This window comes from Mirounga angustirostris, unplaced genomic scaffold (assembly GCF_029215605.1).
Source record: "Mirounga angustirostris isolate CCGP_5_RB_7025 unplaced genomic scaffold, mMirAng1.0.hap1 SCAF_7, whole genome shotgun sequence".
Taxonomy (NCBI): Eukaryota; Metazoa; Chordata; class Mammalia; order Carnivora; family Phocidae; genus Mirounga; species Mirounga angustirostris.
This window is the reverse complement of record NW_026991715.1, coordinates 35571729-35627659: the sequence shown is the minus strand read 5'-3', so window position 1 is coordinate 35627659 and position 55931 is coordinate 35571729. Positions and strand designations below refer to the sequence as shown.

Below are 55931 nucleotides of genomic sequence, written 5' to 3'. Positions count from 1 at the left end.
GTGTTTGAGTGAGGTTAGGAACGGCATTCAGGAGGGTCCCAGATGGAGGCTCGGGGGGGGGATAAGTGCAAGGTGAAGACCCAGGGAGGGGGACGGCCCGGGTATCCGGGTCCCGGGGAGTGAGGAGATAGCGAAGGGGGGTCGTGGCTTCGGGGAGCGGTGCTCGGGGTCCCCTCCCAGAGGGACCAGAGCGGTCCCGAGCTCCACCTCCCGGCCGCGAGGGTGGGGGGAGGGCGGGAAGGCGGGAGGGAGGAGGGCAGGCGGGCCAGGAGGGAGGGGGAGGGAGGGGGCGGGCCGGGCTGTGCGCTCCGCTCGCTGCTGGCTCCGCCGCCGCCGCCGCCGCTGCCGCCGCCGCCGCCTCACACACTCGGGGAGCGGGAGCGCGGCGCGGACGCGAAGCCGCCGGGGCTGCTGTGCGCAGAGCCAGCCGGAGCCGGAGCCTGAACCGCAGCGCCAGCCCGAGCCGTGCCGAGCCGCAGCCCGGGCCGGGGCCGGTGGCGGCTCATGGACAGCAGGGCCGGCGGCCGGCGCTGCCCCGAGGCGGGTAAGGATCCGGTGGCGGTGGAGGCAGCGGCGGCGGCTCCCGGTCGGGAGCGGCCATAGCCGGCGGAGCTGAGGGAGGGGCGCTCAGCCGAGCGAGGCCACGGGGGCCCAGGCGGTGCTCAGCGCGCCGGGGCGGAGGTGGGGGTGGCTGGGAGCTCGGACCGGGGGTTGAGGTCGAGGCATCCCGGCCTCCAAAGTCCGCGGCGAGAAGCGGAGCGAGGAGAGGGGGTGCTGAACCGGGTCTCTGCCTCGGCGTCCCGCACCCCTGCGTGTTTGCAGCCGCGGGGAATAAGGGGACTCTAGGAGCGCGCCGAATGGAGGTGGTCGGGGGAAGCGCGCAGCCCCCAGTTTGGGGTGGGGGGGCTCCCCGAGGACGAAGCAGCCAAGGACCCTCACACACAATGTACACACACACACTTGTTGGGCGACCAGCTCGGATCACTCAGGCGCTTCCAGCTCCCCGCGGGCCCCCGGAGGGCCAGACCACGGACATATGTACACGCATACATACATCCGTACATATGTGCACACACACATACCACCCGCACACCAGCGCCCACTGGGGTACCGTCACTAGCTCACAATCCGCTTCAGCGTCTGCACGCTCAGCAGCACCGACACACAACCCGTGGCCATAACAGCAACAGAACACAACCGGGTGTGACATTCGGCGACATGAGCACACAAACACAATCCCGTGCCCTCATGGACGAGTGTCGCGGCCGCGGTTCGCAAATGAACACTCCAAACCTAACCTCGCCCGTACATATTCCTTTAAGGAACACACCCTAACATAAATTGTGTTACCCACTCCTTGGCCAGAGCACAGATGCACGGCACAGGTCTCGCTTGCCCCCCTCGACTGCACCCACACAAACACAACCCCAGTGTCTCAGCACACGCCTTGACTGCACACACCCTAACATAGAAGTAGAACCTACAGCGGCGCCTCACGGGCGCAAACACAGAATCCACTGCTTCACACATCTTAACACGGGGTGTCACGCACACCTTGCACCAACAGTGTCACGTTACACCTGCAGCCTATACACACAAACACGCACACTCAGTCTCTCTCCCTCGGAGGCCAGATTCCGTCCGGGGAAGCCGAGGGGCGGTCGGGCGAGCCCCTAGCGTCCCTTCCTCTTAATCACGACATTGTTATTGTGACTCTCAGCACCGCGGGAACCCTCGGGGCTGGCCGGACCGGCTTCCCCGCCTGCGTCTCCCCCACCCCCACTCCGAGGCCGGGCCGGCCGGGTATTCCCGGAACAGGCTGGACTGGCAGGCCTGGGCTTCAAGGCCCTAGGTCCCTTTGCAGAGGGTGCAAGCCTGGGGCGGTGTTTGCGACCCCCTTCGGGCCATTTAGCTGCGTTCTGCGAGCCACCTGGGTCCCCAGCACACCTGGGTCCCTCACACCTGTGTCCCTCTCACACCTGGACGCCCTGTTCGCCGGGTGCCGGCTGCAGGCCAGAGTCGGGTGCGCGGGCAAGGCCCTGGGGCCCGAGGGGAGATCGCGGCACGCGCAGGAGCAGAACTGGTAGGCGAGATGGACTCAGCTACCCTCGGGAGCCCAGACTTCTGGCCTCACTTTCCCCAGCAGTGATTGGCGACTGTTTCTTCTAGCTGGAAATATTCGGTGTAGCGTTGAGGTCTTTGAGGATTGAGCGCGGGGCAAAGACCCCTTTCCGCTAGCCGTGAGAGGGTCCGTTTCAGGAGAATGTCCCCACCCGGCCTGGCTCGCCACGCTTTGTGATTCCGGCTCCGGCTCCCTCCCCGCCCCCTCCCGGCGCCCGCTGCTCGGCTCCCGCCGACGCCCGCTTGCTGGGGACCCGAGGCAGAGGGCCGAGATGCAGAGGAGGAGGGATTCCCCGTGGCGGCCCTTGGAGCAGGGGGCGCAAGGGGCCCACTGGCCGAGGCACGTTCTCACCGCGCCCCCGCCTCGCCTTGAGCTCCCGGAGGCCCTGTGTCGCTGGGGTGGGGGTGGGGGCGCCCGAGTCCGAGGATGGTGGAGGAACAGCCGTCCCCCCCGCCACACACACGTCCTCTGGGAGGAGACGCCCGCGCTCTGGGTGTGTGCGGGGAGCACCCGCTGACCACAGCGGTGCAGACAGGGGACTGCCGGGGCGGCGACGGAGTCCAGGACATCGTGCCGGAAGACGGAGGGAGCCTTCCATTACCCGCTCTGAGCCAACCTTCGGTAGCTGCCAGGAAAGAGGGCGCTCAGAAGGTGTTTGTGACAGCCTAGAGGTGGGGGCTACTTGCTTGATGGGGAGGTCTGGGAGGATTGAAATCTGTAATTACAACTAGACCGGGGCGTGAAACGGAATCAGGGAAGAGGAGTGAGAGGGGCCTCCAGAGACAGGCAGGGGTAATGTAGTAGGGGAGCAGATCTGGTTTCAGTTCTGGCAGCTTTTAGTTTCCCCTCTCTGCCCCAAGCCACTTCCCAGAAGGACTTCAGCTGAAAGAGGGTGTCTTGCTGGTCTGGCATCTTCCTGGCCGAGGGGCTGCTGCTGGGGCTACTTGGTCAGGGGATCTGGGCTAGAGAGAGATGGGAGGAGAGGGGTGGAAGCATGGGAGAGGGCCTGGGGGTGGGGGTAGGAGATGGAGGAGGCCCTTCTGATATGGTAGCCCCCCACCCCCACCCCGACCATGAGCAAGGATAGCTGGTGTTGCAGAGTGAGATTCTTTCCACAATGTATTGAGCACCTGCTAGCTGTATCTGCCAGGGCCCGTAGTGGGTGGTGAGGATGCAGTATAGTGGTGAGATCCACGCCAACCTTGTCTTCCTAGGTCTTCCCAACTAGCAGGGGATGGGTTAGTTTGTTTACTGAACCGAGGAGCACCTACTGTGTGCCTGGTGCTGGAAATAAAATGCTCTGTTCAGTTATTTTATACGTATACTGGTCCTTCACAATATAATAGGTCTGAATGCCACGGATCTCATCTCCCAAATAACTTCCAAGAGCCAGAATTGGTTATTTCCATTTCACGATATGGAAATAGGTTCAGAGAGGTGAAGTCACCCGGCCAAGGCCACATGGCAAGGAAGTGGTGGAGCAAGGGTTTGAACCCCAACATTCTGACTCCAGAATGCAGGTGCCTGGAAGCCCTGCCGAGGCTAATAGAGGGTTGTGAGAGAGAGGAGAGGGGAGAGGAGCCAAGGGCTGTGCACTTGCTCACTGTGGGAAGCCTCTGAACAGCTCCACCCCACACAGCCCTGCTAAGGCCTACCCTCCTCTCCCAGAGGTTGGCTTTGTCCCTTGGTTTTTGTGCCCACGGTGGCAGTGGCTGCCGCATAAGAGTGCAGGGGTAAGGCTGGGGGGTCAGAGCTGACTTGGTCAATGGGACACGGATGGCTGCCTCCGGGTGTTTTAGCATTCAGCAGAAAGTGGACCCTGGTCCCTGAGGTGGGCTGGGAATGAAGGATCCAGGTGAACCCTCACTGCTATCCTCCCCACCCCACCCCCAACGTGTTGACACAGATGGCGGTTTCCTTGGGCTTTCCTGGACTCTGCCCCCTCATACCTCACTGCTCTCCTCAGGCCTGAGAAGAATGAGTCACGGTTCGCCCTGCAGCTCTGCTTCTCAGGGTCCTGGGTGTCTATGTCACTGGGCAGAGGTGGGGACACCCTTGCCAGGAAGGCAGCAAGGGCAGATAAGGAGCTAATGGCTTCAGGATGCCACCTGGGACTAATGACTCTCCATAACCAACCATACCTGGGCAAAGTTCAGGGATGGTGGGGGCAGGGGTGAGGAAGGGCTGCCTCACTGCTGCTCCTGGCCCCTCTGACTCTGTCCCTGCATCCCCAGGGCCTCTGGGTGAGGGGAGGGGACAGCTTCAGGCTGGGAGGCTTGGGGTCGTTCAGGCCTTGAACCCTAAGCCCTCTCTCTTTCTTTCCTTGCCAGGCAAGTTTGGCAGCCCAGGGATGGGGTGGGGTTGGGGGGTGCTACTCAGCCAACATATTCTAGCCTCTGAGACTTCTGTGGATTTTCCTCCCCCACCCCGCCCCCCATCCAGCCTTTTCCCCAGACTCTGGGATGTGAAGAGGCATTCTTATTTCTCAAATCTTGACTCTGCTTACTACTTCTATGACCTGAGACAGTTCGTGGTTCTTTCTTAGCCTCAGTTTGATCATCTGTACGATGGGAGGCAGTGGGATAATAAAGTACCCGTCTGGGAGGGTGGGGAGGATTAGATGGGATAATGTATGTAAACGCAGTAAGACCTCAGGGAGTGTTAGCTGGGATGATGACGACGACTGCAGTGATAATGATGGATGATGGCAAAGGTGACAGAATTTGCACTTCTTTCTCAACTCCAGGGACCTAGTACGTCTCCGAGGTAGTCTTTCCCTCATAGTGCATCCTGTTTCCTCCACCCTACTGCCTGGGGGTTTCTCCAGGTCCCTCCCCCAGAATCAGAATTCCGGGTGGGGGGGGGGGCAGATGATACTCATTTTAAAGGAATGTTCCAGGTGCTTCATGGGCCTTAAACCATCTTCAACTCTTGCCTTCACTCTGGGTAGCCACCCCTCCAAACCCATGTTCCCCTAAATTCCTACCTCCCAGAAACACCCTTTTCCCCATACCTTCCTGGCCTTGGATATTTCTCTGTGGTTCCCTTTCCAACTCTGAGGTTGTATACCATAATACCTTTCCTGATTTCTCTGCTGGCTGGAGGTCAGGGATCTTCTAAGGGTGACAGGGTGAATGAGTGAGACAGAAAAAGAATATGTATGGGGGGGGGCTTCCAGTGTCTATGCTGCCTGGGAGGCCTGAGGGGTCAGAGCCCTGGGTTTTGACCCTGAGAGGGGGAAGGACGGGCTTAATCTGTAGCTCTTCGAGCTGCTACAAATCAAAGTCACCCTGACTCTGTCAGACCACAGACCTCTGAATTTATAGCCAAAATTTGTGAGCATTCATTTTTCTTGGAAAAATCTGCCCCATAGTTTCATAAAATTCATGAAGGGGGCTGTGATCTAAAAAGGTTAGGAATCCCTGTTCTGGAGAGTGAGTGAGGCAAGCAGTCACTGTCTTATTTCTCCTCTGTGTCAGGTTTAGGGTAATTCCCATACAACCCCCACCCTGCCAAGACTTATGCGTGGAATTGGTGTGCAGAATGATCCACTGTGTGTGTGCCATGGGGGGAAGGCAGGCTAAGGTACCTAGAAGGGAATGAGGTTCTCTGGAGACAGTCCTCTGGGGGTGTTTGGGTTGGAGCTTGAAAGTAAGATGAGCCTTGTGCCAGGTCCATGCAGGTAGATGGGAAGTGGCTAGAGGGTGGATCCATACGGAGCATTAGATAAATTCCTCCTTCCTTTAAAGAGATTAAGATTGCAACTAGGAACAAGCACACACACTAATCTGATAATAACCTCATATACGTTGAGCACTTTACTGCCAAGGAGTGACCAGGGAGGAGGTGCGGTTTGGGAGTGCTACGTGAAGGAAGTGAAGTGTTTGACTTGTGTAAGGAATCTACATTCGCTGAGCATTTGCCGAGAGTCTACTATGGACCTAAACAGAGAAGGATTAAATTTGACACCAATAGGTTCTTGATGGAGTAAGGGAATTAGGCAAGAAAATAAGCAGTGACCACCCAGAAAGTGCCAGGATAGGCTAAACCTGGGAGCTAAAGTAGTCCTTCAGGAGCTCTTACTGAGTGCCTACTGTGCCAAGTCCAGGGCAGGGTCCTGAGGATGTAGGAGCAAACAAAGCAGAGGCTCTCTTCTCTGCTCAGTCTTGTAGGAAAGACAATTGACAAATGATTTCTCATATAACAGCCACATAACTACAATTGTAAGTGCTGTAAGGGAGCATTTGTTGAGTACTTCATGTGTGTGCTAGGCATTTAGCCCACATGATCTCAAACTCCCTAGGAAATAGGTGGTGTTATTCCCATTTTACAGATAAGGAAACTGAGGCCCTAAACCATTTTTCTCCTGCTCAGCACCCAGGAAATGGATAGTTGGGGTTCTCCTCAGACTGTCTGATGTCTTCTCCACCCTGATTCCTTACATGTGCCAAATGATTACAACCAAACAAAAATGACAAACGGTCATTGAGTTTGAGCTGTTGTGAGCTCCACGATAGCAGATTGAGTCTATCTTATATGCTGCTGTGTCCCAGTGCCCAGGATAGAGCCTCGCACATTGTAAATGCACAGTAAACAGTTGTTGAATGCGTGGTGCCCAGCTCTGTGAACATGCGTGGGTCGGGGCAGGGGAACGAGTGTAGGGAGTCTGGCCCTACCTTGAGGAAGTCTGGCATTTGGCCGGGGAGCCAGAGAACACAGGAATAGATGCGCAGTACTGGGGCTGAACGACACAGGCAGGTGGGCGGGGTCCGGGCAGCTCAGTGATTCATTGCCTTGGGATTGGGGCAGACAATAGTGGCTGTGAGTTGGAGAAAGGAGAGGTCACCGTGGGCTGGAGAGGCCTGGGAAGGCTTCCTGGGGGACCAGAGCCTGCCTTCAGTGGAGTAGGTGTGGTCTATGACAAGGATGGGTAGGATTTCCAGGTTGGGGGGGGGCAGGTATTTCAGATGCAAGTGAGGAGATGGGGAAAGGAGAGTGAGCCTGAGCCCTCTGCTGAAAATGCAGGGCCTGACTTTGGATTTGAATAGAGGGGCTGGCCATGGTTTTGTTGGAGAGAAGGAAGGGGTCAAGACTGGGACAGTAGCAGGTCTGGCTGGGGTCTGCAAATGCATAGCCTCAAAGCTGGTGAGGGGGAGATGGGTGGAAGTGGGTTATTGGGGTGATGAGTGTGCAGCTTGTAGTTGGCTATGGCATACAGCACTCCAATTGGAAGGATTTGGGGGTGGGCACGGAGAAGCAGGTCAGAGATGGGACTGGACCCGTCAAAGGGGGAGGGGCCAGGTATGAAATAGGGGCCAGACGTTTGTGGGGAGAGGGGTCAAATAGGAGCCGGATGTTTACTGAGAGACTGGGAGCCGAGCTTGGAGGGGAGTGGTCAGGAACAGGCTGATGGTGGCATTGGCAGCTCTGTCCCAGTTAGACCTGCTGGGCTCGCAGTTGCTAAGGACAGGCCAGGGCAGCTCCCAATGCCAATTCCAGGGCTAGTCAGCCCTGACCACAGTCCTGACCCCAATCTTGACCTCTACACTCTTCTGCCACACACCTGTCAGTGTCTCCCCTCCTCCCAGTGGAAACATCGGGAGGAAGGGAGGAGGAGGCCTGGGAACCGAGCCGGGGGCAGTATGTGTCTGGGGGGAGGTGGGTGGCTAACTCCTACTCTTCAGCTCTAGCTGTTTTCAAGCCTTGATGGGTGCCTCGTTTAAGCTGGCCCTTCATGGGGATGGGGGCATTGGGCACTCTGGGTGATTACTGTCAGAAAAGAGGGACTTGACGTGTCGTATCTCATACGCATACGCTGACTGGCATCTCAGAAGGAAGAGAAACGAGACGTCTTCCCGCTCCCTCCAGCCATCCTGAGTGGCCAGTGGCCCTCAGTTTGGGGTCCAGGGAACATAAGGGGTGCCTGTGTCTCCTTCCTACCATGTATGTGGGGGCTGCTTCAGGGCTTACCCTTCCACTTGCTGTCTCTCCGTATCTCAGTATCGAGGTAATCACCATGGGTGACTAAGGCAGGGTGCTGGTGAGAAGGAGGTGTTGGGCAAAGCACAGAAGAGAGAGCAGGGAGGAGGGACTGTTAGGAGGGTTAGGGCGTTCCATGGGCGGGAGCTGCTCTAGACCTGTTCCAGGCCCTTACCGGCTCCTCCAGCTGGGGCAGACACTGCTGCTCCTCCCAGCTGTGGGTGAAACTCAGGGTTCTGGGGTCTGGCATCGGGGTTCTGGGCTGGGGCTGAGCTCTCTTCATGGGATAGCGTATAGATGGCAGGGGGAGAGTCAGGGCCTGGCTTGGGCAACCCTCAGGGCCAGGTTCCTTTTCCCAGCTGACCTCCTGTTTTGCCTCTTCTCCTTGCAGCCCTCCTGATTCGAGAGCCTGCCAGGATGGGGCCCCTGAGGCCCAGCCCAGGCCCCGGGGGGCAGCGGGTGCTGCTGCCCCCCTTGCTGCTGGCAGTGCTGCTTCTGCTGGCGGCATCCCCAGGCCATGCCACTCGGGTGGTGTACAAGGTGCTGGAGGAACAGCCACCCAACACCCTCATTGGGAGCCTCGCAGCTGACTATGGCTTTCCAGATGTGGGCCACCTGTACAAACTAGAGGTAGGCGCCCCCTACCTGCGGGTGGACGGCAAGACGGGAGACATCTTCACCACTGAGACGTCTATTGACCGCGAGGGGCTCCGTGAATGCCAGAACCAGCTCCCTGGTGAGCCTTGCATCCTGGAGTTTGAGGTGTCTATTACAGACCTGGTGCAGAACGGCAGTCCCCGGCTGTTAGAGGGCCAGATAGAGGTACAGGACATCAATGACAACACGCCCAACTTCGCCTCGCCCGTCATCACGCTACCCATCCCCGAGAACACCAACATCGGCTCACTCTTCCCCATCCCGGTGGCTTCTGACCGCGACGCTGGCCCCAACGGTGTGGCATCCTATGAGCTGCAGGCCGGGCCCGAGGCCCAGGAGCTGTTTGGGCTTCAGGTGGCGGAGGACCAGGAGGGGAAGCAGCCACAGCTCATCGTGATGGGCAACCTGGACCGGGAGCGCTGGGATTCCTATGACCTCACCATCAAGGTGCAGGACGGTGGCAGCCCCCCACGTGCCAGCAGTGCCCTGCTGCGAGTCACTGTCCTTGACACCAATGACAACGCCCCCAAGTTCGAGCGGCCCTCCTACGAGGCTGAACTGTCCGAGAATAGCCCCATCGGCCACTCGGTCATCCAGGTGAGAGGTCCCTCCATCTAACTGTCAGGGTTCCCACCTTTAGAAATGGGCGCTCAGCCCCACCTGGTGAGAGTGCCCTTCACTTAGGGGTTAACTGCCAGGATACTGTGGCAAGAGCTCTTCTCCCCAGCCCCCAACCGGCGAGACCTTCCTATCCTTACTTTCCTCTATCAAGCTGCTTAGTGCAGGGGCGCCCGGGTGGCTCAGCGGGTTAAGCAGCTGCCTTCGGCTCAGGTCGTGATCCCAGGGTCCTGGGACCGAGCCCCGCGTCGGGCTCCCTGCTCGGCGGGGAGCCTGCTTCTCCCTCTCCCTCTGCCCACCCTCCCCACCCGTGCTCATACGCTCTCTCTCGCTCACTTTCAAATAAATAAATAAAATCTTAAAAAAAAGAAAAAAGGCTACTTCGTAGGAGTGACATAGCACAGGAACAGCAGTCCCCCCTCCCCGAATCACACTCAAGTTGGAGAAACTTCGGAGAAGTGAAACCCCCTCCCAAGTCAAGTGATACCCTCCTCCCTAGCCAGGCGAGCCAAGTTGGAGCAAGAGCAGTCTCTCCAGAGATGAGAATATCTTCCCAACCAGCGCCCTTTATTTAGCCAGATGAGATTTTCCCGAAGCTAGAGGACAGAGCCTTTCTTTGCCTCTCCCTCACAGTCAGATGAGATTATTTTCACCAAGTGAGTCCGCAGAGTTCTAGAAAACTGCATTCAGATGTCTGTCTGCACACCAGCTTCCTTCCCTAGGCACAGGGTGCTCATGAGTATGGGGTGCTTGGCACAGTGTGGGGTCGGTTGCCTCTGCTGAAGTTCTCAGCACCCCACTCCATGGGAACCGCCCCAGGGGCTGGGCAGCTTGGTGGGGCCAGGGCCAGGGAGGGAGCAAAGAAAGCGTCCCCGCAGACAGGTGGGCGTATCTCCCGCTGTCATCTCAGCCCTGGCCTCCTGCCAGCCCCAGCTCCTTTCTCCTTCCCCCTGGGCTGGAGCTGTCTGTCTTTGAAGTGAGGGAGCTGAGGAGGGCTCGGCCTGCCCTGCACACCGTTATGGTCCTGGGAAACCCTTCCTTCTGTGTCCTTAAACTGAAGCGGGGCATGGGGAGGAGTTTTAGCCTTTTTTTTTAGAGGCTGGTGGACTTGAACGTGTAGAAGAGGGTCTGAGGAAGAAAAGGGAGACAGACAGTCGGAGATGGTGAATAATAACAGCCTGGGTGCCAGGCACTGTTCTGAACACATTATGTATATTATGTCATGGAATCCTCACAGTACAAGGTAAGCATTATCCCCATTTCACCGATGGGAAACTGAGCCCACAGAGATTTGGAAACCTGCCTGATGTCACGCAGCTGATGTGTTCACATCCCACTCTGGCTATGTCCACCAGTCTGGCTTCAAAGCCTGTGTATGTAATAGCTATACCCCTTCCAGTGGGCCGAAGCAGGAGAGTGGGGCAGAGACAGGGCTCGAGAAGGGGCAGAAAAGAGAGGATGGGAAAGGGGCAGAAATTGCTGAGCAAGGCTGGGAGGGCAACAGGGACAGAAGTGAAGAGTCACAGAGACAAAGGGAGGTAAGAGGGCAGGAGAGGTAGATAAGAAGCCGGGTGACCAGTCTAGAGACAGGGAGAAGTGGGAATCCTAACAAAAAGGTAGGTGACAGAGAGATAGATTGGGGGCAGGGCGAGTGATGAGAAGAAACAGAGTTTGGCTCTCACAGGGGTGAACAGGGCCGGGGATAGCTGGGATGCCCTGCCCAGGTGTCTCCGCTGTCGAAAAGGTCCTGGTGCCCGACAGGAAGGGGAGAAGACTAGCAGTGGTTTGAGACACCACTAGATGCAGTGCCCAGCACTGTGTTAGCACTGATTTCGCGCTGAGATGGACAGGTGGATGGGCAGATGCAAAGAGGTATAAATGCTATTTAGGGAGCACCTGCCACGTACCAGGCAGTGTTAGGCATTTTTACAAGTATTATTTAATTCTCACCACAGCCCTGTGAAATAGGTTCTATTATTATCCCATTTTATACATTTGTAGACTGAGGCTTGGGGTGATTGAGTAATTGGCCTAAGGTCACATAGTTGGGAAGTGGTAGAGCTGGGATTTGAACCCAGGACTCTTCTGCGGTGCTCCTCAGAGATTCTGCCAAGTTATAGCTGTCCTGTGCTCCCCGTTTCCCCCCATACACCCACCCCTACTGCCGGCACATTCTGCCTGACTGTGACAGAATTCCAACCCTCTGTTTCTCCCTGACCAGCGGTACCTTGTGGCCATTCCCACCAGGTTCCTGCTGCCCCATCACCACCCATGTTTGTGTAGACTTGGGCTGAGTGTGCGTCGGCGTTGGCGTGGGAGGGCGTGCCCACTGCAAAGGGACAGACAGTTCATTGTTTGGTGCTGGGATCCCAGCCCGCTGCGAGCAGGCTCTGTGGCCTGCACCAGCCCCTCCCTCTCGGCCGCAGGCTCAGCCGCCCAGATTCCTCAAGTTGGTGCCTAGCCAGCGCCAGCCAGGAGAGAAGAAGCTGCTGAAACAGGTTTCCCCGGTTTGAAGAAGCAGTGGCCCGGTAGGCTCCTTCTGACCCCTATCCCTACCTGGCTGCTTTCTTTTTTTTTTTTTCCAAAGATTTTATTTATTTATTTGAGAGAGAGAGAGCACATGAGAGGGGGGAGGGTCAGAGGGAGAAGCAGGCTCCCTGCCGAGCAGGGAGCCCAATGCGGGACTCGATCCCGGGACTCCAAGATCATGACCTGAGCCGAAGGCAGTTGCTTAACCAACTGAGCCACCCAGGTGCCCCCTACCTGGCTGCTTTCAAAAGAAATCCCCCCACCTGTGGCCTCCAGGTGGGCCTGTGGGTCTCCACTCCTGCACAAACACACACGTGCACAAATACCTACCTTCTCACGCATTAACACATACTCCCAGTCTCAGAACACATGTATATGCACGCATGCATATTATAACGCACACATGTCATGCAGACATGCCACTTCTACTCCTCACACCTTTGCAGCCCTTCGGAAGGGCTGAAGGCCACTTTAACTGGGCGGAAAGGCTGCCTCCGTTGCTAGTTGGATCCTCATCCCCGTGTTTGGGCACTAGTACGGGAATGGTAAGCAGAGTCGAACTGTGCCCCGTCCCATCTCTACTAGTTGCTTGTAACACAGGGGAGGATCTGCAGGCTGCGTCTGTGCTGCTCGGGGAGAGATCAGTACTATCTGCCGCTTGTTGGGGTTGGGAAAAGGGCGGTCTCTGTGCTGCTTCTGGAAAGGGTGCCGCATGAGATGAGTTCTGTCTGCCGTGCTCGTGGCAAAGGCAGCTCACGTGTCCCCTGATGTGCTATCCCGGGACTAACCCATCCCTGTTTTCCTTGTTTTCCTCCCCTGCCCTGTAGGTGAAGGCCAATGACTCGGACCAAGGTGCCAACGCGGAGATCGACTACACATTCCACCAGGCGCCCGAGGTGGTGAGGCGTCTTCTGCGACTGGACAGGAACACTGGACTTATCACTGTGCAGGGCCCTGTGGATCGTGAGGACCTAAGTACCCTGCGCTTCTCGGTGCTCGCCAAGGACCGAGGCATCAACCCCAAGAGTGCCCGTGCCCAAGTGGTGGTGACCGTGAAGGACATGAACGACAATGCCCCCACCATAGAGATCCGGGGCATAGGGTTGGTGACCCATCAAGACGGGATGGCTAATATCTCGGAGGACGTGGCAGAGGAGACAGCCGTGGCCCTGGTGCAGGTATCTGACCGAGATGAGGGAGAGAATGCAGCTGTCACCTGTGTGGTGGCAAATGACGTGCCCTTCCAGCTACGCCAGGCCAGTGAGACGGGAAGTGACAGCAAAAAGAAATACTTCCTGCAGACCACCACTCCACTCGACTACGAGAAGGTCAAAGACTACACCATAGAGATTGTGGCTGTGGACTCTGGCAACCCCCCGCTCTCCAGCACCAACTCGCTCAAGGTTCAGGTGGTGGACGTCAATGACAACGCCCCTGTCTTCACCCAGAGCATCACTGAGGTCGCCTTCCCAGAGAACAACAAGCCGGGTGAAGTGGTCGCCGAAGTCACCGCCAGCGATGCTGACTCAGGCTCTAATGCGGAGCTGGTTTACTCTCTGGATCCTGAGCCAGCCGCCAAGGGCCTCTTCAGCATCTCGCCTGACACTGGAGAGATCCGGGTGAAGACATCCCTTGATCGGGAACAACGGGACAGCTATGAGTTAAAGGTGGTGGCAGCTGACCGGGGCAGCCCCAGCCTGCAGGGCACAGCCACCGTCCTTGTCAATGTGCTGGACTGCAATGACAATGACCCCAAGTTTATGCTGAGTGGCTACAACTTCTCAGTGATGGAGAACATGCCGGCACTGAGTCCAGTGGGCATGGTGACTGTCATTGATGGGGACAAAGGGGACAATGCCCGGGTGCAGCTCACAGTGGAGCAGGACAATGGTGACTTTGTTATCCAAAATGGTACGGGCACCATCCTCTCCAGCCTGAGCTTTGATCGGGAGCATCAAAGCACCTATACCTTCCAGCTGAAGGCGGTGGACGGTGGCGTCCCGCCTCGCTCAGCTTACGTCGGCGTCACCATCAATGTGCTGGATGAGAATGACAACGCGCCCTTTATCACCGCCCCTTCCAACACCTCCCACCAGCTGTTGACCCCCCAGACACGTCTTGGTGAGACGGTCAGCCAGGTGACAGCTGAGGACATCGACTCCGGTGTCAATGCTGAGTTGACCTACAGCATCGCTGGTGGCAACCCTTATGGACTCTTCCAGATTGGGTCGCACTCAGGAGCCATCACGCTCGAGAAGGAGATTGAGCGGCGCCACCACGGGCTGCACCGCCTGGTGGTGAAAGTCAGTGACCGGGGCAAGCCCCCGCGCTATGGCACGGCCTTGGTCCACCTTTATGTCAATGAGACCCTGGCCAACCGCACGCTTCTGGAGACCCTGCTGGGCCACAGCCTGGACACGCCACTGGACATCGACATCGCTGGGGATCCGGAGTACGAGCGCTCCAAGCAGCGGGGCAACATCCTCTTTGGGGTGGTGGCCGGGGTGGTGGCCGTGGCCTTGCTCATTGCCCTGGCGGTGCTTGTGCGCTACTGCCGGCAGCGGGAGGCCAAGAGTGGCTACCAGGCCGGTAAGAAGGAGACCAAGGACCTGTACGCCCCCAAGCCCAGCGGCAAAGCCTCCAAGGGAAACAAGGGCAAGGGCAAGAAGAGCAAGTCCCCGAAGCCTGTGAAGCCAGTGGAAGACGAGGACGAGGCCGGGCTGCAGAAATCCCTCAAGTTCAACCTGATGAGCGACGCGCCCGGAGACAGCCCCCGCATCCACCTGCCGCTCAACTACCCCCCGGGCAGCCCCGACCTGGGCCGCCACTACCGCTCCAACTCCCCACTGCCTTCCATCCAGCTGCAGCCCCAGTCACCCTCGGCCTCCAAGAAGCACCAGGTGGTGCAGGACCTGCCACCCGCAAACACATTTGTGGGCACTGGTGACACCACGTCCACGGGCTCTGAGCAGTACTCCGACTACAGCTACCGCACCAACCCCCCCAAATACCCCAGCAAGCAGGTAGGCCAGCCCTTGCGGCTCAGCACACCCCGGCCCCTACCCCACCCCTACCGTGGGGCCATCTGGACCGAGGTATGGGAGTGACAGAGCAGTTGCATCAGACCTGTGGGCTCACCAGCCCATAGGGGCCAACCCAAGCCAGGGGTGGGAGGTGGGACCAAAGATCTGGGGAGGCCGGGGCCTGGGTGATGACCCTTCTGCCTTGCCCAGGCACAGAGGGTTAGGCTGAGTGAAAACTGAGGGAGGGTGTGCTCTGTGGCATCCTCCTCCCTGCCCCCTCCCCACTGGGAGAGGCCTGGGACGGTCAGTTCCCGAGACACCAGACCAGCTGCTGGGTCTTGCCGGTGGGGGCTGGTGGGCAGGTGAGCAGAAGGGGTGGAGGCAGAAAGGGGGAAGGGAAGGGAAGAAGAAGTCTACTCCAAACCTGGCTCTCTAGCTGAGACCACCCGCTGGTGCTTCCCTAGAAGGGAAACAGGGAGACCTAGGGTCCTATTGGGTAACCGGGTGGGGACTCTGTCAGGGAGGGGGGCCTCCCTATGCGTGCCTTCTGTGTGTGCTGTGTTAGCCTCTTCCCCACCCCAGGCTCCCGGGGCTGGGCTCTGGCTCCCCTTCCCCAGTCCCAAGCACTTACCCTGACAATAAAGTTCTCTATTTTTGGAGTTTTGGTTTCTTATTTTCCCGGAACTGAGAGAAGGAGTGAGAGAGACTGGAAACGGCCCTTTGTCCTTCGGTCCCTACCCAATTTCCCCATCCCTTCTCTTTGCCCCTTCCTACTTCCTAGACCTGCCCTATACCCCAACCCTATCTTCATTTACCATCATCCCATCTGCCCCCACATCTGGCAACACGTCCTCTCACTCTGTGTTTGTGAGGCCTTCTCCCTAGGAATGACATCCTTCACCAAGAAAGGGCAGGTGCACTCAAGTGAGAGGCACCCAGGTCCTGCCCTTTGTCCACTGGCTGGGACTTGACCCTTCCAATCTGTTCACATTGAGCAGCCCCTGACAGAGCTTGGGCCAGAGCACCTGGTGAGGGTGAAATGCAGCCCGCCCACCTCAGGTGAAGGCAGAGAAGCCCTGGATTGTACCAGCCACCTTCCCTTGGGGCAAGATCTTCCCAAGTCCCTTTCCCAGCTCCTTCATCCCAACAACCCTCAATGCCCAGCAATTACTGGGCCCTGCCCTGCGTGTCCCCGCCATGATCACCAGCCTGGGCTACTGGGAGGGAGGGCCCAGGGAGGGGGAGGGAATCCTCAAGTTCTTTGGATTGGCCTGCTCTGGATCCCTACACTTAGGGTGCTCCCTTCTGACTGAGGCTGAGGGACCCTAGTCCTGCCCCTCCTCCCTTCCCTCCTTCAGCTCCTTGCACTGGCCGTCCTGGGCTGCTGGCTCTCATTCACTCTCTCTCTCTCCGTCTCTCACTTCTTGCTCTCCTGGGTCTGCCCTGTCTCTGGCTGTGCCTGAGGGGCACTGGGCCTAAAGCCTGGGTGAGGGGCCTCAGGTCATAGGGGAGTCTCTGAGGCCAGAGGCAGCATGTCTCCATGGCGACTGAAGAGGCTTGAGACACTCCCGGGAGGTCCAAGGCGCCAGCTCTCTACTCTGATTCCATCCACAAACTCCCCAGTGCCCTGGGGGTACCCCCAAAGTAAACACTCCTGGGGGCTTTGGAGGAGTGGGGCGTGGGCAAGTGAAATCTAGTTGCTTCTCATTTCTCCTGGACAAATAAGCATCTCTAGGGGGACCGCCAGCAACTCCTGACCAACCATTCTTTCTCCTTTGTTCCCACCCTTGCTGCCGCCACGTTGCTCTTCTATCCCTTTAGCCTCTTCATCTCTTTTTCTTTCCCAGGGTCTGAGGGATTATCCCTTACTCAGCTGCAACCCAACACATCCATGGAGCCACATTGAACACCTCCTCCCAACATTCAGACACAACCAAACCACAACACCATTGTCATCATCAAAACACATAGGCCAAGTTCCTACTGTGTGATCAGCAGGGTACTAGACCCTGAGGGGAAATGGTCATATTCCTACGAGGTACGCGAGTGAAAAGATGAGGCAATTGAGCATCTTAAACGTGGCGTGGGAAGTGCCATAGTGAAGCTTTTCCCAGCTGGTTCCACTATTCCTTCTGCTACTAGGTGCTTCTTTTTTTTTTTCTACTCCTTACACAAGGTGCAATGGACCATACTCAGCACTTTATGTGAATTAGCTCATTCGATGCTCATAACTCTTTGTGACATAAGTCATTATAATGCTCATTTTCCAGAAGTGAAAACTGGTTAGTGGTGGAGTCAGAATTCAAACACAAAGCATCAGGAAATGTGATTTCCAGAGTCTGCTGTTATCTATAATGCTTTATAAGAGGGGTCGCCTGATTAAGTCAGTTTGGGGAGTAAGAGGTGCACCATCACATTAGCCTCTTAAAGGCTCTGCGAAGCCTGCAAGAAAGGGGGGAGACCTGTTAAACTTTGTATAACTCCGGGTTTTCCAAATTTATTTGACCATAGTGCCCCCTCCCTTTCTATGAGGAATGCAGTGTGGGGAAAACATGCATAGGACATGGGAGTGGGCTCCTGGAAGGAAAATGTCAAACTTGACCCAGCTCTTCGTGATGAGCAGGAGTTGGGCAGGAGGATTCCCAGGTAGACATCCTTCTGTGTCTGGGTGATGGCATAGTGACGATATCATTGCCCATGCAGAAGCTGATTGAAGAAAAAGAAGAATTTGGTTTCAGACTTGTTGAATCTGAAGGGCCAGTAGGGACAGCCAATAGGAAATAACCAGCAAAGGTCTAGAACTTCAGGAAAAGTTCAGAAGTCAGAGAAGGAGAAGGAGACATCAGAGAGATTTTGGATCTAGGCTTTTTAAGATCTGATAGTGATAGAATTATAGGGAATGTTTAGGGTTGAGTATGCCCCAACCCTCCATTTTACAGGGAAAAAAAAAAAAAAAAAACACAGGAAAAAGGGCCCAAGTGACGTGCTTAGTAGGCAGGACTGAAGCTTTAGATGACCAGGTGTAGGTTTTTGGGGGAGGGAGCGCTGCTGGCTACCATCTTGGAGAAAACTGGCAAGAGAAGCAACAGACTGCCCGGTGCCTCACAAACCCCTACTGGAGACTGTTCACTTCGACCAGGGGGACGATGCTCCTTTACCACATCCCAGCCCCAGGTCAGTTTTAGGGACCTCGTCTGTCATCACCCAGACCCTTTGGTGTTTTGGATCACAACATGGATCCCAAGAAGGGTTGCCTATTCGTGAAGATGAGGTGGGAGCCAAGATGGGAAGGCAGTTCTGAGCTGCCTTCCCAACAGCTTAAGAGCTCCTCGTCCTGACAACCTCCTCCACCCCAGCTGCCTTGAATGGAATGAAGATTGTGATGGATCGGAAGGTATCAGGAGGATGGGTCTGCAAACCCAGGATCCCCTCTTCTGGCCTTCTTGATAACGTCCTACTGAGGGTTTTAGAGTAAAGACAAAGCACCCGTGAAGTCTTAGAGGATTGGAGGGAGCCTGGAGACTCAGCAGCAATAGGGCCTGGGCCTGAGCTGCCCCCACCCCAGGCTTCCAGGGGCCCTGGGTCTACACCCTCCGCAACTCCTAATTTGTGGATGGCAGGAAAATCAGTGGCGGTCCCAGGTGGGTGTTTGGGTGACTGTTGGTTGTGCCAAGTGCAAGCTGAGGCTGCCAGGTTTCTGGGAGGATCGTTAACCCGTGGCAGGCACACAGGGTTGCTGGCTGGGAGCAGCTTGTCCCAGTTCTACTGCCCCTACCCGACCCCCAGTCCAAGTTCTAAGTCCTGGCTCCACCAAGCTGCAGCGCCTCCCAGAAACTCCTTCCTATTTCCTAGAAGGAGTCTCCCTTTGAGGCCAGCCTTCCCAATTGCTGATGGATGCCAGGCCCCTCCCCCTATGCCCAGGTCCTCCTGGGCCCTGCCCTCTACAGTTAATACTCCGTTTCCTGATCTGGAGGATGGGGGAGTTTCCATTGTTCTGCTTCCCCACCCCCAAGGGGCCCCGGTTTGTTATCTTGTTATCCTTGTTATCGGGCTCCCTTTCCTTCTTCCCTCCCACCTTTTTCCACTCCCAGGCCTCTCCGGAGGGGGATGAAGTGGGGACAAAGGGGCTCGAGTGGGAGGGGACGCAGCAGGGAGTCCTGAGGCTGCCTACAGCATCACGCAGCAGGGGTAGGAACAGAGGATCAGAAAGACATGGGGATCTCATTTGGATGGAGGCAATGGGAAGTTAAAGAGCAATGAGACAGGTGAGCAGCTGAAGTTCAGGGGTGCTATTTGGAAATTAGGGAACTGTACTGGTATTGGTGAGCTGTTTTGGAATGAGGAGTTCATACTGCTTTAAGGAAGCTGTTCTAGAAATCGGACGCTCGCTCGTGATTGAGGCTATGCTGGAATTAGGGAAGTTGGCTGGTATTGTGCTATTCTGGTGTGGGCTGTTCTGGAATTAAAGGCTGTGCCAATACTGGGAAGCTGTGCTATGACGAGTGGTTGTACTGGATTAGGCTTATTGTGGTGGCCTGGGGGCTATAATAAACCTGGGGCCATGCTGTGGTGGGACTTGCAGTGTGTGGCCTTGGCTCTCCGGGGAGCTGTCCCAGAATTAAGGGGCAGTCCTCCACGGGGGTCTGCGCTTTCTTGCGGGCTCTGCTGTGCTACGGGGCTGGACCTCTTCTCCGTTGCTGCTGAGGCCTGGGGGCCCGGGAGCTCTGGGGCGGGCCTGGCTGGGGCTGGGGGTGGCTCTGGTGGTGGGCCCCCACCCCCCAACCCGGGGCAGGCTGGCCTTCCAGCGATGACACTCCTTCTCCCTGCAGTTACCTCACCGCCGCGTCACCTTCTCCGCCACCAGTCAGGCCCAAGAGCTGCAGGACCCGTCCCAGCACAGTTACTATGACAGTGGCCTGGAGGAGTCTGAGACGCCATCCAGCAAGTCATCCTCGGGACCCCGACTCGGTCCCCTGGCTCTGCCTGAGGATCACTATGAGCGCACCACCCCCGATGGCAGCATAGGAGAGATGGAGCACCCCGAGAACGGTGAGGAGCTGCAGCATGGTCAGGGCAGCCCGGGCACGGGTAGAAGCTGAGAATGGTGATGTGACTTCAACAACATCCTCCATTGATTGCGCTCTTGCGTGTTCAGCGGCGGTCACTGTGCTGAGTGCTCTCAGCTATGTATTCATTTAATTCTCACAACTACTCTCTGATCTGAGAACTTGACTGTTCTCTTTACAGTGCAGGAATGTGAGGCTTGGAGGTTGAGTCACTTACTCAAGGTAATACGCAGGAAGTGACAGAGCTGGGAGGGGTTCAAACCCAGGCTCCTCTCACTCCAAAGACCTTGCATTCAGCACCACATTATACCACCTTCCTGGGAACAGGGACCGGGAGAACCGTGGCCAGAGGGCTCAGGCAGTGGTGAGGGAAACTCGAGGGACCTTTGAGGTCATGAGGGTCCCTTAATGGGGTCAGAGGGCCTTGAGAAAAGGGAGGGGACCCTGGAAGCTATGAGGAGCTCAGAAAAGGGTCTGATGATCCCCTGAGGCGGGGAGCCAGAGAGGGTCTGGCTGAGGAAAGGGAGGGGAAAGGCTTGTCTGGGCGGTTTGAGGGGTGCTGGCAGAAGGAAGGTCTGGGCCAGAGCAGAGGTCAGTGTGGGAATGCTTTCAAAATGTTTGTGTGGTGTAGTGCGTGTGTGTGTGTGTGTGTGTGTGTGTGTGTGAGAAGGCATCCATGGTAGCCTCTGGAGGGGGAGAATGACTAAGCTTCCCCTTGGGACTGAAAGACTCCTGCTTGGAGCTGTCCTCGGGTCTTGCCCCCTCCCTCAGTCCAAACTGCCCCCCGCCCCCCGCAAAGCAGATGAAAAGTTCCACTCCCCACTCAGGCACAGGGCCCTTGTCTAACATCCCAGGCCCTAGGTCTCAGAGTGCCCTCCACCCCACCCTGCCCCTCCATGCTCTATCTCATGCCCGTCTCGTCCTTTTTGTGCCCGCGCAGAGCCGGCTGGCCGGAGCAGGCCCTGAGGCGGAGTGCCAGGTATGTGGGAGCTGCTCTGGGGTCTGGGGTCTGTGGGACTTGGCCCAGCACCCAGCCCCGCCCACCCAGTGCCCCTGCTCTGCTCTATGCCACCTTGGGTCCCCCAACCCTGAGCTGAAGAGCCTTGGTGCTTTGAGGGTTAACGACAGAGCTGTCCCCTCCTCACCTTGCACTGGCAGGAGGCCAGGCCAGGGTGGGTGGTATCAGGGGAGCCCCTGCCCCAGGCAGTGCTGCTCAGTCATGTCACTGAGGGAGGGTCACCGCCTGGTACTGTCCCTAAGCAAGGGCGGGACAGGGGCAACTATGACAGGAAGTGCTCATGGCCCGGCCGTTCCCATGGAGACCCCCGCTGCCCAGCAACCACACCAGCTACTGATGTCAGGCGGCCAACTCCTATTCCCATGGGGGTTCTGGGCAGGGAGCCGGAGCTAGGCCAGGGGTGGTGGTTGGCATAGGGGGCTGGAGTGAGGTGGGGAGGGGTTGCATGAGTGTGCTTGTGACTGTGTGGGTGTGTGCTTCTATGTGAACTGCCCACGCAGAAGCTCATCCCCTCTCCCTGGCTTTAAAAGCAGGGGGTCACTGTGCTGGGGTAGGATGGGGTTCCAAGATAGCTGCGAGCATGGTGAGGCTTGAGGGGGTTCAGAAGGAAGGTATTGGCCCGCCTTCATCTGAGGATGGAGAAGCCCAGTGTAGATTTGTGTGTCCATGCCTATCTGAGGATAGGCGTGTGTGTGTGTGTATGTGTGTGCGCGCGCATGCGCGCGCGTGTGCCTGACAGAGATATTGTGCCCTTAAGTGAGGATGGGGGTTTCCTCACCCCCTAAGGATAGGTTTGCTTCTTTAAGGCTGTCTGGAGATAGATGAGGGAGTGCGTAGATGGATTGTGTGTTTGTGCACCTGTCTGAGGGTAGATTTGGTGGGTGTGTTGATAGGAGAGCTGGAGGGTGGCTGAGGATGGAGGAACGCATCTATTTAAGGATAGACTGTCTGAGAGAGAAGAGCCTGTGGTGGATGGCAGGAGGCTGAGTGTCTATTTGCGGGTGTGTATGCCCGCAAACTCAGTGGGCAAAAGGGGCGTGCACCCCTGTTCTGAGGCAGGGCGTAGGTGCCTGGGGGAAGCCCTGGGGTGGAGCTGAAGACCGTCCTCCCCATTCTCTCGTGCAGACCTGCGCCCTTTGCCTGATGTGGCCATGACGGGCACATGTACCCAGGAGTGCAGCGAGTTTGGCCACTCCGACACGTGCTGGATGCCTGGCCAGTCGTCTCCCAGCCGCCGGACCAAGAGCAGCGCCCTCAAACTCTCCACCTTCGTGCCTTACCAGGACCGAGGAGGGCAGGAGCCTGTGGGCGCCGGCAGCCCCAGCCCCCCGGAAGACCGGAACACCAAAACGGCCCCCGTGCGCCTCCTGCCCTCCTACAGTGCCTTCTCCCACAGTAGCCATGATTCCTGCAAGGACTCGGCCACCTTGGAGGAAATCCCCCTGACCCAGACCTCGGACTTCCCACCTGCAGCCACACCGGCATCTGCCCAGACAGCCAAGCGCGAGATCTACCTGTGAGCCCCCTTCTGGCCGGTGGCCATGCCCCCTCCCCAGCCACCGGCCGGGTCCCAGTTGGGCCCATTCCAGGGTCCTGCTCCTGACCCCTTCAGCGTGGACTTCCCGGCCAGGGCCCCAGGTGGGGGTGAGTACTGGCCTCATGACCACGCAGGCCATTCCCCCAAGCAGGGTCCAGGTCCTCTCTCCTCACTTCATCCCCCAGCCCCTGGGAGACTTTCTTCCCCTTTATGGGGCTCCCCCCAGCTGGTGCCCAAGAGGGCTCCTCTACAATGACTAGGCTCCCTTCCCTCGACTTCCAGGGAGAACCCCCTCACTTTGGGCAGATGGTGGAGTCAAGGGTGGGCAACACACTTTTAACTCATTGTTTCCCACATGGCCGACCAGGGCGGAGACAGGATGTCCCCATTCCAGCCCTGCTTCAGGGCTGAACTGGGGAGCCCCTCTCCCTGGGAACTTCCAGAGGAAACTCTTGACCACCAGGGGCTCCCTGAAGGGCTTTTGTTACCAAAGGTGGGGTGGGGATGGGGGTGGGAGTGGGGCGGAGGCCTTGTCTTCCTATACTGCTCCTGGGCTGGCCCACCTGCCTGCCACATGCCCATGCCTGATCCCATCTGGGCAGCCCCCTTCCCTGCTGGTCATGCAGTGTCTGTATATAAGGACCTTGGAATGATGTCCCCATTTCTGCCTGATTTGCAACTTTTCTTGTTGATGTTGTGTTGTCTTGGGGGACCCCTCTGGGGGGGGGAGGCTGCCCTGTGCCCCCTCCTCCCTGCCGCAGTGCCCCCCACCCCAGGCCTCTACTGTTCCATGTTGTAAATACCCCTGGGGCCGTAGTGGGATGGGGGTGCAGGCCAGGGAAACAATGGGTGGGTGGGGGTGGGGATGGGGGTAACATTCGCCTATCAGCAGAGCTGGGCTTTTATTTAATTTTTTTTAAAAATACAAATCTCTATTTTTTTGGAACTGTTGCGCTGTGCCCTGGGGGGGGAAATCCCCACTCAGGCTGGTCCCCCCACATCCAGATGAGCATCACAGAGGGGCCCTGAGGCTGTGGGGGGCAGCTGGACAGGGGTGGGATGACTGTGCCTCTGGCCTGGTTGGGTGAGTTGGGAGCAGGAAGGTTTGCTCAAGGGGTGGCTGGTTGCTGCCTCTAATAGGGGGAACCTGCACCCTGCCCCCTCCCTGCCCCCCACCCCCCAGCCCCTGCCATGACTGACCCGTCAGCCTGTAAAACCACCATTGCCTTGATCTCAGGGGGTGGGAAGGGCTGCCTCAGGGCACCCTGGGCTCCAGGCCCCCTTCTTCCAGTTGGGCTTCCCTTTGCCAGGGTCAGGGGTCCCCTGGGGGAGGGGGTGGGCAGATTGGGGGGCAGAGAAGCCCAGTCAGCCATGATGAGGTGGGATTCCTTTCTGCACCTCAGGGGGCCAGGGTGTGAGGGGCATCCTGTAGAGCCCTCATCTCCCACTGTGGCCATCTCAAAGCCTCAGTCCCTCTTCCTTCCAGAAACCCCCACTGCCTTGGCCCATACCTCTCCAGCTCCCCAAGGGGCCCAGGCTGGGAGGCTGGAGACTCAGGGTATGGCCCTTGCTTGACTTAGTCTAAGCTTGGGGGGCGGCCCAAGGGTGGGAGGGGTGGGTACAGGCTGCTGGGTCGTCTGGTGCCTTTGGGAGCTGTGCTGCTGGGGTCTTGGACTCCTGTAACCCCAGAGACCCCACTCCACCTCGGGAAAGCCAGGGGCCTGAAGAATCACCCTATTCTCTGCTCCTTGCCCCTAACTTGGGATGGGGTAACAGTGCTGGGAAGGAGAGCATTGTTAGGCTGGTAGCCTCAGCATACACAGCCCTTCTACTGAGGGCAGAGGGTAGAGTGGGCTGGGGTGGCAGCAACCAGGTCTGGGGGTTGGCCAAAGGCTCCTTTCCCTGGGGGAGGCCCACAAGTGGGCTGGGGGCTTGATAAAGAGAGAGCCCCCTTCCCCCCGCACAAACAGGGCAGGTGCAATAGCGGTAGAGTTGGTAACATGATGTGCCCAGCTGGTGGGGCAATGGCCTCAAGGGCTGTCCTGGGTCCTGGAGGTCAGGGTTCTGGCAAGAAGATTGTATGAGGCCCATTTGCTTGGTGGAGAGGGTGGTCCAGAAAGGAGGCATTCCTGGAGTCAGTGGGCTCCCCTGGAAGCCCCTGGTGGCCTGGGCACCCTGCCCTGGTCTTGGAGACCCCTGAGCACTGAGTGGAAGGGCAGAGGAGCATTTTGCACAATGGAGAAGCCAGAAGGAAGGGGGTAGCCCAGATGGCTGGGAGGGCTGAGAAGCACAGAGGAGGAGCCCTTCCTACAGGCGAAGGCAGCGTCCCAGCCCCCTGGTTGGGGTCAGGGCACTGAGTCTGTCACCACCTGGGCACTCGAGAGGTGAAACCAAAGGTGGGCAGGGGACGGGTGACAGCACTGGGGACCACCCCATTGGTCCTAGGTCTGTGAAGCCCTTCCCCAATGCCTTGTGTCGCGTACAGTTTTATGTACAAATAGGCGACATTTGGCCAGAGGAGACCCCCCCCCTCAAACCCAGCCTGACCCAGTCAGTGTCTTCCTAGAGGGGACCTAGTTGGTCCCCAACTCCCTACTTCAGAGCATGTCTCTTGGTAGGGGGAGGGTACATGGGGACATTTCTCTCCTGGGGTCCCTGAAGCGTGTCTCACATCCCTGGGGGAGGGTCTCTGGGGCATCTCTCACCTCCGGGGGCTCCCTAGGCCCTTTCTCTCCCTTTGGGAGTCTCTGGAGGGACATGTATTCCCTCTGGGGACCATGGGAGCATGTCTCCCCCCTATCCAGGCTCTCTGGGGAGCCTGTTTTCCTCCCAGGGTTCCTGGGAGTACTTAAGGCATATCAGTCTTGGGCCATCTCTCTTCCCAGGGAAGGGGGCTATCTCTGAAGCATGTCTGGGAAGGGATGTTTCTGGCCCTCCCTGCATCTCTCCTCTGGGGGTGTCTCTGACCTGCAGCACTTTGGGATGAGACTGGGCAGCTCTGAGTTGTCTTTTCTCCTGGAGGCTCTGGGAAACCTCTCTCCCGGGGATCCGGCCTCTGGAGCCATTTCCTCCCTGGGTGTGGGCTATCTCCTGGTGTTGGGAAGGCTTATGTTGGCCATGAGAAAGTCTCTTAGGGGGCGTCTCCACGCGGGACTTCTCTGGGAGGGGGGGACTGTGTCTCGCCCATGGGGTTCCCGGGCGGGTGTCTCTGCCCGTGGGGAGAGGGAGACTGTGTCTCCTCGGGTTATCTGAGTGGGGAGGGGGGCCGCGTCTCTCTCGTGTGTTGGGGGGGTGGGGTTCGGGGAGGGGGGTTTTGGGCTCGTCGGGCGCCCACACTGGGGTCGTGTTTCTCTTGGTTCGTGCCACTTCCCACCGCCTCGCTCCTCCCGGGAAGGGCCCCCGCCCCGCCGCCACTCTCCCCCACCCCGCCCCATCCCCGGCGCTGCGAGCACAATCCCGTTGATTTGTAACGATTTCTGTCTCTTTCTGTCTTTCTCTTTCTCTGACCGCCCCCTCCCCCGCCGCGAGCATGCGCAGGCACCGCCCTACCCCCTCCGGTTCGGTTCGTTTCCGGTTTGTTTGCTGAGCTGTCAATGGAAGACCCGTGTAATTATTCCCGAGCTTTACAATAAAAGTGTGAAAACCGGACCCCACCTCACTTCTTCCGGGCCCTCAGGCCTGCGTCCCGGGGAGATGGGGGGCTAAGTCTGGGGTAGAGGCCCTGGAGGGGGCCAGGGGACGCGGCCGAGAGAAGAGGGACGAGGCCCATTGAGATTAATCGGTGCCACTCCGGAATGGGGGGGCAAAGGACGCAGAGCGAGGACAGACACCTACTCCGTGCATGGCAAAGTGCCTCCCTCCCCCAGCCGCTGCGCTGTGCCCGCCCTGCAGGGCCCCACCCGGAGCGGAGGTGCGGGCTAGGGATGGGGGGGCGATGAGGGGCGCTGGGGAAGGGTACGCTGCGCGGCTGCCTTCTCCCGGGGGGCTGGTATCCTTTCCTGTTCCCCGTTCGTTTGGCAACAAGTATGAACTGCGGAACTGAAGGGAGAAGGGGCGGGAGTCATCTGTCGGTCGCTCTCTCCCACGCTCAGGAACCAGGGTTGGAGGTCGATTTAGGGGACCTGAAAAGGTCTCACCCTCGTCTCCGACTGCGCTCCCCTCCCCCTGCTTCCGGGTCCGAGCGGCCCCGGCCACCTCCGTCCGGCTCCCGGGTAAACACCGGCTGGGGAGAGGTCGAAGAACAGAGACCGGACCAGCCGGTTTTCCCGGCCCCGCCTCCCGGGGCGCCCCTCCCCCCACCCCCCTCCTCCCTCCGCGTGCTTTCGCTCGGCCCGCGTTCCCCCTACCCCCGCCCGCACCGAGTAGGCCCGGCTCCTCGACCCCGGGGTCGGTTCAGCGGCTGGGATTAGCCGAGCGCAGGGACTAATCCGGGATGAGCCTCCGTGTAAACCCGGATCGACCGCGGGTACAGCGGAGGTCGCAGGCGCCCCTGCATCCATTCCTATACGCGGGGCTTCGCAGGGCCTGACGCCCCTTCTCCCCGCAACCCCCCCCCAAGTCCCCTTACTACATTCAGAGACATGTGGTTGGATCTGCTGTGAGGGACGGCTGGGGGTGGGGTGGGGGGCGGTGTAAGAAGAAGACGCCACCAAGATCAGTCTTGAATCTGGTGTTCCAGAGCCTGGGGTCCCGGGGAGGCGAGGAAGGGCTGAGGCCCCTTTGGCAGCCTCTGAATCAGGTCAGCTCTCCAGTTCAGTGAGCAACCCACGGGCCCCCAACCAATCCTCCAGTTAAAGAATCACAAACCCTCCCACCTGACGGGGGTGACCAGCCCCTAACCTTGAGGCCTCACTTGATAGGACCTCGCCTCATCCCCACCCCTGACTTGGCCAGACAGCTGGGGGTAAGGAGCTCCTGTTAAGGCCTAGCCCTGAAAAAGATGTCAGGGGTCAAGAGACGTGGGTATCCTGCCCCTGGTTGGTTCACTCCTTCTGTAAACAATTCCTGAGCCTCTCCCTTGTGTCTGCCCAGCACAGGGTACTGGGACACCCCAAGAATGGCACACTGTCTCTCTGAGAAAGGCAGACAGGTAAATAATAACCATATCAGGTGTTCAGCCCGGCACTGAGCTGTAAATTCAGGCTGGAGAGCTAAAGGAGGTGCCTCCTCCAGTAGAGTCCGGAAGGCTTCCTGGAAGGGGTGGTGCCAGAGCTGAGTTACCAAGGACAGATCTGGCCCGAGGCAGTTGTGTGTGCAAGGGCCTGGGGTAAGAGGAGGAGAAAGTGATGTCGCTCAGGAGGGCAGGTAAAATTGGAGGGGGGGTGCAGAACTAGAAGGGCCTGCTAGGCAACCTAAGGAGCGAAAGAAAGCGGAGCCATTGAATCCAAGCGGAGAGATTCTAAGCCTCTGAAAGAAGAGGTCACATTCACATTCTTCTCAGGTTTTAACTGTCCTCCCCGCTTCTCCGCACAGGTTTCTCTGGGGATGCCTAGGTTGGGAGTGGAGACACACCCACAGACAAAAAGGAAGGGGAGCCCTTGCTTGCAGGTTAGGAAAGATGGTCCCCACCTCCTTCCCTCACACCTGGCATCAGAGACCTACTTTAGAAGTCTGGCTGGACTGCTTCCTAGTGGTCGGCCGTACCTTGGCCAGGTGACTGTGCCTTTGTTTCTCCATCTATAAAATGGGGATAATAATGCTGTCCGACACGGAAGATCCTTGTGGGGCTTCAGCGAAACAACGTGTCCATTCTTTGATTGAACACATACCTAACAGCTACAATGTGGTAGGCCCCGTGCCAGGTGCCGGCCTTGCGGCTCTGAATCAGACAGGCATGATCCCTACTGTCTCTTGGAACTTCCATTCCAGTAGAGAAGACAGACAATAAACAAACAAACAAATGAGATAATTATAGATTATGTTAAAGTGCTGTGAAGGAAACAAACAGTGGGACATGAAGGAAGATGACTGGAGGTGGGGGAAAGGAAGGGGCTGCCTTACTCAGTGAGGCCTGGGAAGCTTCTCTGACGACACCTGAAGATGTAGAGCTCAGAACAGAGCATTCCAGGTTCAGGAAAGTGGGGCTGCCAAAGCCCTGGGATGGGAGACATGAAAGGAGTTAGCCTGATTCCTCTAAGATGTTAAGCTTCCTGAGGGCAGGAACCTAGGTCTCTTACTTTCTCCCACTCGTCTGGACAAATACAGGGTAAGGTAAATAGAAATGGAGGGGATTATCCAGCTTGATGGGCCAACCTTCCCCTGCTCCGAGGCCCTGGAGTGGTGTTGGGGGCTTGCTGGCCTCATCAGTAGGTTCATCTGCATAGCTTAATCTGCCCTCCAGCTGTTCTGTCGGGGGGGGGGGGGGGCGGGGGGGGAAGGCCTCTCTGCCCACCCTGATCCTTTCCTTGGACAGGAGGGGCAGGTTGGGGCCCCTCCAGAATCTGCCAATCCAGAGCCTGGACTGAACAGAGTTTAGTATCTGCCCCTGCAGGGGTTGAGGGAGAGGATGTGTCCCTGATGAATATGGCCCAGTGTTTTAGGATCATTGGGGCCTTTTGGAGTCTCCCCCTTGGCCTGGGTCTCCCTTCAGGGAGACCTGGAAGAAAGATTTCTTGCACATGGATACGTTTCACGCACAGCCCCCCCCCCCACCGTGCTGCAGAGCACACACAGCTCCTCTCACACACTCACCACCCAGCTGCACACTGCGTCTCCATGGCAACCAGTAGGCCTGGTCCATGGATGTTAGAAATAAGTGCCAGAGGAAGAGAAGAGAGAGAGGCAGAGACAGAGGAGAAACATCAGAAATAAAGAGACTCAGAAAGACAGCCTCCCAAGGAGGACCCCATGCTTTCCTTGCAACCCCTGCCAGGGAGGCTTGAATGGACTCAGGGCCTGAGGATGGAGGGGCTCAAGGTAGGGCCTTGAGTGGGCCACGGGCTGTCTGGCCACAGGTAATGGGGACACAAGTGGGTAATGGGGGGAGGAGCAGAATCAGGGAAACTTGAGTGACAGTCCGGAGTCTTGGGCGCAGAATACCGGGTCTGGGTAAAATGAGGGGGGTGGATGGAGGTGGGAGACTTGGGGGGAGCTCCTTTCCCTTCCTCCCGGCCTAATTGGCTGTTCAGGCTGAAACCACCTCTTAGTCACTTAGTCTAATTAGAATTGTTCTCGAGAAGACAGTGGGGGAGGGGAAGGAGAAGCTGGGGTGTGAAGGGGGAAGGGTGGGTGGAGACAGAGCTGGGGGGTGGGGGGAGGGGAGTAGGAGTTCCTTCTGTGACCTTCCATCCATTCCCTCACCATCCAGTGGATGGGCTGTGCTCTGACTGTCCAGGTTGTGGGTCAGTGTCCATCCGGGCCCTCTGTACCCAGTACTCTCTCAAATGCCCCTGCTTTCTGCTCCGCCCCGTGTCTCTGTCAGTCTCTTGCTCTACCTCTCACTCTCTCTCTCTCTCTGGCTCTCCCTCTATCTCCTCACCTTCCTTTTCCCATTTCCTCAAGGTCTCCCAATCTCTGGCCAACAATATTTGTCTAATAAACAGGTAAAGTATTTAGGAATTCTGGCTGGGGCTGAATCAGGGGGAAGGGGGAGCTGGGGGAGGGAATTATATTGAGAGCAGTTTCATCTTCTGGGAGTAAGAGGGAATGGGACAGACACTGCCTGACATGCCTCTCCTGTCTCTCTCTCTCTCTCTGTCTCTCTCTCTCACACACACATACACACACACACACAACACACACCCTGTCTTCCCACCCCTAACTAAGGTGAGACCTTTTTGGAGTATGTAGGAGCTTGGCTTCTGGAGCTGGACTGTCTGGGCTGCCTTAGACAAGTTACTTAACCTCTCTGAGCATCAGCTTCTCTAGCTATGAAACGGGGATAATAAATCCTAAATTTTAGTGTGGATTTAAGGCGATGGTGCATGTAACCGACTTAGCACAATAAATTGTAAGTGCTCAATAAATGCAGCTTTTCTCATCGCTCCCAGACTCCTTTCCTCTCCCTTCTGGAGCCAGCACATCTGCATCTTCTACACTCCCTCCTTACTCCGCTTCCCCAGTCTTCCAGGCTGAAAATGACCTCTCAGTTCCTAGACTCACCCTCCTGGCCTGCTCCCAGGGCTACACAGGGTGGGGGGTGGGGTGTGAGAAGGTAGGCTTGGATCCTGCCCCCTGGACACAGGGTTAGGACAGACCCTCCTCCAGTCTGGGGTCCAGGCTTCCCTTCTCTGCAGTACTCCAAGAGGAGGAAAGGGGACAGCCATAAATGATGTAGGGGAAGTGTACTTGCTGAGGGGGACAATAAGGGATGAGCCATGTCCAGAAACCTAAATATTTCATGGGGCTGCAGCACTGGGAAGGGCAAAGTCCCCGAGCTGTGTTTGTGAATGTGCTCTGCTCGCAGCTCCACGTGGCTTGGAGCTCTTCCACATGCCCAGCGCCCTCTGCACGTGCTCCAACCCTCAAAGTGCTGCACCCACAGAAAATTGCCCCTGATGAACCCTTTCCTGGCCATGATCTCTCCAAACCCCCCTCAGCACATGCACATTCTATTTCTTACCGCTCTAACAGTTTGTGCAAGTTTGAGGCCGTATTGTGACATGGTCATGCTTTTCTCACCCATTCAATTTCCCCTTTAGATCCCCCAAGGATGGGTGCCCTTGCCCCTCATCTCCTCAGCATGATCAGGAAGACCCAGTAGTTGGAAAAAGCTGGTGGGGTGGGAGCAGGGGCAGAGGGGGCTGGGAGTGGCCGGGAGGAGGTCTGAAGAGGTTGACGGAGGAAGAAGGTATCTATTAGAGCAGGTGGGAATGGGTGGATAGCAGCAGGGTCTCCTGGCTTCAGTGTTCACTGCTTACGGATGAGCTAGGAGACTCTCCCTCTGCCAAATCTCTGCCTCCAGGTGGCCCCTGTTCCCCACTCTCTCTGACCCTTCTCCTGACTCCATATCTAAGTCGGGGATTAGAAGGTGCCCTTGGAGTCTCTGTCACAGCTCCCCCTTTGTTCCTTTCCTTGACCTTATCCCAGTCTATCATCATTTCATTTATTTGTTTACGTGTTCAATTTCTGTCTCTTCTACTAGAATAAAAGCTTGCAGGGGCAAGCATCTTGTTTAACTTATTTATCACCACTCAAAATGTTTGCTGAATAAATGAATGAATGAGTGAGAGGAAATCTTCTTGGGGATCCTGTAGCAACAGCATGGAAAGGGAGCCCGAGGGTGGGAGGGTGGGCCAAAGGTGAGTAGGGATATGGGCCACAAGGACTGAGCAGCAGAGGGGGGAAGGAGGTGTGGAAGGTGGAAGGAGTAGGGGGGATGGGGGATGAGAGGGAGGTAGGGGCGGGGCCGAGGGAAAGAGGTGGGTGTGAGGAGGGAGCTTGGGATGGAGGGAGATGGAACTACAGCCAAGGTGCATGGGATTTGGGGGAAGGCATCCAGACTCCCAGAGGGGCTAGAGGCAGGGGCTTTGGGGCCGGAGGGGGTCAAGCTTGGAATAGGGAGCCAAGGACAGGGGGTGCTCTCAGCAAGGCTGTGCTTGGAATTTGGGTCTGGGGCTGGATTGGGTGGAGTGCAGAAACTCACCAGGAACAGCTGAGCCTGGCAGTTTCCCAGGGCCTGCTGGTGGCATCGCTGTCCCTGTGACCCACCCTCACTCCCAAATCTGGCCCGGATGCCCAGCCTCACTTCCCCTCCCCATACTCTTCTAGGCCCATAAACAGGAAATGCCCCAGGGTGGGCTGGCCAGTGCTGCCCTCAGAGACCAGCCTGGGATACTCCTGAGTGGGGGCGGGGTGCACAGAGCCAGCAGAGAAGTCTTAACCCTTTGATTACCCACGTTATACCCAGGGAGGCCCCTTCAGAAGCCTCCATCCTCCCAAACCAAAGGTGACAGCAAAATTCACTCATGAGCTTTAAGCCCCCACAGGAAGCTGGGGATGCACGGCTCTACCTGGTCCCTTGGCCCTCCCCCCAGCTCAGGGGCTTCGTGAGAATGCCGGCTGGGGACAGTGGTCATAGCCGGGGTGAGGATGGGGAGACTCCCATCAGAATGATAGCATCGGGGCGCCTGGGTGGCTCAGTTGGTTGGGCGACTGCCTTCGGCTCAGGTCATGATCCTGGAGTCCCTGGATCGAGGCCCGCATCGGGCTCCCTGCTCGGCAGGGAGTCTGCTTCTCCCTCTGACCCTCCTCCAGCTCATGCTCTCTGTCTCTCATTCTCTCTCTCTCAAATAAATAAATAAAATCTTTAAAAAATAAAAATAAAAAAAAGAATGATAGCGTCTCCCCCAGAATTGGCCAGAGTGGCTGTGTGTTGGGGGGGCAGTGGAGGAGATCGGAGGTGCACACCTGCAGTGGTTGTCATGGCAACCTGACTTGGATCCCAAGAGGGTGGCCTCTCCCCCAAAGCCCTGTGCGGCCTGGAACTCAAGAGCGGAGACACACACACACATACACACACACACACTCTGGGCTTTGCGGAACTCTATTTCCGAGAGGCCTATCAGCCTTCTCTCTCCTCTCTGCTTCCCTGGGTGAGGCTGAGACCAGGGATGGAGCCAAGAGAAGGGGATGTGTAGGGGCCTGGCAGGGGGAGGCCCCCCGTTACGGCTGTGTGGCTCTGAGTGGGGTACTGTAGGGTTGTGTGTGCAGTGTCCCTGGGCTGCTGTCCCAGCGTGTGCAGAGGACATGCGTCTACTCAACTGACCCACCCCCAGTCCCGAAGCCAGACCACACAGAAGAGGGATTTGGGAGGGAGAGGATTATTAACAAAGACAGCAATAAGCACAGTTGGGGCGCCTGGGTGGCTCAGTCGTTAAGCGTCTGCCTTCGTCTCGGGTCATGATCTCAGGGTCCTGGGATCGAGCCCCACATCCGGCTCCTCGCTCTGCAGGAAGCCTGCTTCTCCCTCTCCCACTCCCCCTTCTTCTCCCTCTCCCGCTCCCCCTGCTTCTCCCTCTCCCGCTCCCCCTGCTTCTCCCTCTCCCGCTCCCCCTGCTTGTGTTCCCTCTCTCGCTGTGTCTCTCTCTGTCAAATAAATAAATAAAATCTTTTATTTTTTTTATTTTTTACAGATTTTATTTATTTATTTGACAGAGAGAGACACAGCGAGAGAGGGAACACAAACGGGGAGTGGGAGAGGGAGAAGCAGACTCCCTGCTGAGCAGGGAGCCCGATGCGGGACTCGATCCCGGGACTCCAGGATCATGACCCGAGCCGAAGGCAGTCGCTTAACCAACTGAGCCACCCAGGCACCCAAATAAAATCTTTTAAAAAAACAAACAAACAAACAATAAGCACAGTTAACTGAGAGCTTATTAACTCCCAGCCATGTGACTGTGGTGAGCATTTTTCGAGGCAGTGTCTCATGTGATCCTCACAGCTACTCTACAAGGTAGGAATTATCAGCCCCCATTTACAGATAAGGAAACTGAGATTCTAAGAGGTTAAGTAAATTGCTCCGGGTCCAGGAGCCGGAAAGAGGGCAAGATTCTGCAGGAGGGGAGGAGCAGAGGCGAGGGCTCCAGCCACGGAGGCCATTAGTCCTGTCCCTGGGCTCCACGGGACGCTCCTGCTCACGTGTTCCCGTGCTCCTCAGCAGGGCTGCTCTGGTGCCACGCCAAGAAGCAGGACCTGGGGACCCCAGACCGTGGTGCCTGCCTGGCCTGGGCTGGGGCAGCTGAGGGCACCTGCGAGGGCGTGGGGACACCAAGCAGGGGGGCTTAGTGATCGGCACGAGCCAGGGGTGCGGCTGGCAGCCTTGCTCCTGGTAAACACGAGGAGAGGTTACTTCACAAGGAAACAGTAATTAACTTTAATTAGCACCTTGCATCTCGGAATATTATTAACATCTCAATTTCTCTAATCAAGGCAGCAGGAGAGGGGAGGCATCTGCCTTGCGGACTCCTTCCTGGCCGTGCTCCCTGGCTTGGCATGGTTCCTGCCAGGCCCCCACCCACTGGGTGGCACCCCGGAGCACCTCCTCAGAGGCAGGTTGCCAAGGGGAGCTGGGGAGTGAGGGGATGTGGACTGAGAGGGCAGAGAGAGCAGGTCCAGGCCAGGTGGGAGCTGGTGCTGGCAGCAACAGGGCAGGAGGACGGGGGGCAGGGCTCTTTTATTTTTTTCTTTTAAAGATTTTATTTATTTGACAGACACAGCGAGAGAGGGAACACAAGCAGGGGGAGTGGGAGAGGGAGAAGCAGGCTTCCCGAGGAGCAGGGAGCCCAATGTGGGGCTCAATCCCAGGACCCTGGGATCATGACCTGAGCTGAAGGTAGAGGCTTAACTGACTAAGCCACCCGGGCGCCCCAGGGGCGGGGCTCTTTGTCTGGCCTCCTTATCTTTCCAAGAAGACCATCCGCACCAAAAGCCGGGCTAGGCTGGTGTCCCCTGATCCAGAGAGCAGACATGGCCGCCTTGTCCATGCTTCTCTTTCCCTCCCCCTTTGAGCTAGCCTGTCCTCCCTCTCCCTTAGTGTCTTTCTCTCCCTCCTCTCTAATTCCCCTTCTCCTTCTCCTTGTTACAAGAGGGGTGGGAGGGTGCTGACTTCCACCACTGGGGGCACAGCAATGGGGACAGGATAAATCCTGTCCCCAGGGAGTTTAGAATCCCGCAGAAGAGATAAGGCTTGGGTATAAAAAACTCTAATTGGCCTCCATACAGATAGGCATCATAATGGAGCTAGAGATAAGGGGCTGTGGGGGGTTCCAGAAAGGAGGCAGGAATGGGAATGGCAGGGGCCCCCATTGGGGGGCACCAAGACAGAGACCATCTCCAGCACCATGAAAGCAGGAGATCCTGAGGCAGAGAGGGCGCTTGGTGCTGATGGCCCTTGTCAGCCCTCTTCAGGAGGCCATCATGGAGGGAAGGCCCTGAGGGCACAGGAGGTGACTCTCTCTTCATTATAGCCACCCTCAGTGGCTGTTAACCCCGCCACGTGTCTGATATTAATAACCAACTATCCTCCTTGGGCTAATTACAGTGGCCTGCTGCTTGCACAATTTGGTATTTATTTGGCAGCGTTCTCGTGGCTGTCACCCCATCCATCTAATTTGTATTTATTGAGCACCTATTATGTCTTGAGGGCAGGGTCTGCCCTTGAGTGGACTCCAAGTGCCGGAGTTCCTCTTTACAGGGACTGGAGGGTCATGGTGGAACTGCCTCCAGGCTTGGACATCTCAGCAAAACAAGGGCAGTGTTCGCAGGCGTTCCCCATCCGGAAGAGGCTGGTTCCACATTGGCTTCGTCAGCACCCCTCGCCTGCTGCCATAGCTGGGCGTACAGCTTCATCTTTGCACAAGGCCTCGCATCTCTATTTTTATACCATTCAGAGGACAGCATCAGAAGACTAGGGTTCAACTGTAAGTCTTGTCCAACATTAACTCTGAGGGCAGGTTAAATGTTCAGTGGCGACTGCGATCTCAAACCCACCTAGGTGGGGAGGGCACACATCATTTGATGTTATTATTTACCTTGGTTCAGAAAACTGATCACACATCCCGTTGCCAGATGGAAGGTGGGACCAGTTTCGTTTGACCACCCAAATGTGGGCCACGGAGCAGGGATGGGCACTGGCTTGTCCTTGGCTATGACTCTGTTTGCCAGTTAGGATCATCTGTCACTGAGGCCTATGGGATCTCATTTAGTTCTTGCAAGAACCTGGAGAAACAGGATGGCCATCTTAGAGCTGGGGAAATCAGACAAAGAGGTGAAGCCACACAGCTGGTAAGAAAGTGAAAGCGGAACAAGACCAGAACCACCAGTGGGGGCAGACTCAGGATCACTTTCTTTCTTTCTTTCTTTTTTTTTTTTAAAGATTTTATTTATTTATTTGAGAGAGAAAATGAGATAGAGAGAGCATGAGAGTGGAGAGGGTAAGAGCGAGAAGCAGACTCCCCGCCGAGCAGGGAGCCTGATGCGGGACTCGATCCCGGGACTCCAGGATCATGACCTGAGCCGAAGGCAGTCGCTTAACCAACTGAGCCACCAAGGCACCCCTCAGGATCACTTTCTTACTTACGGTCTCCCTGTCAGAAGCTGGGGTACTGGGGGAGGCCCGAGGGAGGCCCTGCCCTCAAGGACAATAAGAGAATGGCCACTTGTCTCTTAGCAGACCCTAGCTCTCCCCTCCCTCCTCTAACTCCTGCTCACCACCCCACCCCCCACTCCAGCTCCCCAGGGCCCGAAGCTGGGCCTCAGTAATTGTAGAGTAGTCCGCACGAGGCGGGGAAGAATCTGACGTTTCCAAAGGCCTTTTTGATGTTGATGATTATGGCAATGATGAGGCTGTCCGTCTCCTACCAAGACTGGGGCCTTTCTTTGTTTCTCTTACCATCAGGGTCTTTCTGTCTGCCTCTCCCCCTCTCTTTGCCCTGAGGACTGGTGTTGTCAGAGCCCCAGCATTTGCCCCTCTTTAGGGGAGGAAGAGGACAGACTGGGCCAAAGTGAAACCTGGGGAATCAACCCACCCTTCACCTTCCCCAGGCTGGGCGCAGGGGTGCTCTGATGTGTCATTAGCATAACATTTGCATAAGGAACAATTGAGGAGATTGGAGTCTCGCCTCAGAGGAAACACCTGCAAGCAACTGTGAATGAAAGCTTCTCCCGCCCCCACTGTGAGATCCCGTGCACCCCCCCCACCTCCCACCAGGAGGGGGGAAGTGGCTGGAGCCCGCTCCATCCGATGAGGATGACTGTGCTCACGGTCATCATTCATCATTCACACGGTGCCTGCTCAGTACCGGGCACCCGAAGTGCATGTTCTGTTTCTCTTCAGCTTCACAACCCCCCTCGGTGGTACGTTTTATTATTTTCTAATACAATTTACGGAGGAGGAAGCTGAGGCATATCAGCCGCCTCAAAGCCATACAGATTATGTGAGTGGCAGAGCTGGGCTTTGGAATAGGGTGGTGCAACTCAGTGCCCGCGCCCTCGGCCTCTCAACCACTCGCAGCAGGTGGGGGTACCCTGGGCTTACCTCAGGCACCCAAACCCAGCCTCCCGGGACCCAGAGGATCCCGGAAGGCTTAGAACACAGGCTCCAGGACAGGCTCCTACCCACAGGCCCACAGGCTTACACACACACACACACACACACACACACACAAGCACAGCCACTCTGCCCTGCCCCCACTGGTGCTTCTGGAGGCAGAGGAGCTGGGCTGACTTGGCCCATAACCAGGTTAGCCAAGATCCAATTAACTAGTTAGCGCAGGCAGAGCTGGGGGCAGGCGGGGCGCACAGGAGAGCAGGACGGATAAGTTGGGTAATGTGCAGAGACAGCCAGAGACAGCGGCTCCGCTCTAACCTGAGAAGCAGCTCCCAACATCACTGCCGCCCAGCCTGGCAGGCGGAGTGGCCTCAATCCTGGGGTGCTGGGGGGGATGCTGGGCCAGTCTCTCCCCCTCCCCCCCTCCCCGTTCCTCCCCTCCACACACACACTGCCCTCATCCTCTGGCCTCTCCTCAGCAACGCTCTCTCCTGCCCTGCCTCCTCTAAGGACTATGAGGAAGGCAGCTTCTGCCAGATATTTCCATCCATTCTCCGTAGTCATGCAGGGAAGGTAAGGGTGAAACGACCACTTCCTCCAGGCCGGAGGCTGGGGGTGAGGCAGCTGGGAGAATTCATGGGGAAGGGTGGTGAAAATAATAGTAGCCACTAGTTTTGTTTTAAAGATTTTATTTTTAAGTAATCTCTAAACCCAATGCGGGGCTCGAACTCACGACCCCGAGATCAAGAGTCGCACACTCTACTGAGCCAGCCAGGTGCCCCAGTGGTGGCTGCCATTTAAGGAGTTTGCCATGTGCCGGAGACTGCAAACCATTTATGTGTACTCTCTCAGGGACACGCACAACCCGTTGCTGTAGGTGCTATTATAATCCCCATTTTGCAGATGGGAAAATTGAGGCTTAGAGAGGTTAAGAAACCTACCTGACTATCAAGATAGCTCCGACTTAAAACCACCAACCCTTATAGTACCTCTGAACCAGGTCTAGGGTTAACAACAATCTGACTGATAACAGTACTTCTTGCTTTCACGTATCCCTTTAGCATTTACAAAGGCTCTTTGGATTTACCCTGACAAGTCCATAAGGTAAATGTTTTACTTCTGGCCCCTACTTTACAGATCAGTGAACTTGAGGCTTGGAGGACTTGTACCCCCAAGCCTCACAGCTGGTGAGTAAGAGTCAGAACTAGAAGCCAGGCCAGGTCTTTCTGACTCCTAGTCTAATGCTGTAGGAGAGACAGTGGAAAAAAGTCCCTAAGTCAAGGGTGGGTCATTTCTCTATTTACTTGTTTGTCACAGCTAGTTGGAAGAGTCTGTGCAGGGCACCATGCTGGGCAGGCTTATTCAGGGCTGGAGAAAGCAAAGGGCTTCCTGGCTTCAAAGAGCAGGTGGAGAGGGAGGCCCCCGAAGTTTCCGGTGTCTGGGGACTTGGGGCTGCCTCGGTCAGGGGACTCAGACCATTCTGGTCTGATTTCCTCGTGTTTTTCAGGGGCCACATCTGAAGCCCAAGGGAGTTAAGTGACTACCCAAGGTCACGCAGAAACAGGTGGACACAGCAGATCTGACTTGACGATTCCTCTCACCCCTGGGACCTCCCATTCATTGCAGGATGGGGACTTACTAACCCTGTAAGCTCGGAGTTCTGTCTGGCATCCACCCACCACCCACTAGTGAGGGAGAAGATGCTGTGCCAACCATCCCTAGGGGAGGCACCCCCTTTTCCCTCTGTCTGTGCTCTCTGGGAGAAGAGAATCAGCTGGATTCTGGCCGTGGTCAGGCAGTCTGGAGCTTTGGGGTCAGGACTCAGGGAGGAGCTGAGCGTATTGAGCAGGACAGCGCGGACACAGCATTTGGGCCATGTGTGTAAGAAGATGTATGTGCCTTCCTGAATAGCAGCACCAGAAGGGTTAAGCTGTCCGCAGCCAGTCCCCAGCCCCGGGGCCTGAGGAGTTGTCAGTGCAGGAAGCTGCTCTCCCAGTCCCAAAGGCCTGGGAGGGAGGGGAGCGACTTTCTCAGTCTCTTTCCCAGGCTCCTCAGCCTCCCTGGGGATCCAGCTACATGCCATAGAGGTGACCCTTGACCCATCCCCCTCCACACGACGGCCCTCCCTAGCCCAGCCAGTTAAGCCTCTGCTCCTTGCTCGGGGGCGTTGGGACAGTGGGATCCCCCTACTGCCTCACCTCATTTCCCCCACCATCTCACCCATTCCCCTTAGTGCCTAACTCCGCTTTGGTCCCACAGTCACTATATTCAGACCCCTGAACTTCTTCCCCCACCCTGGCTCTGGGCCCCCAGGCCTCTCCTCCCAGCCCCTGCATGTGTAATCAAAATCTTCTAAAAATAAAAGCTTGGGATTCAAGTAGGCAACTCCGGAAATATACAGTCCAGCCCCGGCCTCCACCCCTGTGGGATAAGGAAGGACCTGTGTACAGAGAAATACAGACACGGCCACCCCCTACCCCCTCAGGTAAACACAGGAACCCAGTCTGTTCCTGAAGAGAAAGATGACAGAGGAGGAGGATGGGCCCTAACAGACAGGGTGTGGGGGCTCCTCCTGGCCTCCCCTGTCTGAAATCATAAGCGAGTGCTCCCCTCCTACTTTCTCAGCCATTGCTTGGAGAAGTGGTGGGCTGTCTCCCACCATGGCCAGCCCTGATGTCCTGTCAGGACTGAAATCCAGGGAAATTCCAGCAGGTTTGGGGCCCTCTTTCCTGCTCTGCTTCCCAGGAGCAGGCAGACAGCCACTCTGGACAGCACTGTTCAGAGACATCTGTTCTTCAGCCCTCTGCCTCCTCCTGGACCCTGGCCAGGACAGAAGCCAAAGGGATCAGGAGTGGCATCACTGAGATCCCTTTCTCTTTCCCAGCTGTGTGATAAGGTGGCCAGAGGAAAAGCATTTTCACAGGGTCCTGCAGGGATTTTCCAGCCCCTCTGTGGCTGGCCCCAGCCACTTCCTCAGGGTGGCAGAAGGACCAGAACCAGATCACACTGGATTTGATAAGATCCATCCCCACACTGGGCCTTATGACTTCCCAGCTGGAATTTGTGTAACTGCTCGACAACAGTACATCTTGGGACCTCATGAACAATGGTAGCAATTAGAATAATAGCTAACATTTTTCAAGCCCTTGCTAGTGCCAGACCTGGGCCAACTACCACACATGCATCATTCTCACTTAATCCTGTCAGGAGCCCATCTTTATCATCCATAACTTGTAGGTGAGGAAACTGAGACACAGGTTGCTCACAGAGATGGCCCTAGCCCTAGGTCACACTAGTTAATGGCAAAGCTGGGACGTGAACTCATGGCTGTGTGACTCCCCGGCTTTTCCTCTTTGCCTCTGTGTCTTGGCCTGAGGGTATGGTGCCTGCTGAAGGGGCATCTTCAAGGTAACTGTGGTCTCAGGGCTCAGGTGGGCACCACTCACATCCTGCGGGTAGAGGCCTGCTGGGAGGCCGGGCTTTCTTCCCATCTAGCCTGGGTATCCTTTCTGCACGGGGCAGAGACATGGGCCAAACACAGGGGATTAGATGATCCCTGGCTCATTCCATTCCTGCCACCTTCAGGTCAAGCCTCAGCAAAGTGGCAGAGACCAGCTTCGGGGATCTGGGGAGTTATGGCCCCATCAGCTTCATCCTGGGATCTCGGTGCCCAGCATCCCCACTGCTGGCCTGCAGCCTGGCAGGCCCTTGCTCACCCCAGCCAGGCTGACTCCTGAGGCAGCCTCTCGCCTGCTTGCCTTCCCATTTCCTTTAGTGAGGGTTGGGGTGCTGAGCAGGCTGGCAGCCTGGACCGGGACGCCCACAGCACGACTGTGAAGGAGACATCCTTTGTCAGCATCTTGGGGCCTCTTCCCTGCCTGCCACCCAGCCCATTGTAATTCCCCACACCAGGCTTTCCCATGTTGGGAAGAATCAGCCCTTCCTCTTGGGCCCAGGGGAGCTGTCCAGCTCTCCCGACACCATTTGTGATCCCCACCCAAAAGCAGGCATTTTGAATTGCAGGCTTTTTGGTTCAGACAAGATTTATCTGTCACAAGGGAATTAGATGGTGTGCCTGGGGGGAATCACACCAGTAAAGTGGGTAACACAGGTCAACAGGCCAGCACCCGGCATATATAGAATGAGTGAATTGGGGGGGTCACTCATGGGACCCCTTAGATGTGTCATCACCCAAGATAATAAGGATGCTATAGCATCACCAACTTACCAGCTACTGTTTATTATCAGTTACAAACCCGACGCTGTGCTGGGCACTTCACATACATTCTTTTTTTTTTTAAAGTTTATTTATTATGTAATATCTACACCCAACATGGGGCTCGAACTCACGACCCTGAGATCAAGAGCTGCTCGCTCCTCTAACTGAGCCCAGCCAGGCGTCCCGACACACATTCTTATTTAACATTCGCAATGACTCTGTGACTTAGATGCTTGGTACTTGGGATTCAAGTAGGCAACTCCGGAAATATACAGTCCAGCCCCATCATTTTATAGATGAGAAGACTGAGGCCAAAGTCCAAGTTACTGAGTAAACGAGTTGAGCCCAGGCCTGCAGATACATGGTTTTCTTGTGGTCACTCTGCTCCTGGCTGATTGGCCTTGTGCATGTTCATATGCTCTTTGGATAAAGTTGGCAGTACTTCCTGAAATTCTAAAACTGCTCTAAGCAGTTCTGATGGAACAGACATGTCCTGCCACTTAGGTGAGGCTTTGCTTTAAGCCGCTGATTGGCTGCTGGCCAGCACTCACCACCTGGTACCAAACTCTTCTGATCAACACCTAGTGGATGCTTTTATGTGCAGGAAGCACCCACCAAAAATCCATGTCATTATCACAGTTCTTGATAGCTTCTCCCCAGCAGAGAATCCCTTGGCCCAACTTAATGTTTGTCAGCTGAGCTACTAATTTCTATGCTCCCTTTGACCTTCTCTTTTAGATGCTACCTGATCCTCCCTCCCACTGTGACTTTTGGGGTCCAGGATAAATTCCATTCAAACTGCCCCTCCCCATTCCTACCAGTATGGTCTTGATACATAACTTTAACTCCAGCCCCTCTGTCTGCCCACCCTTTATCGCTTTCTTAATATTTCTCTGGTCACGTCACTCCCGCTCCTCCTCCGACTGTCTTTGGTGTCTCTATCACTACCTCCCTCCCCGCAGCCAATGCCACGGAGCCGCCCAACATGTGTAAGTGTGACTGCTTGGAAAATGTAACTTTCAAGGCGCCTGAAATTGAGTGACAGTAAACAGAACCTTGGAGACCCAGACATCATCTTGGGTTTACATGGACTCAGCAGCAGGAACTTAGAAATAAGGCAAGAAGGGAGAGAGAGAGGGGAATGGGGATGATCAAAAGAATGAGCTGGAGGGAGAAATGGGAAATGAGGAGTGATATTGATTCAACCAGGCCAAAAGCATCCTTGACTGTCAGTGTTGGAAGGGCCCTTAGAGATCAGCCAGGCCGGAATGGCAAAGAAGTTTCAAGTCAGGAGTTAATGCTGAATGATGAGCAGCAGCTGCCTATAGTGTGTCCTGAGAAGAGAGTGCTACTATCGATTAGCAATGTCTGCCATGGGCGCTGGATTAGAAATGGTGGTATGTGTGCCAGAATTTACAATCCCTTCACTGTGGAGCAGCCAAGGAGCCCAGAGGGCAAGAGAATTGTCCAAGGTTTCCGCAGTGAATTGGAGGCAGATCTCACTCAGGGCCCTCACTGTCTCCTAAACCGCAGGCAAAAGTTGTACAATTAGATGAAGACAAGGGACCCAGGGAAAGTGGGTCCTCCGTAGCGGATAACCAGTAAGGGAGCAGCTAATCTGAAGCTGCGGGGAAGACCGCGGATATCATGGTCTAGATGCTGGGTGAATGCTCACTTCTCACTGGGTGACCAGTTGACTGGATGTGCCCAGAAGCCTGGTTGTGCCTCGTCTGACCTCTGGCTTCCCCACCATTGCCCTCCCAGGGGACAAGGAGTCTCTGTGGAGCAGGGCTCTTGGCTCTCTCTCTCTCTAGTCAAAGAGTAGCCAGTCAGAAAGAGACAAGAAGACGGAAAGTGGGCTTGGAGCAGGGGTGGCACCCATCGGGGCAAACGCACCGATTGGGCAGCAGTGGAGAGGGCTCCAGAGTGGCAATTCGGGGCGCCTGGGTGGCTCAGTTGGTTAGGCGACTGCCTTCGGCTCAGGTCATGATCCTGGAGTCCCGGGATCGAGTCCCGCATCGGGCTCCCTGCTCGGCAGGGAGTCTGCTTCTCCCTCTGACCCTCCCAACCCTTCCCCCCTCTCATGTGCTCTCTCTCTCAGTCTCTCTCTCTCAAATAAATAAATAAAATCTTTAAAAAAAAAAAAAGTGGCAATTCGGAGGAGCGAGGCAGGAGGCAAACACAGAGGCACCAGTGTGCAGGTTTGGTGTGTGGGCCACAGGAGAAGAAAGAACCTCCCGGTGACAAGGGCTGCAGAATGGGGGTAATGATACCCTGGCAAAGCAGTGGGGGCTTAGGGCCCAGCCTGGCCAGGATGCTGGCACAGCTAAGCCATGACACACCACTCACAGGCTGGGGGATCTGGGCAGGGAGGAGGACGGGGGCTGAGGTGCCCAGCACCAGCACAGCCTTGGGAGTTTGCTCTGAGCTCCTGCCTCTCTCTCTTCCTCTGTCTCTATTGCTCTTCCTTTCTCTTCCCTCTGTCCCCGCCTTGTCTGCACCACAGAGTCTCCACTGGCAGCAGAAATGGGGAAGGGAGTGGTGAGAATGGTGATGACATAGAAAGATCTGGGGGCTGCTTTAACCCAGATCACCTGTCCAAGGCCACGAAAAGAAACCAGGCTGCGAGATGTCCAAGAGGAGAGAATCCATCTGGACACCACACCCAGTTTTTCAAGAGAGACAACTAAGAACGAGAGAAGTGAAGCCTTCCTCTAAGTCAGTGTCATGTTGATTGGCCATCCCACTCTCCCATCTTCCTTCTGCTGCTAAGCTCGCCCACGTTTTCCCTAGGGAACCACCCCTTTCCTATCTCAGTCCATGTGGTTTAAGAAGGGCTGACTTTACCTGACTAGCCACAATCTCAGGGTGGGCTACACGATGGGAGCTGGCCCATCTGTGCCTTTAATCCCTGGGCCACATGATTCAATAAAAGTTGATCCACGATGGATCAACACTAAATTACTAGAAAAGGTGTGCTTTCTATGGGGTTTGCCACATTGGTAGGTTTAAGCCTGGAGCTACTTAAAACACTTGGGAAATAGATGGGGCACCTGGGTGGCTCAGTCGGTTCAGCGTCTGAGTCTTCATTTTGGCTCAGGTCATGATCTTTGGGTGGTGAGATCGAGCCCCACCTTGGACTCCTTGCTCAGTGGCGAGTCTGCTTGAGATTCTCTCCCTCTCCCTCTGCCCCTATCTTTGTTCATGCATGTGCTCTCTCTCTCTCTCTCTCTCTCTCTCAAAATAAATAAATAAATCTTAAAACAAAAACAAAAACACTGGGAGAAAAGCCACCAGAGTGTAAATCTAACACAAAGAACAGACCTGAGAGTTGGAGAGAGACAATTGCCAAATGACCAAGTGCCTGGATCCAACTATGCCTGAAGTCTACCTCTGGGCTTTTCAGTTATGTGTGCAAAAAAGCTCAAGCCATTTTGAGTTGGATTTTTATCCAAGAGACTCTAAGTCAGCTTAGAGAAACAAAGAGAGGCAGAGAGACAACCGCAGGAATGAGGACCACATCTGATGGGAAAGCAAGGGTATATGTATTGGGGGTGGGGACTGGTGCATTAGGATCACTGAACCTACATGCAACAGTGAAGCAGGATACAGAATTTACTGGAGAGAACACACAGCTAAAGTTGATTCTCCATGTGGGCCAATCTGAGGTGGGGTGAAAACTTTTGTACCACTATATATGTTATCTATCTGTGTCATGACGGAAGTCCATCTGACCCCCAGTCTGCATGGGTTCACATGGCGTGGAGAGGAAGGCATGGTCAGGTGGAGTTTATCTTGACAGTCAGCATGCAGTTGCCACGGATGTCCCTCCTAACAGCTCTTATGATGTAAACCTCATTCCAAGACAGATATTTAAAGACAAATGAAAACATTCAACCAATCCCTGCTTATCATATGCACTCAGCACCTTCCCAACCTCTTCCTTATCAGATGTCCCCAGATTTCATCTAATTTACAGAATACTAAACTTTGTGATAAACAAGAGAGACAAGAGGAACAAAGTCACAAGCTTGACCCGTACATGGTCCAGGTTGCACAACTCCAGCACATCCCCGGATAACTCCGGCCTTCCTCCTCAGCCTGGAGTGGCAAGATATGTGGAAACCCTACTGGTTATAACCTCAGGGATGATCTCCTTGGGCCTTGTCTGCACCAGCTTGTAGGTGGTGCCAGGTGGGGAGGGGATGGGAGGAGGAAGCCATGCCCAGCACAGATACAAGACTCTCTTCCCTTGTCACAGGCACACTGATGTCTGGGCTGGGAGCTCTCCAGGGTGAGAAGGGGGACACGGCCTTAAAAAAAGACAGAGAGTGTGGAGGGTCTGATTCCTGGTGCTTGGGACTTACTTAACTCTTCACACTTCCCCACCTTTTCCCACGTCCCCTTGCTGGGAAAGAATCGATGCCTTAAGAAAAAAAACTACACACGGGGCGCCTGGGTGGCTCAGATGGTTAAGCGTCTGCCTTCGGCTCAGGTCATGATCCCAGGGTCCTGGAATCGAGCCCCGCATCGGGCTCCCTGCTCCTTGGGAGCCTGCCTCTCCCTCTGCCTCTCTCTCTCTCTCTCTCTCTCTCTCATGAATTAAAAACAAAAAACAAAAAAACACAAAACTACACAAACAAAATACATATATGTAATATATGTATGTGTATACACTACAGTGTGCATAACTATATACAGAATTCAAATATTGTGTTTCCCCTCTCTTACCTCTGTTTTTTTCAGAGAGATTTCCCTACCTGTTCAGTTAAGGACTGCCTCATCCTTTCTTACACCTTCGTGGTCATTCTGTTTATTTATCTACTCCCTTACTGATGGACATTTAGGTTGTTTTGGATTTTTTTAAGATTTTATTTTTTGGGGACGCTTGGGTGGCTCAGTCGGTTAAGCGTCTGCCTTTGGCTCAGGTCATGATCTCAGGGTCCTGGGATCAAGTCCCGCATCGGGCTCCCTGCTGAGCAGGGAGCCTGCTTCTCGCTCCGCCTGCAGCTCCCCCTGCTTGTGTGCTTTCTCTCTCTGGCAAATAAATAAGTAAAATCTTAAAATATATATTTTATTTTTTTAATTATTTTCTTAAGTTTACTTAAGTAATCTCTACACCCAACGTGGGGCTCGAACTCACGATCCCAAGATCAAGAGCTGTCCGCTCCTCCAACAGAGCCAGACAGGTGCCCCTGTTTTGGGTTATTTTCTGTTGCATATCTAATCTAAACATCTAATGTATTTTGTGCAGTGAATACCTAATACACTTTGTGCACATATATGAGTGTTTCTTTTTTTTTAAGATTTTATTTATTTGACAGAGAGAGACACAGTGAGAGAGGGAACACCAGCAGGGGGAGTGGGAGAGGGAGAAGCAGGCTCCCCGCTGAGCAGGGAGCCCGATGCAGGACTCAATCCCAGGACCCTGGGATCATGACCTGAGCCGAAGGCAGTCGCTTAACCGACTGAGCCACCCAGGCGCCCTATATGAGTGTTTCTTGAGGATTCATCCTGGGAGAGAGATTGTTGGCTCAAAGTGTATTTGAGTTTTTCACTCTGAAAGATACTGTCAAGTTGGAATGGAGACCTTTTTCCTGTGAAGGTCCCCTCCCTGGGGCTGAACCAGAGATTCAAGGCAGCTGGGGTGGAAAGAACATGGGCTTTCAAATCAGACATGTTCAAGTCCAAATCTTGGCTCTGCCATCTTCTTCCTGTGTGACCTTGGATAAGTCACTTAACCTATCTGAGCTGCCGTGTCCTTAACTGCAGAGTGGGGGACGGTAAGAGCTGCCCCGTGAGGCTGTTACAAGGATCAAATGGCATCCTCTAGGTCAAGCCTCTCGTATGGGCCTGGTGCACAGTAAGCTCTTGGGCAATGTTAGCGCCCTTCCCTTGCATAGAGCCCCTACTTCATTCGACTGGCTCTGGGGAGAGGCTGAGAAGGTGATTTATTAGTGGATGTCATGCAGAAGTCAGGACTCCATGGTGGCTTCTTCGAAAGGTCACCCAGGCAACACTTGGAGCTAGGAACTCTTCCAAGTAGAGCCTAAAGATCTGCTTTTGAGCACACAGCCTGGGGGCCATCTGCTGGAGGACCTTTCACTAAATGATCCCTTCACCCCAGCCACTGCCCTCCAGGTTCCGTCTCTGCAGAAGAGCAGGAATAACATCTTCCTCAAAAACAAGAGTGGGCTGGCTGGATGTTATCATAGGGAGTGGCTGGCTTGCTATGTGCACAGAGAACAGAACAAGGACGCAGAGAGCACGCAGGACCGAGGCTGGGCAGCAGAGTGAGCCCTCTGTCTCGGAGAGCCCGTGTGCATGCTTGCGAAAAGCTGCAGGGCTGTCCTGCTGGAGACCCTCCCCCAGAAGGTGGCCCATCCATCTCGGTTCAGGGAAAGGGTGGTTCCAGGAATGGGTCTGCAAAGCTGGCGGGGGTGGCCATCCTTTGGGGGTCATGGCCAGATTGTGTCCATAGTGCCAGTCAGATGCCAGCAATCTCAGAGCCTCTGGCTACAGGTCAATGTGCTCTGCTCTCTTGAGGCATCCTCCCCCGAGCTTTCAGGGCCATCGGCTCTTCCTTCTGGAGACTACATGGGCCGTAGAATCCAGGACTGGGCCGCCCTTCCTGGGAGAGGATGAGTGTGTGAGCCCAGAGACCGCTGCCATGGGCACTGCAGCAGTGACTTTGGAGAAAGAGGCGGAGCTGGGCAGCCTGGTGGCCGCAACAGTGAGGAGGACTCCAGGAGATGTAGCCACGATGAGTGATGCGGCTTGCTTGGGGGTGCTGTGGGGGCCTGGTAAGAACGAGCTCTGTCACTGGAGTCTGAACACGTGGTTTTCAGTTCCAGATCCATCTATCACAAGCTGTGTGGTCTAGGGGAAATGGCTTACCCTTTCTGACTTCAGTTTCTTCATCAGTAAGATGGAAACGCTGATACCAACAGTCCTACCTTCCTCCATCTCTCCAACCAGCAGGAGTCTTTAACATGCCAAAGGGTGAGAGAGAATTCAGATGGAGTGACTTTGTTAAAAACAGCTTGGGAGGGGGGAAGATGACTGGGCAGAATTGGTCACATTATTCCCAGAATAATTTCTTGTGTCCCCTCGAGGCTCCTCTTACCGTGACTATGTCTCCTGGTTCCCAATTCCTGGACTCCAGGGTAGCTAGGATCTCTGGCTCTCTCCTCACTTAGCCTTTCGCAGTGATGTCCTGGCATCTTGCCCAGGCCCCACTCATGGATGCTGGTGCTGACCCTGCAGGCCCCCGGCTCCCTCTGCCCGGCCTAGAGACAGGGCCCGGGCTCTTTGGAAGGAGCTAAGAGGAGATTTGCCCCAAAAGCCAAATGCTGTGCCTAACAAAAGCCGATAATGGTGGCTGAGGGCTGGGCCTGAGCAGTCTCACCCAAGGAACACTTCACCCAAGGGGCCCAGAGAGTTTCGGCTCTATGCCTAAGCATGATCCTGGGCTGAGTGGGTGGGGGATCGGGGACGAGGCAGGGAGATGTGTCCTCCAGGTGGTCCCTTAGCCCATAATGGAAATAGGTTCCAGAGCATGTGGCTTCCCTGCTTTGTCCATGTCCTATTCATGCTCTAGAGAGGTGGGCAAAGGACAAAGTATGAGACTCTGTCCAGGAGAACAAGCTCCCCACATTGAGATGGGAGATGAAGGCCACTCAGTCCCCACCACTGCAAAAAGAATAAAAAAAAAGGAATAGCATTGGGAGGGGAGGGGCTGGCTGGCTAAGTTGGAAGAGCATGTGACTCTCAATCTTGGGGTCGTGAGTTCGAGCCCCAGGCTGAGCGTAGAGAGTACTAAAAAAAATAAACTTAAAAAAAAAAAAGGGAGTAGGATTGACCAGTGCTTGCAAATAAATGGGAGGGGGCAGTGTGGGGATGTTGGGCCTGGCAGGGGAGGGAAAGCAGACTATCCTTTATTGGGCTCTGAGGAGACACCAGATACTGCACCTACGTGGCTTCAGTCATCCTCACAACCACCTTGTGAGGTGGATGCTGTCTCCATAGCTCCATTTAGCAGATGAAGAAACTGAGGGTCTGACAGGTTAAGTTGCGCTGCTGGGAAGAGGCTGACTCAGAATCTAAACCCAGGACTGCCAGTCTGCCTGGTGACCTGGAGCTTTGTGTTTCTCACCTACATTCCCTGGCCTCAGGGCCATCCCTCCTGCATATCCCTCTCTCCTGGCCTTGCCTCCCTGTCCCAGCCGCCTCTAACCTACAGCTCTATTCCCCAGAGCTCCTTGAATCTCTTCACTCACTCCTCACTCTGCTTCCTCTTTGGAAACCAGCCACAGGCTTTTTTCTTCCATCTGAGGGATAGAAAATGGTCTCATTCCCCACCCCCAGGTCTTTCCATCCTCTCATCCATCCAAACCTAAGCATCTCCCTCTCCTCCCCTCCCCGGTCCCTTCTTGTTTTTTTTTTTCTTTCTGTTTATCCATCACTAGAATCCACCCCCCTTCCCTCTTGCCTGTAGGTTCTGTGGCTATAATCAAATCATAACTTTTATTAAATTTAAGATTACTTTTTAATGGAATCAATTTCTTGTGTGGTGCTTCTCTGCCTGCCCACGGGCTCCGCAGGCTCTGGGCTCAGCATCCCCACCCGCACAATTGTCTCTGCCGCTGGCGTTTCTGGCTCCGCGGCCTCGAAGGGAGGGGCAGGTCTGCCATCCCCAAACACACACACACACCCCAAGATGCACCTTCCTGTAAAGCCCCAGCTGCACAACCTTCAGCCCCAGGAGCCCACGCGGAGGGGTGGGGGCGGGGGGAGCGGGGACACGGAGGTGGCAGGGGCTGGAGGAGGGAGCCGCACAGAGAAAGACTGAGGGCGCAAAACAAACAAGGAGCCAAGCAGACATTTCTCAGCCTGTTAATTTCCTACAGTTCTGTTTTCCATCCTCAGGAAGAAGCTGGTTTCTGCCAGTCCACCCCCATCCCCCTGACTGCATTGTGCAGCTGGTGAGCAGGGAGGAGGGGGGTCCGGAAGAGCAGCCAGGAGACTCAGGTCTTCCTTTGATTTAGCGAAGTACAGGCAAGATGCAGAGATGCACCTGAAGCTGTGACCCCAAAGAGAAGCCCAGCTGGGAGATTTGTAGGCCGGACCAGTCAAACCATACAGGTCTGGGGCTTCAGGAGGAAGGGAGACCGGGGGTGCCACAGGGAACATTCTAGAGGTAGGAGAGGGTACAGGGAAGAGAGGGGTCAGGGGTTCATTTTGATGGAAGGGGCAGAAGCTGGGGAAAGGTATTGGGGGAGTTCTCATGGTGAGCTCATGGCGGGGGGGCCCTGTAGCTGGAGCCTGCTGACTAGGCAGAGACTTGGCGGCTTCCTTGAGCTGTCTAGGCAGCCCTGGGCTCTGCTCCAGCTTTCCTGGGAGGCTCCCCGGACAGTCTCAGGTGGACATGATCATGGGTGGACAGGTAGATCTGAGGCGACCCCTTGGCTCTTCACACTGTCCTCAGCACAACTCACTCTGAGTGTCAGGAGGGGTCCTGTCCCTCCAGGTGGGTGGTGCAGAGCTTGGTGGGTAAGGGCATAGCTTTTGGCATCAGGGAGGTCTATGACTTTAGACTCCGATGCTTTCTAACTGTGTGACCTTGAACAAGTGACCTAACCTCTCTGAGTGTGTTTCTTCATCTATAAACAAGGATTTAGTGATATGACCCATGTAGAACATCTAGCATAAAGCCTGGCACATAGTAAGAAATCAATACCTAGATTGTTAATATATGTATTATGTCTTCTAGGCACCAACTAAACACATACATAGAGCTGAGGTGACTGGGATCTAAGCCGAGGGATAGGGACCCCCCAGAGGGCACACTCCACCAGGCATCCCTTGGCTCCTAGACGCAGATCATGCCAAGCCCACAGACCATGGTGTGAGTAATAGTTTCAGGACTGGAACCCAGGACATGGCAGGACGCTTCTCTCTGCTTCAGAAGCCCACAGTACCCTGTCAGGGGGAGAGGTAAGGGACTGATGAAGGCTCCTAGACACTGAAGGCCAAGGCCACACCCCCACCCCTGACTCTCAGGGGCACATGAGCCTGAAGGGGGGACGCCCTCTGGGACAGGAATGATGGAGAACTTTCTGCCCCCCTGCAGCCTCTGGGAGCCACCCTGTCAGTTCTGGAGACATTAGGGGGCTCTAACCTTCTTAAGCAAGGTCCAAACAAAAGGAGTCTGTAAAGATTTAATTAGGCACAATGCATAAATGAACTTTGCTTCCCATTTCTGTCCTCCAGCCTTAGGGGGAGGAAGAGACTGGTGGAGAATGTGAACAAGGGGCAGGCCTGGGAAAGGCTGGTTGTTATGAAATCCTACGTGTGCTCAGCTGGGAAGCAGAAGCCCACATGGCCAGGGTCACAGCATCACTGATATTCGCAGCACAGGCCCGTCAGGGCTGCGCTTTGGGGCCTGGCAGCTGCCTTGCCGTGAGAGGCAGCTGGGGCCCCCTCCTCCAGGCAGGAGCTCACGTCTCACCTTTCCTTGCAGAAGGAGGCTGGTCCAACCTGCTGAGCATCTTCCTCTGTCTGACCCCTGGTCAAGAATGCTTGATGAGTCTACACCTGGACCTACAGACCTGCATGATCTTGTCTGGGCCTGGCTGTTCCCACAGGGCCATGATTGGTCACACATGTAGAGCTTTACCGCTCAAGGGGACTTCTGAAGTGTGAATATTACTCACTTCAATTATCCTTTCACTCACAAGGCAACCAAGGCCCCGGGGTGGGGCGGGGTGGGGGGTAGGGGGGAGTCACATAGAGTAAGGGATAGAGCCCGATCACGGCCTCCTGATTCTTCCACCGCTGACTGCTATGTTTTCTGGCCCTCACTGCTCCAGATGTAGCTGTAACCCCCATCTACACCTTACATCACATGCCCTTCCACGGTGTTGCCCATGAGCGGGCACTTTACATGTGTCCCCAGCAAGCCCACAAAGCAGGTACTATTACAACCTCCATTTTACAGATGGGAGGCAGAAAGGTGAAGTAACTAAGCTTAGCTATAAGGGGTAGAGCTGGAATTTCAACCCAGAATCTGGGCTCTTCACCCCTCGATCCTACCGCTCTTCACCTGTGCGCATTTACCTTCACTGTCCCTTTCTTGGGTTCCTTGCTTTTACCATCACTGGTACCACCACAGTCCCTTCACAATGCATCATTTTCCCATTTCTGGACTCCTGGTTTGCTTTTGGTTATGTTTTTTTAATCTCAACACACAACGTGGGGCTCAAACTCACAACCCCAAGATCGGGAGGTGCGTGCTCTTCTGACGGAGCCAACCAGGCGCTCCTTATTTTCACATTTCTGTTTTCAGTCTAAGCCAGATAATTATCCCGGCCACAAGGGCATGCTCAGGATCATGATCACACTCCCCTTTCTCTGGATCTTCCCCATCATTTTTGCCATCATCATCTTTAACATTATCTTGTTCACTATCAGCACCACCTTCACCATCTACAAAATTCTTAATTGCAGATGACTGTGAACTTGGAGATCAATGCAGATATAACTCTTGCCTGGGGACAGGAAAAGAGTTGCTTATAGTCTCTAGTCTCCTCCAGCCATATAAAGTCTCCTTTTTTTTTTTTTTTTTTTTTAGAGAGAGAGAGAAAGCGAGGGGAGGGGCAGAGAGAGAAGGAGAGAGAGAATCCCAAGTAGGTTCCACATCCAGCACAGAGCCCAGCACGGGGCTTGAGCTCATGATCCTGAGATCATGACCTGAGCGGAAGTCAAGAGTTGGATGCCCAACAAACTGAGCCATCCAGGCGCCCCCATATATAGTCTCTAAAGTAAAGGTACAAGCCAATCAATTGGTACAAGGCAGTCTTGTTCTTAGAGACTTTTCTGGAAATAAGAGGGGTGGGGGAGAGAAGTTGCAAACAACCAGAGAGTGTCTGTTGAGGGACATTAATCAATGGTCAAGGAGATTGCTTGTCATCTTTCAATATCTATAGCAATAACAAGCCTCCAGGGAGGGGGTCGGAGCTCCAAGGGAAAAGAAGATCAGAGGATGTTCTGCCCAACCCAATCATCTAATGGACTACAGGGGGGAAATGGAATCATAGGCAGCTCCTATCTACTTTGGGTGTTGGCCAATAAATACCCCATCTTCCCAGCACAGTAGCTCTTGCAGTCCCTGGAAACCGGCAGCAAGCACACTGCCCAGGAGTTTTAAAAATTGATTATGCCTTTGGGTCCAAATTCCACCCACATCCCAGCCCAGAGAGCCTGCTGGTTGGCTCTCCATGACTGCTGGCTGCTAGGGTGCCATCGTCCCGCACAAGATCCCGGGCAGAGGGGCCAGTGGCTTCCCGGACCAGAGCCTCCACCTAGAATTCCAGCCAAGTCCTCAGATCTCCCAGGACCTGGAGGAATTTTTCCCCCTGGTTGTGTTTGGAATTGGCTGGTTTTCTGGGCACCAGGCCCAGCTCAGTTTAATTTTTGTTTATTTTTATGTACAGATTCTCTTCTGTTTGGGGAAGAGCTTTGTAAATTATTATTATTTATATGATAAAGAATAAATCACACAAAATAAAAAAACCCACAATCTCTTTTTCTCAATAGAATTACTAAATTAGGGGCTGAAAGGAACAGCCGATATGCTGGGGTTTGGTTTCAGGCAGCCTTTGGACATGGATTCTCACAAAATCTCTTAGTAAATGGGCTCCGTTGCCCTGGATCTGATGATAGCAGAGGCATATGGGGCCTCTCAGGAGGACTGTGGTTGCTTGGGCCTAAGGGTGCTTCTGGTCCTCCACACATCCCATTCCTTAGGAGATGAGTAGGGCATTTTTAAGTGATTCACTAACTCAGAATGGGAAAAGAAAAGGGGAAATAGAGGAGTTGGAGTTTCTTGCCAGAAACATGATCAAATGCCCAGAAATGGGATTGGGGGAGGGTACATAAGGTTACTTGAATAGTGGCATTATTACATCAGGGGGAAAATGAGCCAATCATTTCTTTGCCTATTCATTAAATTTGCATGCTACAAATCTATTGGTTGGAATGAAATGAGTCAGGAGGCAGGGATGCAGATGGGCAGAGGAGGAACTTGGCCCAGAGAATGTCCCCAAGTGGCCCCCACCAGCCAGGGTAGGGAGAAGACCAATTCACCAGAAGCACCATCCTAGCCACCTCCTTGTCCACTCTCAAGTTTAGGGACTAGAGGAAGACACATTTAGGGCAAGAAACTACCATGGGGCTAATATGCTAGAGGCTGGGGAGAAGGAAAAGTTGACAAAATCTGGCTTTTTTTTTTTTTTTAATCTCCTAGGATCTCAAGCTACCAGAGATTTTCACAAACAGGCAGACCTGGCAGCGATGCCTACCAGCTTCTGCTCAAGCTGTGTCTTCTTTCTAGAATGGACTGTTTGTACCTGCCCACCTGAGTCCTACCTTTGCTTTTGGCAAAGCTATGACCACCACTGTGGTTAAGAGTAGGAGCTCTGGACTCTCCCCTTGAGCTTGAATATCCATTCTGCCACTTAATAGTTGCTGAAAATTTGGGCAAGTTGCTTAACCCCCCTGAGACTTAGTCTTCCCACAATAAGAGCAATCACACATACACGGATTTAGAGTGAGGATTAAGTGAGAGAATCTATGTAAAAAGCCCCTAACACGCAGTAAGTGCTCAATCAGTGTGGTCGTTATTTTAAATAATGCTCCAATAAGTTATCCCCGAGCTCCCCATCTGGGAATTAACTATGCCCTGTCCCCCTAGTCCATGTGTACTCTGGGAACACAAAGCTTCTACTTCTTTTTTTTTTTTTTTTTTTTAAGTAATCTCTACACCCACCGTGGGGCTTGAATTCACAACCCTAAGATCAAGAGTCACATACTCTACCAACTGAGCCAGCCAGGAGCCCCACAAAGCTTCTACTTCTAAGGTTTCTACAATTTTTTACAATCTCCCCTGAATCAGCTATTATGTATAAATACGGCAGGCCCTAGCCATGCTTTGCACTTAGTAGGTACTCAGTAAATCAATAAATGCTCGTTCATTTTTTATTTTTATTTTTTGAAAGATTTTGTTTATTTATTTGAGGGGTTGGAGAGAGAGCCAGCATGACTGGGGGAAGGAGCAGAGGGAGGGGGAGAAGCAGACTCCCCGCTGAGCAGGGAGCCCAATGCGGGCGGGACTCGAT

The 55931-nt window shown here is 55.3% G+C and overlaps 1 protein-coding gene across 3 annotated transcripts; it reads left to right on the top strand.

Moving 5' to 3' along the window:
- Window positions 1-329: 329 nt before the first annotated feature.
- PCDH1 (protocadherin 1) lies at window positions 330-26403 on the top strand. 3 transcript variants are annotated; one of them, XM_045894216.3, is made up of 6 exons: window positions 330-544; window positions 8493-9355; window positions 12733-14928; window positions 19758-19977; window positions 20935-20973; window positions 22138-22270. In XM_045894216.3, the coding sequence occupies exons 1-5, from the start codon at window positions 505-507 to the stop codon at window positions 20958-20960; spliced, it is 3345 nt and encodes a 1114-aa protein (XP_045750172.1). In that variant the 5' UTR covers window positions 330-504; the 3' UTR covers window positions 20961-20973; window positions 22138-22270. The 3 variants fall into 3 exon arrangements, with proteins under 3 accessions (XP_045750172.1, XP_045750164.1, XP_054367819.1); XM_045894208.3 differs by lacking the exon at window positions 20935-20973 and having other exon boundaries at window positions 22138-26401; XM_054511844.2 differs by lacking the exons at window positions 330-544; window positions 20935-20973 and adding an exon at window positions 1817-2793 and having other exon boundaries at window positions 22138-26403.
- The last annotated feature ends 29528 nt before the right edge of the window (window positions 26404-55931 follow it).

Excerpts from the sequence above, each read along its gene's own strand:
- PCDH1 (XM_045894208.3), top strand. The coding sequence starts at position 505 with ATGGACAGCAGGGCCGGCGGCCGGCGCTGCCCCGAGGCGG. Across the intron at positions 14,929-19,757 it reads CCAAATACCCCAGCAAGCAG|TTACCTCACCGCCGCGTCAC; the intron begins GTAGGCCAGCCC and ends TTCTCCCTGCAG. Across the intron at positions 19,978-22,137 it reads GATGGAGCACCCCGAGAACG|ACCTGCGCCCTTTGCCTGAT; the intron begins GTGAGGAGCTGC and ends TCTCTCGTGCAG.